This window comes from Myotis myotis, unplaced genomic scaffold, assembly GCF_014108235.1.
Source record: "Myotis myotis isolate mMyoMyo1 unplaced genomic scaffold, mMyoMyo1.p scaffold_m19_p_16, whole genome shotgun sequence".
Classification (NCBI taxonomy): domain Eukaryota; kingdom Metazoa; phylum Chordata; class Mammalia; order Chiroptera; family Vespertilionidae; genus Myotis; species Myotis myotis.
The window spans coordinates 28,840,071-28,912,159 of NW_023416320.1; the positions used below are offsets into that span (position 1 = coordinate 28,840,071).

At 39.5% G+C, this 72,089-nt stretch overlaps 1 protein-coding gene, 1 long non-coding RNA gene and 1 pseudogene across 2 annotated transcripts; all 3 read right to left on the reverse strand.

Moving 5' to 3' along the window:
- Positions 1 to 856: 856 nt before the first annotated feature.
- Positions 857 to 28,639, reverse strand: BPNT2 (3'(2'), 5'-bisphosphate nucleotidase 2). The gene is made up of 5 exons (XM_036338285.1): positions 28,020 to 28,639; positions 16,584 to 16,746; positions 14,983 to 15,078; positions 8,314 to 8,475; positions 857 to 6,791 (listed from the first exon to the last, which is right to left on the reverse strand). The coding sequence occupies exons 1-5, from the start codon at positions 28,404 to 28,406 to the stop codon at positions 6,520 to 6,522; spliced, it is 1,080 nt and encodes a 359-aa protein (XP_036194178.1). The 5' UTR covers positions 28,407 to 28,639; the 3' UTR covers positions 857 to 6,519.
- Positions 26,304 to 28,011, reverse strand: LOC118670861. The gene is made up of 2 exons (XR_004972484.1): positions 27,523 to 28,011; positions 26,304 to 27,026 (listed from the first exon to the last, which is right to left on the reverse strand). It is a non-coding gene; the product is annotated as an uncharacterized LOC118670861 (long non-coding RNA).
- Positions 28,640 to 33,404: 4,765 nt separating the features above from the next.
- Positions 33,405 to 34,002, reverse strand: LOC118670803 (annotated as a pseudogene).
- Positions 34,003 to 72,089: the final 38,087 nt, after the last annotated feature.

A 72,089-nucleotide genomic window follows, 5' to 3' on the forward strand; every position in this document is an offset into this window, starting at 1 on the left:
AGAATGTAAAAACATTATATTGTACACTTAAAACTAATGTAGTATGGAATGTCATCCTGTCATTTTTATAATCAACTTTGTTAAGTGGGAAATGCTAATCTGCAAAGCTGACAAATAATTTTTCAAGAAGTACTCAGAAAATGTAACAAGCAAAATTTCAAAAAAATTATGTAGAATTTGAATGTTAATTTATATTTAAAAAGTGTAGCTAATGAGCTTGAAATAATGTAACGAAAAGCAGCCATCAGTAGAGGTAAAGAGAAACTTGCACTATGCCAGTGACAGAATGAAAGGTCTTCACTCTTCTGGTTTGCTTTATTTATCCTCAGAAGAAACCAAATCAAAAACTAAAACATCTGAAAGGAGCTAGATGACCTCTTCTTAGTTTCTACAAGACTGAAACCAAAGTCTTAGCTTTCTCATTGTACTTTATCTATTAACACCATCCTACAAATGTGTCCTTGTCTTTCTTTTTCTATCCTCCCTATACTTTAAAAATGATCCAAGTTATAACCTTGTTATAGCTATGTTTGTCACATACACCCATTCTCAAAATGGGTGTATGACTTCTGTGAACATGGTGAGAGAGAACAGAGAATCCCACATAACTGAGTTCAAAAGTAGATGCATTCAGAGACAGAAAGCAGGAGTTACTAGGGGCTGGGAGGATGGAGAGTGACTGATTAATGGCTCCAGTTTGCAATGATAAACAGCTTCTTCAAATGGATAGTGGCGACAGTTATACAACATTGTGAATGTATTTGATGCCCCTTAAATTGTACACTTAAAAATGGTTAAAAAGGTAAATTTGTTGTATAAATTTTAGCATAGTTTTAAAAAAAGATGAGACACACTGTATCAGACATGACCAATTTATTTGGAAAATTAAAATTTGTTTGGCAATGTATATCCAGGGGCAGAGTTTGGAATAATCATTTCATTGGAGGCAATCACATTTTCTAGAGCTAATTGGCCAAGGGGTAGTAACTGAAGCACAACTTTAAAAAATAACTTAGTGTGTGGGGTTATAATCATAAATATCTGCAGAGGAAACAAAACAAGCAACCAGCTTACTAGTACACAACTGAGGCATAAGAAATGCTAATGCTAGTCGTAACCCTTTATTCAATTTAGCTCAGCATACAGTAAGCACCTAATTTGTTCAAGACATTGGGCCAGCTGTCGGGGTTGAAGTGGAAACAGAAAATTCACCAAAATTTATAATCCCTGTTTTTAAAAGTTTACAACAGCACATGTACAAATTAGTATTATGAGGAACAATAACAACAAAAATAAAACAAACAAAAAAACTGCTCTAAAAACAGGGAGGGGGATAGTTTTACTTCCTTGTAGAGATTAACGTCTGAAATTGGGACCCCTGCCCTTAAATTTGGTGGTGTGGGTGAGGCAGGGTACAGCATGCCAAGTACAGAAAACTGGTGCCTATGCATGTCTTGGCAACAGGAAGTGGTCTAGTTCCTCTGCAGCTTTAAATGTGTGAGGGGAAGGGTATTCAAAAGTATATTTTTAACCACTCTTATCAACAAGAGATTGACAGAAAGTGAGGATAAAAAAAAAAAAGTTTGAAGAGGCAGGGACATAGACTGCCATTTCATAGTTTTAGTGTAAACTCAACCCCTTGTATATGTATGTGTATGTATTTAGTAGCTTTAGTAACACCATCAAATGGGAAAAAAACAACGGCAGCACCGGTTCATTATGGTTTCTCCCATTAGACTGTAAAGCTAGCTTTGACTACTGCCAACGGTGGACATCAGGGTAGATGGAAATTGAAGTCCATATTTTGCACATAAATTAAATTCCATAAACATTCCCTCCTTAACTCAACATAAATGAAGAAGAGGGCTTCATTTCAGGGAAAGATGAAGTCTTTGTAGGCTACCTGATCTAATGATGACTTGGTATGCTATATTTCCTATTTAAAAAAATACAGGATCTTTCTTGAATAATAATTTACTATGCGTGTAACATATACCTCAAAGAGAATTTTAACGGAACATTATAATAATCAAACATCAGCATCTGCAATTACACAAATTACCTTATAACACTTTGGGAACCCTTACAAACACAATATATAACAAGATGTTTTAATTATTCATCATCCTTAACTTCTGAAAGTTTGGCTTATATTATCTCAAAGGAAAACTGTCTCATTTTCTCACAGAACTAACTCACCATCAAACTTTAAAAATTATTAAACAAAAGAAAAAGCTTTCCTGTCAGCATTTACCAATGGAAAATTGTAACGCAAACAGCTGCGAGGCTTTAAGGAAATAATCAACAACTTACAAAACCAGCATCTCATAAAACCAAAACCTCCTTTTGAAGTAGAAAGTTTAATTCTTCTTGCCCTCATAGTAACTGGTAACCAGAACACCCCTCTACCTAGGAACTGTTCTGGTATGTAACACAACATATTTTTTAATAGTAATAAATTACTGATGTGGCACAAAGAATAAATATTTTTTTTAACCAAAGTGACTCAGGACTAGAACAGATACAATAGCACACTAAAATGAGTTAACAGTAAAAATTTAAAAGAATGTAATCTATCCTGGCCTTACAGTAACTGAAACTAAAAACCAAAGGATAAAGCATCATTTCAAATCTATTATACATCAAGATAGGCGCCAGTTATAAAAAGGTACTTTAGTTGTAAATGCTAGATTAAGCAAAAGTAATTTTAATGAGTTTTCCCCAACTCTAATATTAAAAACATGAAAATAACTTAAATTTTAATGGCAAAAGGTTCCTATTTTCCCCATCTGTTAAAAAGATTGTTTTCCCTTATTAACATACAATGCCCTATTGTTAAGGCACAACTTTTTTTTTAGGATAAAATGAAACCATAGATTAGGTTTATTTCATGAAACAGTTACAAGACAGACTTTTTATAGGCACACACTAAAAATAATTAAATATGTCTGAAATTCAACCAAGATCTAAAATGAAAAATCATTGTTTCGATCCAGGGGCAAACAGCACATAACCAAGGTAAGGAGCTTAAGTTAGGATAATCCAGTTTCCTGTGTTTAACTTGCTAGAATGTTATCCATAAGGCCATTCAAGGTGTTATCCAGGAGAGGCAAGATGGGTATTTTCTTTTCTGAGGAACAGGTTGGCACTCCTGCTTTCTTTTATGCTTGGGCCACCAGGGATGGTGTCCCCTTGAAAGCCTGAGTGAAACCCAATATTTGAACTAAACATCTGAGACAAGGGCCTGAGGCAAGGGCAGAGTTCCTGATCACAGGGGTCAGAGCAGATGTTTGCTTTACATCCTCCCCCTGCTACCCTTCCCTGAGTATCCTTCCTCTCACCAACAGTTTCCTACCACCTCCCCTCCCCCACTTCCTCTGCCCCAGTTTACACAATCTTGAAAGGGAGCACCCAGCAAACTGGAAGTTTGCACAATTGTTACTTAAACACTAAATCAAAATGCTTATTTCATTTCATTATACAGCTTTAAGCAATTCATTTTAATATTAATAAAAACTAAAACTTGGGAGAGAGGGACAATTGAATACCAAGGACATAGATGATCTATCTTGTAGGCCCTTGTAATCTCAACTGAAATAAGGATTCAAGTATGAAAACTAATAGAAAAAGCAAGTTTTCTCAAACAGGCTTACTAGTATATACCCAAACTTTTATTTCCTGCATATTCATTCTTTGAAGGATTGGTTGGAAGGTTTGCTTTGTGAAAACTGAAGCATGGATTAGATTTGACAGCATAAAGCTGTGATTTTAAGGTGATTTTCCTTTGCTTTATCAGGAGTCTGAAAAGTAATGGTCAGCTAGGATTTCACCAGGATAGATCTCTCACTGGAATCTTTACTGGAGTCTCAGTTCTACTGTAAGATTTCAGCAGTTAATCTTGAGAGAAATAGGTCTATGAAAGAACTCCTTGATGAGGTTTGGGAAGAGTATATTGGTTAAGAAAGAAGAGCAGAAACAAAAGAACATTAAGGGGCTAGGGAGAGAGGGGATGAGGTAGGAATGAAGAGGCAGAGGAAGGACAGCTGATGGCTACTGAGGTTATTAATGCCACTGCTTCTTACTGACTGTGATGTGTGAAACTCAATTTTAAGGGAAAATTATCTTCTAAATAAGAGCAATGAGGGACAGGGAAGACCAGGAGATGGGGAAGTGAATATCACTAAAAGTAAACTCTAGTTTTTGCTACATTTTAGAAATAATTTATATAATCCTGGAAGATATTACGTGACTCACTCATGAAGGTGTTTGGTACGTTCTGGCATACTATTGTCTCACATAAATATCAATACTGTTCTTTATCAATATTAGTTCTGTAATGTATACTGACTTTTAGACACAACAAAATTAAACAAACTTTCAGTAAAAGCACTTAAAAATCATTAGTAACTAGACTGTAGCCAACAAATTATAAAAATAATACATTTGAGTCAATATCTTAATTTTTGCACACAAGTCCTTCATAGTCATTATCTACACGCAGATTAATGTAATTAAAAATAAAATTAAAACCAAGCAATCATGCTTGCTAATATTAACTATTTCCATTAAATCAGAAAGTTTCCACATAATATTGTGGAAAAACAAACTCCAATTCCATTTCTACTATGCTAGTCTTATTTCCCTAAGTATGACAAATTACAATGACACAGATGCTTTTATACCATGATACTCTGGAAATAGCATATGCCTTTGCCAGCTCTCCTGAGAAAAAAGGATTCATCTCACAGCTACTAAGTAAAAATATGAGATCTTCAATATTTTGTTCAGCATTCCTAAGTCCTATTTAAATATCAAGTATTCCAACTACAAAAATTCTTGAATAAATTTACACTGAACAAAAACCTATCTACTGAGGCCCAGATTCGTGACCAGTTGCTAGAGATTGGGTTGAAACGTGCAACATACTAAATTCAATTTCCTAATGAGGAATTAGCGCTTTGGACAATGTAATAACCAAACCTGAAATTGTATGCACATTCCACAAGTGAGGATGTCCACTCTGGTCAATTTTATCTCCAAGATAGGAAATAAATGGAAGGTTGCTTTAAGGTTATAAAAGAGGAAGGAAGAAAGAAAGAAAAAGGGAGGGAAGGAGGAGGGAGGGAGGGAAGAAATCATGAGAAATCCCTCTCTTGATCAGTGTGTTATGGAACACAAGGACAGCAAAGTCATGTGAAATAATGGTATTGTTTGCATATATGAAGTTTTCAGACATCACAATGAGAGAAATCAGACATCCCAATGATATTTCACAAAGCAAGGTTCCAATTAGCGATACAGTGAATATGCCACAACCTCTCTTCCAACCAGATTTCTCATGCTGAATAGAAAAATAATGCTTCAAATATTAACATCAACCTTCATTATTTTAATCTGAAGGAAAACCACAAAATATCTCAAAATTTACTACTTTGAGAGTTTGGTAAGTTTAGATCCATTTATTAATGGTAAGAGCAACCATAACTCATTCTCAATGAAAGAATCTCTATATACAAACCTGTCAAATTTTTTTAAAAGTACTTAAACAAAGCTTTTGAAAATAATGAAAGCTAGCTCAATTCATATAGTGTCAAATAACTTTCAATTAATAGAATTGTTTACATTTTTGTAGTGCCTTATAGCATATTTTGTCCCTAATGAAAAAATATACTAAAATGCTAATGCTATCCCTGAAATCTTAATCCAAACCTTACACATAAAAGACTAAAATGGTAGTCAAGAGGGAATGAATGAAATCATGCACTGTCTACAGGGCAAATGAGAATCAACAGCAAGACGCCAGGAAAGCTGAACCCCTGGGTACAAACACATTTTTCTTTGTAGAAACAAAGCACACACACAAAGTTACAAGCAACCACCACGTATCTATATTCTCTACCTGCTGGTGAACCTGTTGTTAAAATTTCAAAGAAAAAAAACAATTTAAGCTTATTCTATTTAACCCATAAGAAATATTCCGGAACAGATAAATAGGACATTTGTTGCATATTAATGAACACGTGGCTTCTTGTGCTTTCCATCTGAATTAAGGGTAAAAATCCCAACATACTTTTTTTTTTAATGAGATATAAGGAAAAGGTAGTATTAAACATCTATAGGAAATCAATCCTTTCTTCAGCCCAATTTTACATGAAAGTACTAACAGTGAAGATTCATGATGTCGTGTGAAAATGGTGACTCATAACAATGAAGACTCAGCTACAGATTTTAATTCACACGCGCGCACACAGACAGACACACACACACACACACACACACACACACACACCTGCACGCCTTGTGTATGACAACTGTACGAAAATAGTCTCAAAAATAAAGACAATACTTGAGACATGAAGCAACCCATCTCCCCTGATCTTGTATCCTATTACAGGGAAAATAAGTCTCTGATGCTTCATAAATACTTTAAAAAGTTCGGGATGGCCTTCACCATGCATAGTCTCCACCGATCATTTGAAGCCTCCAAATGGAAGAGCTGTCATCTATAATCAACTTTGCTTATTTATGTCCCGTCTTCTCTAGATCCGGGAGTTTTTTGACCAGAGCTTGGTGGTTCATTCGGATGCTAGCCAGGAGCCCACCGTCAATGCCGTCAGAACCAGTGTAACTGATTTCTTCACCACTCAGGGTAGTCATATGTCCCCCGAGGGCTTTTAAGATAGCATTGCCAGCACATATATCCCACTTTTTGATGTATGTCACATGAATGTATACATCAGCTTTTTCTTGATTCTTATCAGGCACATCCAAGAGGGCTAAAACTTTATAACCTAAAAGATAAACAGAATTTAGGTTACTGTTGGAAAGATTTAAGAAAAGTAGCTTACTTTTTTGAGCAAACTGTGAAAAACAACAGCACAGGGTGTGCAGGAGCTCTCTGTACTACCTTTGCAACTGCCAAGTCTAAAATTATTTCAAAATAGGTGTTTGGGTTTTGTTTTGTTTTTTAACAAAGTAACAGTATAGACACTAAACCCAAATGAATAAAAAATATACTGCAAAGTAACCTAAGTTATTCTCAAGTATAATCAAATATATGTCTAAAATTTTTAAATGTACACCTACTTTGTGGTTGATTTCTATGAAATAATACATTCAGTACATATCATTTTCTATGGAATATTATGCTCAAACTAAACACCCATAGGTTTCACCTAAATACCTAGGAAGGCTAAATTTGGAAGAGGAGAATACAAAATAACACTACTATCTTATGCCCTCTTTGTAATGAGGCAGTTTAAAAATAAAATAACAAGACAACTGTAGAAGAAACTGGGCCTAGAACCTGGTTTATCCCATTCCTACTGAGTATTTGGCTATTACCTTTCTTAACCAACCTAAGAGAGAGCCTGTAAGAAAAGAATAAAGCCATATCAAGAAAAGCAGAAATATATAACTAACAAACTAAAACTACAAGCTTAGAAGGTAATAAGCATTATTTCCCCTTTAGTACTGTGTTGAAAAGGTTTTCAAACACAAATGTTTCTGACAATTATTTGCTATTTATTTGAATTAAAAGACTTTCATTATACTAAACAGTATTTAAAACAAGGGTGGGCAAATGGCCTATGCGCCAAATCCAGGCAATGGCCTATTTTTATATATACCTCAAGCTATAAGTGATTTTTATATTTTGAAAGGGTAGTTTAAAAAAACAAAACAAAAACCAGCATGCAATATAGACCATATGCAGCTCACAGGGCCTAAAATATGTACTACCTTCCAGAAAAAGTCAGTTGACCCCTCACCTATAGTACAGATAATAGTGAGGAATATGTATTAAGCTAGCTGGGTGGGCCCCAGACTCTGGCTCATCCCAGACATGCAAGCTAAAGAGTTCAGTGCTGTTAAAAATGATCCAGAGATTAGCCATTGTAACAACACTTATGATCATTTCTGGCATCCTTCTACCACATGAAGCATCATAATGTACTTGGATCTTTTCTTCTCCTCTCCCCGAGTTAAACTAATAGGAGAACTATTTTGAAATCAGATCATACATAAAACAACCATTACAGTACATCACTGACAGGAAGATGCTTTTGTTACTTGAGGAACAGAAATCACTATTGTGAAATTGTGTTCCTATTGGGAGATATGTCTCTATCAATGAAGCATGTACGACTGAAATCCCACCCTAGAAATAACCAAGCAGGAGACTACGACTGTCTTGAAAGTACACTGTCTACTCGCATTTTCTTCCCAAGCATGTGGCAACCAAATCTTTCTCTGGACATAGCCTGGACCATGCTGGGAACCCTTTACAGGCAGCAAAGGGGAACAGAAACATACCAGCACCACCAGCCGGGATAATTGTAGTCTGGTTTCCAAAAGTCTGAAGAGCAACCTGTTTGACCATTCCTGAATGGGAGCGAGATACAACAATCCTTGGGGTCTTCTCATTGTAGGAAGAGCGGGCTTTCACATTCGACCCACCATCTACCATTGCCCAAGCTGAAAAGCAAATATAATATCAATTAATAGCACTGGAGTTTTAAACTCCTCAATTCAAAGTACCAAGAGAGACTGAAAAAAATTCTCTTCCACAGAGTTACTTATATTTTTTTCTAAAACAGAAGCTTTATTTTTTTTCCTGAGGACAGAGTACTATGTTTATTATTATTTTTTACATTAAAATAGGCATGTATTAAGACAAAGCTAAAAAAGGTCATATAATCCTGCCCAGCCAGAGATAACAACACACACTTGGTTTAAGAATTCCTAAGCTCCAGCGCTCCCTGTGGGGTGGCAGCTGAGACTTCTTCACTGGATTGCACTGCAACTCAACTGCTCCTTGCATCTAAGGCAGCTCCCTTCCTCCCTTCGCAAATGTAAGCCCAAGCCGCCCCTAGTGAACATTCTGCATGCCAACCTCTCTCTCAAAGTCTTATTCCTGGAGAACCCAACCCCTGACAACCTATGACATAAGCACAACTAATTACCCTGGATAATTTAAATTTTAAAATTATTAAAGAGGTGAGTTAGGTTTACGTATCTGCTTTATCAAACAGTATAAAAAAGGTACTAGATTTCAAAAAAGAACAGAAGATTTTAAGAAAAAGGGGAGACTCCAGAGATGGCTTGAAATGTTTTTCTTGGTTTAGAAGTGTTCTTCACTGTCTACCAAACTATACAAGAAAACAAAACTTACTCAGAATTATCCCAATTAGATTGTTGTTCTATTGGTCACTCACTATGATATAAAATATAGTTCGACCAGGGCTAGCAATGAAAGCAGCTGCATTACTACATATTCCTGGCTGCAGAAAAAGAAAAATCAAAAAAATTAAGAGAGTCTGGGTTTCTGAGTTCCCCAAGGATGATGACAGTCTCCTGGACTCTTCTCACACTTCTTTCTAAAAACCCCACATAGCAACAAGGAGAGTAAATACAAACTCCCTTAATCAATGCCTATAGGTAGCAGAGAGAGGATAGCTATCAACCCAAATTCATAATAAGGGGAATAAATACTGGAGATAGCTGAATCAGAGCTGCAACTGACCCGTGTGGGGAACATGGCAGGAGTTTCACAAAGTACCAAGAGGTCAGAGGACCTCAGTGGTGACAGAAAGTCAGCCAGGATTTATTCCCAGAAGGAAAAAGTCCTGAAACTTGGTAATAGAGCAGTGAGAAGAGGCTTAGAGAAGATATGAAACCAAAAGTGATGCTGTACAACATATTTTAGGATCTCTCTTGAAAAGAGAGATAATTTGGAAGACAGCAAATAAAACTAACGAGAAGGAAGGGGTTGAAACAAGATGGGATCGAACAAGAAAGAAGAAAACAAAAGATGCCTGACAATAAAGATAATGCCTTCCTCATGCTAACAGAAAAGAGCTCCTGAACTGAGATTTGCCAGCCTCCAAATGATTCCACAGTAGCTGGCCAAATATGAAAAAAATGTAAAACCACAATGTCCATTGAAAAATATTAGAAAACAGAGAATAAAGATTAAAACATTTCAGGCTACTTGAAAATTTATACAAAGCAGAGAAAAACTATAATACAGCATTCCAACATTATTAAAAATAAATAAGCAACAACATTAAAAAAGAGCCTGGCTGGGGTGGCTCAATGGTTGAGCATCAACCCATGAACCAAGAGGTCACTGATTTGATCCCCAGTCAGGGCACATGCCTGGGTTGGGGGCTGGATCCCCAGTAGGGAGCATGCAGGAGGCAGCCAATTGATGTTTCTCTCTCAACAATGTTTCTATCTCTCTATTCTTCTCCCTTCTTTTCTCTCTAAAAAAATCAATAAAAACATTTTAAAAATGTTTTTGTTTGCTATGGAACAAACAAAAACTCAAGAAAAGATGAACAAACAATAGAAAGACATAAAATGGGAACTCATAACACAAGAAAAATAAAAGACAAAATCACTAAAGACTCCACACTAAATCAGAATACACAAAGGACAACTGACTTGTCCAAAAGCATAGCAAGCAATGAGACAAGCAAAAAAATTAAACAAATAAAAGGAACGAGAAACTGACAGATATAGAAGTCAGTGAAAGAAGACAAATATACATTAGGAGTCCCTGAGAAAGAAAAACAAAATAATGAAAGAGAACTAATCTTTAAAATTATGATTCAAGAAAATGTTCCTGAAATAAAAGACCTAATTGTCCACATTGAGAGACATACTATGTAGACATCTGACCAGAATGCCAAATCTGAATCAGAGATAGAGCATTGCTCTATTATTAGACTTCAAAGATAAAGCTCTTTGGCATTCCAGGCAAAAAAGACCAAGCCCCTTCCAAGGGAAAGAAAATCAATTATCAGCCTTTTTGCCAACAAGAATCAACATGTGCCCACACAAATACCACAGCAGTTCAACAATGTCTACATTATCCAAGAAAAAAGGGTGCAATCAATAAATTTAATGAATTTAAGAGGAAACCAAAGATAAGAAAAAGATGGAAGAATAAAGATATGTAAATGTTATCTCAGAGTTGCTTGGGGAGGCTCAAAAGATACCATTTCGATCTGAAGAGTTAAATAATAGTGTAGAAAGATAAACATAAAAAAAAGATATGAATGGTGGGTGGACAAGAAGAAGGCTAAAATAAGCTGACTTAATTGTTGCTCACAGGAGAGAACCAACAGATAATTCCTAAAGAAAGGAACCGTATAATATTAAGGTGTAAACAAACAAATTTAACCTAAGAAACAGTAATTCTAGTCTGAACCACACTGAATATATAAAAATCCATGAAATCCTAAGTATATATAAAAAAATGGAGAAAGCCTGCTCTTTCCCCCACCTGAAAATAACATTTGTTCTCACTGCAGGTAGTTCCACCCTAACTCCTTAATTGAACTGGTTTAGGAAAAGAGTTATACGCTTATCTTGTAAGAACAATATTTCAAGACAAATTAATAACTTCAGTTGGTGGAGAAATTTCCCTTACAGAAAAATTCTAGCTATTATATGTAGAAAAAAAGTTAGAAAATCCCATTTTCATTTTTAGTAGATCATAAAATTATTATGTGAAAAGTTTAATATGACTCATATCCTGGGTGGGACAGAGCAGGACAACATGAGAGTTCATCACACTACCCAGAAGGGAGAGCAATTTAAAATTTATGAATTGTTTATTTCTGGAACTCTCCATTTAATATTTTTAGACCGTGGTTGATCTCAGGTAACTGAACTACAGAAAATAAAACTGCAATAAGAGGAGACTACTGTATATAAAAATTTGTTACAATTTTATATTTGAAATTATTCTTAATAAAATTTTTTAAAAAGAAAAAATTTTAAAAGACAGAGAAGAAAAAAATAAAAAGCCTCTAATTTTTTTTTAAATGATCCAAAAATATGATTTTACTAAGAAGTGAATTTACAATGCTGTATCTCTAGAGGTCAGTATTGTGTAAGAGAATTAAGATAGCATTATCTCAGTATATAGTACCAGAATTATTTTATGTATTTATTCTTTAATCCTCACCTGGGGATATTTTCCCACTTATTTTAGAGAGAATGGAAGAGAGAGGGAAAGACAAACAGAAATACTGATGTGGGAGAAACACATCGATTGGTTGCCTCCCGCACATGCCCTGACCAAGGCCCCCGCCGGGGAGGAGCCTGCAACCGAGGTATGTGCCCTTGACTGGAATCGGACCTGGGACCTTTCGGTTCACAGGCCAACACTCTTATCTGCTGAGCAAACAAGCTAGGGCATACCAGAATAATTTTAGATAAAAATTACTAATTTAGTATTTTTAAAAATATATTTCATGTTACATAAATTCCATACATTGTCATAACATTTCTATGAACAAAATTATTTCAATCACCTTAAAAAACACAGTAGGTACTTAAATACTAATGATTGATGATGATGAGGTAATGGTGAAAAGGTAAAATAACAGCTTACAGAATGTGTTTATTCTCTCTGTAAGATATGCTTTTAAAAAGTCCAACAAAAATAACATGTGCTCTGATCAGGAATTGAACTGAGCCACACTGGCCGGGGCTACAACTTATTTTTAATAGCTACAATTTTCACCGCATGGATATACTACACTTATACATTTATACATTACTTTATTAAAATACTACTCAAGTATCTCTTGCTTCTAAGAATTTCAAATTCAATGAATTAATTCTAATTAAATCTGGTAAGAATTTTCGTCAGCTTTGAAAAAACTGCCGCCAATAATATCTACCTCCCATTTATTATAGTCGTGTTGCTAAATTCTGGTAAACACACTATTTGACAGTTGGTTTTCTGCAAACATCAATATACAGTCTAGATCTGAAAATAACCATCCAAGAATTAGGCACACCAAACAAACCTTTGATCCAGGAATAGTAGATCAACCTACACCTAATTAAGGACTATGGATTATTCTGGGTATCTGCTGACTAGCAAGCACCTTATGTTCCAGTATGCTGGGCAAGAAAGCTGTATCACAGAAGAACAGGGCATTTCATTAGTAATTTACAAAGAGTTTTTTGGAATACAACTTATTCCTTTAAGTTAGAGATTTTTGGCTTTTTTATTCTAAGGCGTTAGATAAGCCTATGGGGAGAAATATATATTTTTATAAAATAAAGATTTTTTTTTCAATGGGCAGTTTCCTATCCCAGTTTTTCCCCCTAAAATGAACAGATGTGGAATCTAGGGCCCAAAGAATGTGAATCTATTTGCTTATCTGACATCAATTTCCTCTGCATTCCCTTTATTACAGTTCTAATTCTCTTTGAAGTAGCAGGCTCAGCTAGTAGCTAAGGGTGCCATGTGACATCGGGCCAATGAGATGAAGGAGAGGGCCAAGTTAATACAAAGAATGGCTAGAATAGATCTTTTGTGTATCTTCTTTCCTCTTTTTTCCTGCCTACCATAGACCCATGGAAACTGGAAGCACCAAACTTCGAGTATAAAATAAAAAGCCATCTTCTAAGAAAAAAGCAAAAACAGAAAAGTCAGCTTAACAGCATTATAAAGCCACTAAACAATCCCTACTCTTTGGCTGTCTTATTAGGTGAGAAAATAAAGCTTGTATTTGTTTAACCACTGTAATCAGATTTACTTTATATGCAGCTAAAGGAAATCCTGCTATAGAAGAGGCAATAAGGGACACTGTCAAAAGAATGAGGGCTTCAAAGACTTAAGCCCTGTCCTAAACTTTAATATACCTATTTTCTTTTTTATTAAAAACATCTCTGTCACTATAATTCCTATTTTACACTCTTTCCAGAGTTATTTTAAGGCTGAAGTGATTTTATGTCAATACATTTTATAAACTGAAAATACTAAACAAATGTGAGATATTCAAAAAGAGTAGTTAGCTCTTATAGTAACATTTATAAATGTATGGTTTTCATTGTAAGAGTTGGTAAGCCCCTTTTCCATCTATAAATGACAATAACGTTTTTCCTTATCACAGTTATCAAAAAGTTGAACTGAGATAGCTTTAAGTATACTACAAACTACTAAATACTATACAAATGTTAGTATTCATGGAATTATAATTATAAAAGTGATGTGCTATACTGATTTGCACAAAATTCCTGGGTTAATTCCTCCTCTAATTTAGCTGGATGAGCTTGAGGAATGTATCAATTTTCTCAGTCTCATTTTTCTCATCTCTAAGTGGGAATACTAATAGTAATTGTATCCCTCACTCACATACTATATTAAGTGTATTAGTACTGCTATTGAGATTTTCACAGTGACACCATCCACTTTTTATGTGTTGAGGTTGGCAATGCCCTTAAGCACCATAATATGCCCTTAACCACCACAGGATCAAGCTCATTTCCTGATATGACAACAGATTTTGTTAAGACCACTTCAGGGTGGATCTCAGAATCCACACAAAATCCAACGTGTAAGAGCCCTGGACCTCAGCTACTGGGGCATCCATATAGCTGTCTTCCTCAATGCACTAAGAATCTCTCATCTTCATTACACATTGTCTATACGCTAAAGAAAGTTTAGACAGCCCTGCTTTGTCATGTATTCTGAGGACCAACAATAAAATCCTTACTGTAGCCAGTGAAGGGGTGCGGTAGGGGAGGGGATTGACTCTAATAATTACTGAGCTACAGTTGAGATTCTGACAGGATGGTAAATACTATAGACCAGCGGTTCTCAACCTGTAAGTCTCGAACCGTTTGGGGGTCGAATGACCCTTTCACAGGGGTCACCTAAGACCATCGGAAAACACATATGTAATTACATATTGTTTTTGTGATTAATCACTATGCTTTAATTATGTTCAATTTGTAACAATGAAAATACATTCTGCATATCAGATATTTACATTACGATTCATAACAGTAGCAAAATTACAGTTATGAAGTAGCAACGAAAATAATTTATGGTTGGGGGTCACCACAACATGAGGAACTGTATTAAAGGGTCGCAGCATTAGGAAGGTTGAGAACCATTGTTATAGACAAATGATATAATAACATTAACTCTTGCTCTAACATATTTCTTACCTGTATATTCAGAAAAAGGCTTATGTATTACTCCTAGGACAGGTTTACCATATACAGCCACACAAACCATAGTAGTGACATACTTTCGAAGATCCTCTGTAAGAAATAAACAAACAAACAAACACAATTGTTAAAGTAGCATATAAATTCAGGATAGAATGTTATAATTTACTTCATTAAAAATGTATGTACATTTTATAAAATGTCTTTCACAGTCAACAATCCCTCAAAGAGTCTAGAAGTAAGAGCCAGTTTAAGGAAGTAGTTGAGTTTTGGTTTTATAAGCAAATTACCTGGGTTATTCCCCCAGATTACCATTTTATTAGCTGTATTTCTTTGAGCATATTATTTAAATTCAGTTTCCTCATCTGTAAAGTACAGACATTAATTAAGTACTCACCTTTAAATACTAAAATTAAAAATAATTTTAGTATTAAATTTAAAAAATAACCATCTCTGCACAAGGGATGAGCTCACAACATATTATCACTATTATATGATCAGGCCAATCTCAGTTTCAGAAAAACATTTTATGCACAATATTGTTTTATAATTTCAGTTATTATTAGATATACAATAGAGTGTATTCTCCCTGTTCTCGAAATAGTTACTTATTGAGTGTCTATTAAGGGTCAAGTTCAGTGCTTAAGCTCTAGAATATCAAGGTGACAAAGCAGAAGCCCCCACATTCAGAGAACTTACCACCTAGAAGGAAGAGAAATGTAGAAGCAACCAACTTTAACATATGTACCAAGAGAACAGAGAAAAGGCAAGCATTAGATACCTCTGTAAGAAGCAAGGCATAGGAAAGGATCCATAGAAATGAAATCTGAACTAACACTAGGTAAAAAGAATGAAAACAGGGGTAGGGTGGTAATTCTATTTTGCTAATTATTTGCTCTCTGGATGACTAGGGTTCACTATTTGGAATTTTAACAGTAGAGGTATATGCAATAAAATCAAAATTCCCACTATCACAGGTAAATATTGTATTCTGACTACATAAATAAATATCTAAATAACACATAACTCAATATATAAGCAAGCACCTCAATAAGTAAGTGCCAAATAGGAACCATTTGTTGTAACTGATAAAACTCCCCTTCACTGAAGAATCAGTGACACAATGAGCCACATCACCAATAAGCCAGTGTAGCTCAATGGTTCAGCATCAACCTTTGATTTAGGAGGTCACAGTTCAATTCCCAGTCAGGACACATGTCTGGGTTGCAGAATCAATCTCCAATGGGGGGTGTGCAGGAGGCAGCCAATCAATGATTCCCTCTCATCACTGATGTTTCTATCTCTCTCCCTCTCTCTTCCTCTCTGAAATTAATTTTTAAAAAATAATAATATATACATTTATATAAAAAAAGAGTATGACATAAATTGGTTGGGGGGGGAGGCATTGAGAATAACAGATCCAGTGCAAATGGGTTATATGACACTGCATTAATCCAGCTCTCTGTCTTAAAATCTAATGGAAAAGCTGTCTGAGATTGGAAAAATATCTACTACCATGTACATAACACCTGCTCACATTCTGACTTTCTGACATCTAACAATCTAAAGTTTGAGATCAATTTTAATTTTAAAATTACCCGTATACTCCTGTGTAGCATCAAGTGGGTCGATCCAGACAGTAACGCTTTCTGCTGGTACCTCCTTGGGGGTGGCTATTTCCTTCAGGATGTCCTCAGGAATTTTACGATCCCATAAGATAACCTCCTGATCGGTTGCATCCACATGTTCTTCTGTATTTATCTGCATCAAAAAGAGGTAAGGTAAACATTTTTTAGAGTAAGAAAAAAATCACTAACTAGGAAAGCACAAAAGAGAAAAACCTTTCAGATAAAAATCACATAAATTTAAAGTAGGTAAATCAATATTTTTTTTATTTCAAGACATTTCATTACAAAATGAAACTATATTGTAAGAGAAATTACAACAATATTTTGTCTTCAAGTACTTTCCAATCCAATATTCAAACTTACCTTGTTGTCAAAGAAAGGCAAAGACTCCAAATATAGAGAAATACAGAGTCTCAAAGAAACAGGCGGATACTGTGCTTTCTGACAAGCGCCCTTTCCAGAGTAGATCAGTGTGTTTATGCTGAATGTGATGCCATGCCTAGACGCCATTACTACAGAGTGTTTATAACACTAACAGTATATGAGCAAAGTCACAGGGTGAAAACCCACAGCTATCAGCAATCTCTGGAAAGTACCCTGATGTATCCTAAATTGCCATCGAAGAGGTTAAAAATAGTAATATTCCTGAAACTCCAAGCCACATAAATCATAAAATATTTTTAATACAGTGTACAGTAAACATCCAATTCATCCACTTTTTCCTTTGTCGGTTTAGCAAATGTTTACTGATTCTTACTATATACCAGACATGCATCATGTTGATCCATATGAGACAAAAGTCTGTCGTTGTGGAGCTTACATTCTATTGAAGGAGATAAACAATATACAAAATAAATAAATAAGGCATGTGGTATGCTAGAGAAAATAAAATAGGGAAAAACAGGAAGTGTGTGTAGAAGAGTAGAAAAGGATTGTTCTTTAAGATAGGGTGGCTAGGATTATTCATTATGGCCCCAAAATGGAAACTACCAAATGTCCATCAACAGATGAATGGATGAGCAAAATATGGTACATCCATACCATAGAACATTATTCAGCCATAAAAAGAAACGAGGTCCTGATTCATACCATAGCATGGATAAACCCTAAAACATTATACTAAATGAAAAATAAGACAGAAGAGACTAAATACTGGATGATTCCATTTATGTGAAATGTCTAGAACAGGCAGATCTATGGAGATAGATTAGTGGTTGCCTGGGGCAGAGGGTAGAACAGGTAGCAGTAAATGGGCACAGGGATATTTTTAGAGTGATGAAATTTTTCTAAAACTGATTAATCACAATGGTTGCACAATTTGGCCTATTCACCAAGAACTACTGAATTGGACATCACCAAGAACTACTGAATTGGACATTTGAAATGAGCAAATTATATGATACGTAAAATATGCTGCAATGATGTTGTTAGTTTGTTTTTAAAAGACAAAGTAGCTAAGAAAGGCAACACTGAAAAAGTGGCATTAGAGTGAAAATCTAAAGGAAGTGAGCCTAGCAAGTATGTAAAGGGCACATACTCCAGCGCATGGAATAAAAAATGCAACAGCCTGAGGTGAGCGTGTGCCTGGTACATTCAGAGTACGGCAAGGAGGCAAGCACGGCTAGAGCAAGTGAGCTAAGAAAGGAGCTAAAGATGAGGTCTGAGGTCAGACAGTAATGGAAGCCAGATGCTGAAGGACCCTGCAGGAAGGACACAGTCAGTTGTCCTCCATCACAACCACTATTAGTAATGTGCAGAGAGTCCTAGCCATTATAGAAAGCTAACGAAGGGTGAGGGCATGGGAGAGGACAAGGATTAGAAAAGAAGCAGCAAAATATGTAATTGATATCTGATTACTGAAAAAATTCAAAAAAATTTGTGGCAATATTATAGAACAAATTTAAGTTGCTAGATACAAGGTGAATCATTATCAATCAACTAACTGTATTGTTATATACTAGCAAGAAATATTAAAAATATTTAACATAAAGAAAACCATTTACACTAACAACAGAAATAAATTACCTAGAAATAAATGTACCGAAGATTAGCAAAAACATTAATGCATCTATTCTTGCTGTGGGTTTTCTTTTCTTTTTTTTGCATCAGTGGTGTGCTGTAAGTTTTCTGCTGGACTCTCAGACTCCCAGAAAGGTACTCTTGTTCATGAGTAACCGCCAAAATCTATGTTCTGTGAGGGAATGTCAGTAGAGAATTCCTGCCATCTCACAAACATCACTCTACAGTATTTTGTATCACCATACAAAAACCACACAATAAACCATGTACAGTATACTAAAAAAATTCTGGTTTAAACCCCCATCTATCCCATATTTGGATTCCTAGAATAGCCTTTGATTGCTCTTACCTCCTACAGTGTATTCTCGGATTCATTCATTCATTCATCCACTATTTAATGACTACACAAGCTAAACTGTTTTGAGTACTGGGATATACAGTGGGGCCTTGACTTACGAGTTTAATTCGTTCCATGACGGAGCTCGTAACTCAAATTACTTGTATGTCAAATCATAAAGTGAACAAGTGAGACACGTGATGCTGGGCTGATGTTGTGGCGTTCACTGTGACGTTCACTGCGCGAACTAACGGTGGGGTATCTGAAGCTGGCTCGTAACCCGAATTTTAGCTCGCAACTCAAAGCAAAAAATCGGCCGAGAGACGGCTCGTATCTCGAAAAACTTGTTAGTCGGGACACTCGTAAGTCAAGGCCCCACTGTAATAATGAACAAAAGAGACAAAAATCACTGCTTTTATGGAGCTGTCCTTCTCAACCCAGCAATCTGCCATCTTCCTAAATGAGACTGATTTTATTACCCCCTACTTAAAACCTTCCAATAATTTCTCATTGCACATGAGACAAAATCCAGACTAATCATCTACAAGGCAAGGCCTGGATGATCTGTAACCTTTCTCTATTTGGACTCTTACTTACTACATCCCAGACTTACTTGTCCCTTGGCCTCAAGGCCTTTGTACTTGCACTCTTTTCCTCATATTCTCTTTTACCAAATCTCTGCATGATGGTCTGCTTCTTATCATTCAGCTCTCAGCTCAAATGACAGTGCCTCAGGGTGGCCTTCCCCAAGTACCCATGGCCAAAGCATGATCCCCAATCACTCTTCCCACATGTTCTTACTTTTATTTCTTCAAAGCCCTTATCAGTACAAGTCACTTACTTGTTACCATGTTAACTATCTATCTTGACCTACTAGAACAGGGGTCCTCAAACTACGGCCCACGGGCCACATACAAATACAAATATTGTATTTGTTTCCGTTTTGTTTTTTTACTTCAAAATAAGATATGTGCAGTATGCATAGGAATTTGTTCATAGTTTTTTTAAAACTATAGTCTGGCCCTCCAACGGTCTGAGGGACAGTGAACTGGCCCCCCTGTTTAAAAAGTTTGAGGACCCCTGTACTAGAACATAAGATCCGTGTGTTCAAAGACAGTTCCTTCATTACTGTAGCCCCATCTCCACTGCCTTAATAATAGGTGCTAAATACTTCTTGATTGACAACATTGTCCTTCACTTAATGAAGTTTCATTTCTTCACAACCATTCTACTCAATCTACTCTCCCTCCCTCATCTCTACTGCCTATCTCATCCCAGTCCTTAACAGGGAATTGAATAAGAAATCAAGAATCCAAAACACAATTAATGCTACTTACATGACAATTCAGTTACTTTGGGGTTAAAGAGGCTTTTGGTTAATACCTTAAAAAGGTAAAATTTACATAAATAATTAAATCTTAAAAAATTTTTGTATTGTCTCAAGCTGTACCTATGACACAGTAGGAATTCAATAGCTATTTTCTAAATGGATAAACACTGCTCTATCTTATTCTCCTCCCTTTTCAGAAGCCTTTTTCTATAAACTACTAGTTCTCAACTATATCCCTATAAATAATTAAACAGGCTCTAGTGACACATCTTAAAAACAAACATACCAAAACAAAACAAAACAAAACTTCACAGAACCTCCTCTTAGTCCCACATAACACCCTAGCCAAGTTCCTTAGAGCACAATTTCTTTAAAGACTTGTCTTTACTCACTATCTCCCATCTTCTTCAATTTGCTTCCTTCCCCATGGAGCCACCAAGCAAACTCTCACAAAGTTCACCACTGACCTACATTCAGAACCATTATTAAGAGTACTAGAGGCCCGATGCACGATATTGATGCATGGGTAGGGTCCCTAGACCTGGCTGATCTGTGGAGCAACTGGCCTGCTCACCGGCCCTGCCACCAGTCACCTCCCTCTCTGGGGCGACCAGCAGGGTGATGGGGGGGAGGGGAGGAGGGAGGGATCATGCCAGCCCACTCACAGGCTGGCCCCACTCCTCCGCCACCACCACCACCACCGGTCACCTCCTGCTGTGGGGCGACTGGCGGGGTGATTGGGGCCCCCACTGGCACCCACCTTGACTGGCCTGAGGCCTGGGGGCTGGGGACAGCTCCTGCTTTGAGTGTCTGCCCCCTGGTGGTCAGTGTGCATCATAGCTATTGGTCATTCCACTGGTCATTCCGCTGTCCGGTCGATTTGCATATTAGGCTTTTATTATATAGGATAGGATGTGTTTTATCATCAGAATTCCAGCTCCTCTATTCATTGGGAATGTGACTTACCTAGACTAGTCAACTAATCTTTCTGAGCTGCAGTTACCAAGTGCTAAAAATGGATGACAAATATATCTCCCTACAGTGTTCTTTGTATGACTTAATGAAATAGAAAAGGTAAAACAAATAGTACAGTGCTTAACACAGAGTAAGGATTTAATAAAAGTTGGCTGCTACTAATAAGTAACTAGAGGCCCAGTGCATGAAATTCATGCACTCCGGTGGGGGAGGTCCCTCAGTCTGGCCTGCGCCCTCTCACGGTCCGGGAGCCCTCAGGGGATGTCTGACTGCTGCGGAGGCTGGAGAGGCTCCCACCATCACCGCTCGGCTAGACAGCCATGAGCCAGGCTTATAGCTGAGAAGTGCTCCCCCTGTGGGAACGCACAGACCACCAGGGGGCAGCTCCTGTGTTGAGCGGGATCAGGCCAAACCCAGCTCTCCCACATCCCCTGAGGGGTTCCGGATTGCGAGAGGGTGCAGACCAGGCTGAGAGATCCCACTGGCACGATCAGGGCTGGGGAGCGACGCAGGAGGTTGGCCAGCCAGGGAGGGACCGCAGGAAGGCTCCAGGGCATGTCCAGCCTATCTCGCTCAGTTCTGATTGGCCAGACCCCAGCAGCAAGCTAACCTACTGGTCGGAGTGTTTGCCCCTGGTGATCAGTGCACCTCATAGCAACTGGTCGACCAGTTGACTGTCTGCCCCCTGGTGGTCAGTGCATGTCATAGTGAGCTTAGCATACCATTAGCATATTAAGCTTTAATTGGTTGAACGGACAACTAGACGACCAGACACTTAGCATATTAGGCTTTTATTATGTAGGATTATTTTCAGTCTTTGTTATCCTTGGTTGTAGGTACTCATCTTTCCCTTTCACGCAATATTCTTTCATTAAGCAATCCTGTCCACAGCTGGTTTCAATCAATATCACATTTATGACTCACAAATTTATATTTCTAATTCAGAAATATCAAGAGCTTCAGACCCATATGTATTTAACTATCTCAACATGTTCCCCTGAACATACAAGGCACCTCTAATTTAAGTCTAAGATAACACTTAATCTGCCCTCTAGTACTTAACATCCCTGACTCCCTTTCACCATGAGCAAAACCAGAAATGAGTCATTTTTGACACATCGCTAAAAATTTCCTCATATCCTTCCACATCTAACTTCTCTACAATCATAACTCCAATTCAAAATGTATCATCTCTCACTTGAAAAAGCCTCCTAAGTGGTCTACCACCTCTACTATTCTTCAAGCGTCTACCCTGAGCCCTTACAACCATTCAAAACTGTAGTTTAAGAGTACACTTTAGTTATACCTCTTAGAGTACCTTATCTATAGAATCAGACAGACCTGAGATGATTCTCAGTTCATGAAGTGAATCTCTGTGAACCTAAGATTATTTTCTAGCTGTATATCCTTTGGCAAATTATTTAGCCTCTCCAAGTCTCAATTTATGTGCAAAATGGAGGTAATAGTACTCACCTCCTGTTTTTTGTCAAGTAAATAAATAGAGGCAATAAGAAACTCAATTCAGTGCTTGCCAGTTACTGAGGACTAAAGAAATGTCATCTAGTGAAACAAGCTAAGTATAACTTTCCCATTGCCCAGGTTCTGGTCCTCATCTCCCACACAGACTATTTTAAAAGTCTCCTTGACTGGTCTCACCCACTCCAAGTGCCAAAAGCCAAAACAAAGTATGGCACATTGTAAACTTCAAGAAGAGTCAGGTAAATCTTTTATACTCTAGGATTGAACTAAAGATCTGGTCCAAACTTCATTGATTTTGGTATATGATTCAGCTCCTGCCTACCTTTCTTCCATGTGCTTCTGATTCAAGCTCATCAGGCTACTTGATTTTACTACAGTAAAATCCTCTATTGGGCCTATCCCAATGAATTTTTTTTTCTCTGTCTGCAATGTTTATTGCTGCACTGATTATCACACTAGAGTACTGGTACACGAAAATTAGTGCACGGGGGGGGGGGGGGGGGGTGTCCCTCATCCTGGCCTGCCCCCTCTCACAGTTCGGGAGCCCTCAGGGGATATCCTACTGATAGCACAGGGAGTGGGCCTAACCACAGTCTGGCCTCCCTCTGCGGGAGGCAACTGGGCTGATCAGGGGAAGGCGCCGCCTCCATCACCCTGCTGCTGCTGCCACTGCCGGCTGCGAGGCCTGAGTCCCGGGCCTCACAGCTGCCAGGGCTCATGGCTGCCTGAGCCCATGGCTGTCATGAGCCCATGGCTTCCGTGAGCCCCGGGCCTCGCAGCCACTGTGGCTCTGTCCAGATGGATGTCTGGAAGATGTCCGCCCTAATTAGCATATTACCCTTCTATTAGTATAGATTACTAGTTACCTCAAAAAAGTGAGGAAACTGTAACACAAGTTTAATAATTGGCCTAGGCTGGAGACTGGACAAGATGTGTTCTTTGCACTATACTAGAACTTCTCAACTTTTCTAGTGGGTACTCCTGTTGAAAGAATTAAACTACTATTCTAGAGGTCAGGAAGACATGGACACAAGCTGCTCCTACCAGCTTGGAATATCATGCTTTATCTTAAATCATTGTCAAAACTCTGAACAAGTCGAGATGAGGACAGGAGCCCCTCAAATAAAGAATTCCCTTTAGCTCAGCCAGAGTGGCTCAGTGGCTGAGTGTCGACCAAGGAACCAGAAGGTCACGGTTCAATTCCCAGATAGGGCACATACCCAGGTTGAGCGCTCGATCCCCAGTGTGGGGCATGAGGGAGGCAGCCGATCAATGATTCTCTCCCATCATTGATGTTTCTATTTATCTCTCTTTCTCCATCTCCCTTCCTTTATGAAATCAATACAAAATATATTTTTTTAAAAGAATTCCCTTTACTTTAAATCATAAAGATAAATCTAAATTTGTCTGTTCTGTTTCTCTGCAAATCCACTCCAGCAATCTTCAGCCTTCATTTTCATCATTATACACAAGACGCTGTGTCATACCAATGCTGCATTTATTATTTTCACAGTGAAACCAAGCACTGCCAATGTGTTTAAGAACTGCTGCCCTGAGAGCTCAACAAAGATCACTAACATGAAAAAAGTTAAATATAAAAGGAAATCCAGGTATCCTAGGCCAAACTTTAGTTTTCTTAGGACAAACTTGAGTAGGGCTTCTCAATGTGGGCACAAGTTGAAAAATTAGGCCAGGTAATTCCTTGTTATGGGGGTCTTTTCTATGCAGTGTGGGTTGTTTACCCTTTACCTACAGGATGTCAATAGCATTCTACCCCCAGTTGTGAGAACCAAAAATCTCCAGGCACTGCCAAATGTCCCCCAGAGGCAAAATTGTCCCCGGTTTAGTGCTCCAGAGCAACGATTTTCAGCTGGTGTGCTGCAGGAGGCACACTGGTGTGCCACAAGAATTTTTAAAACATGAAATACCTCTTTAGTCAGGGGCACTGACTTCTTTTCCCTTTCTCTTAGGCCAGTGATCGGCAAACTGCGGCCCCTTGAGTGTGGCTCTTCCACAAAATACCACGTGCGGGCGCACACGTACAATACGATTGAAACTTCGTGGCCACACTCAAGGGGCCAAAGAGCCGCATGTGGCTCGTGAGCCACAGTTTGCCGACCACTACCTTAGGCTGTCAAATAAAAAAAGACAACAGCCAGCACAACGATAGTTGTCCAGTGTGAATGAATCAAAATTTTACCTATTTTTTTGTTAGATCTGCAAAAAATATACATTTTGGTGTGCTGCATAATTTTAGTAATTAGTTTACGTGTGTCATGAGATGAAAAAGGTTGAAAATCGTTGCTCTAGAGCAGGGGTCCTCAAACTACGGCCCGCAGGCCACATACAAACACAAATATTGTATTTGTTCCCGTTTTGGTTTTTTACTTCAAAATAAGATATGTGCAGTGTGCATAGGAATTTGTTCATAGTTTTTTTTTAAACTATAGTCCGGCCCTCCAACGGTCTGAGGGACAGTGAACTGGCCCCCTGTTTAAAAAGTTTGAGGACCCCTGCTCTAGAGCAAGCATGTCAAACTCAAAAGGCTAACATGGGCCAAATAAACAAGGCATGCGGCCCACGGGCTGTGAGTTTGACATGCTTGCTCCAGAGTGACATGCTATATTGTTTTTTCTGAGGGGTGAACTTTATTAGGAAAGCTCACCCTAGCCAGTTTGGCTCAGTGACTAGAGCCGTTGGCCGGTGGACTGAAGGGTCCCAGATTTGATTCTGGTCCAGGGCACATGCCAAGGTTGTGGGCTCAATCCCCAGTGGAGGGGTGTGCAGAAGTCAGCCAATCAGTGATTCTCTCTCATCATTGATGTTTCTATCTCTCTCTCCCTTTCCAAAATCAATAAAAATAAAGTAATTTTAGAAAAGGTATGAGAACAAAGCATAGATGTTTAAAATATATTGGAAAGCTCAAGCATCTTACTCTAGGAAAGTCGTGGGAGAAAAGAGACCTCTTTCCATTTGCACGGGCTTCTTGATGCTGATTTTCCATAAGAAAATAAACTGAGTGGGATTTGATTTAAGTTCCTTATCAAAATATTGCAGGTGAGGCTTCAAAAACAACCAGGCATTTAAGACTGTACTTCTGCATGTTGGGGGAAGGGAGTGAAGAAAGAAAAGAATCCATGGCTGAGTCCCTACTTAGATGGCTACAACATTTGGCCTCTAGTCTAACAACACAGCGACAAAAGGAGATAGCTCAACATGACACTATCCTATTTTGGCATTGTATAATCAGCGGTTCTCAACCTGTGGGTCACGGCCCCTTTGGCGGTCGAACGACCCTTTCACAGGGGTCATATCAGATATTTACATTACGATTCATAACAGAAGCAACATTACAGTTATGAAGTAGCAATGAAAATAATTTTATGGTTGGGTCACAACATGAGGAACTGTATTTAAAGGGCCAGAAGATTGAGAACCACGGGAAATGAACATAACCTCCTCTATTCCACCAATCACCACCCAAAATGAACACTAAAGACTATATGCAAACATTCAAACAATCCCAAGAAGACAAGGAGACTTCAACATCTACAATTCCGAAAGTTTAGCTTCAGTGTTTAATAAAAGGCAGCTCTCTACCCTTGGCAGCTGTTAGTGTTTGCTAATAAGTGAGAAAGCAAACTCAGAATCCTGTGGAAGTTACCCAAGACAAAAGCTTTGGCAGAAGTGGAGTGGGGTGGAGTTGGCATGTGAACACACATGCACAAACTGATTTATGTTTTCAATATTTAAGAATATTTTTATCTTTACCTTAAAAAAGTTCAACTCTGCTTACCATATTCCACTATTATTGCTTTTAAGCTTGTACAATTTTGTTTCTCTAGGAAACCACACTATAAGTTGTTTCAAGTAGCCTCCTAAAGATCTAGCTAAAATGAAGTTAGATTGATGATATAAACTGTGCAGTAAAGTGCCATGAGCTTCAGATTTCCCATCTGTAAAGTGGGCATAAATGAAATTTACTTCTGAAGTCGCTGTGAGGATCAAATGAAGTCCTGTGTGGCCAGTATCTGGGCACCTAGAATATACTCAATAAATTGTTACTATTGCTACTGTTACAACTATGTCAACTTCTCTGAAACTCCTGTTTCTTCTACCAACTCTAGGGAACCAGAGAGATGCAAACACAGGCAAGTATAAACTGTGATAAAGCAGGGTAGGGCCAAAGAAAAATTGAAAATGTTGTGCATTGTGTTTGAGAATTCTTGTGTGAATTACATCTGCAACTCATGATGAAAGCCAATGTTACTTGCTGCAAAAAAAAAAAAATTAAGAAAAGGTAAGAAGACAGAAAGAGGAAAAAAGAAAACCACAGAAATAATAAGACAGACCAGAGCAAGGGTCACACATGCTATGTAATTCTACAATGACAACACTCTCCTAACTCTCCCAAAGAAGCGCCGGGTTAGATTTCATTGTTGATCTAATTAACTACATTCCACCAGAAACAATTTTTCTTCCCAGTAGCCAAAAACGTCTGAATTTCCCTAATACAGCAATGCCTTCCCAGAAAGATTCCTTACCAGGAATCGACCCAAAGAAAAAAGCAAATGCTCTTCAATTCTTATTTTCTGGCGTAAATAAGGGAATAGACAGCTGAAATGAAGTTGCTGAGAAATAAATATACTGCCCAAAAGTTCCCTGAAGGGCCCTCAGAATATGTGCCATTCAGAGGGTCCTGATGACACTACAACCAAGTAGCCATTCCACTGGGGCCGCGCCATGGCACCTCCTCCACGGTTGCTGACCTTCCGTTGGTTCCTGGTAGGTCGGCCAGAAAACGTGTCTTAATCCAGTCACCATCTTTCCAGCAATGAAATCAGGGGTGGCTGGAGGACCTTGGGGCTTCTGGTGCAAGCCCTTTCATTTCACTGGGGGTTCTAGTGCAAGCCCTTTCATTTCACAGAGGAGCCCGAGGCAGGCCGTGAAGGGAAGCTCAGCCCTTTGATGTGAAAGCTCCGGATCCCAGGCACGATGCCGGCCACGCACACACACACGCACTCGGGAAGGGGCCAGGGGGCCTGGGCCCTTAGACGGCCTGCCATCCCCCAGCTCTCCCAGGAACGGTGTGACCTTGAGCACCTCCAGTCCAGGGTGTCCATCTCCATCCCCATCTGTGCAATGGGAGCGAGAGCCCCCGATCTGGGGCTGTTGGGCAGGAGCCTACGTGCTGGGGCCCGTTCCCGGGCTCCCGGGCTCCCACGCTCCCGGCCCCCCGCGCCCGGCGCTCGCGGCACCCACCCACCTGCACGTTGGGGAAGGCGGTCTTGAGCAGGTAGAACATCTTGCGGTTGGACAGCACGTCCCCGCTGGTCATCTTGTCGTCGGCCCCCTCGCGCGTCTTCCCCTTGGACTTCTCGTGCAGGACGTTGCTTTCGCGAACGCGCCGCACCTCGTCGCCCCCGCGGACGGCGGCCAGCACCGACACGGCCAGCATCTCGCGCAGGTCCACGGTGCCGCCGTCGGCCGCGGCCACGGGCCCCGCCGGGCCGCCCGCGGGCTCGCCGCCCAGGCCGAAGAGGCTGAAGCGGCCGGCCAGGAAGCCCGAGTAGAGGTGGTAGAGCACGCCGAGCCCCAGCAAGCAGAACACGGCCACCCCCAGGGGGGACAGGCGGATGCCCATGGGGGCCATGGCGCCGGCCTTCACGGGCCTCCCCGCGCAGCCGCCGCGCTCCCTCCCGGGCCGGGCCCCGCGCGCTCTACACCGGCGCCCGCTCCCCGGCGCCCGCGCGCCCCATCGCTCCTTCCCGGGAAAGGCTGAGCCGCGCCGCCGGGCGCACCTTGGCCGGCCCGCGTGCCCCACTCGCCAGGACGGTGCAGCCGGGTCTCACATCCACGTTCGCCAACTGCCGGGAGGTGAAAGGGTAGCGTGGGTGTGTATCCGGGTTACGCCAAGGGGCGGGGCGAGAGTAAGGGGCGGGGCGAGCTGGGGGCGGGGCGGGCCGGCTGGCTACGTGCTTCTGCTCCCCGAGGTGTTGGACCGGCTGACTCCTTTCTTTGGGAGGGCGCAGGGTGTGGGCTTGCAAATCGCTGCTGGGTATGGGAAGCTGCCTTCCACGCAAGGAAGGCTACTGACTGCCCTGTGAACATTTAATCTCCCCTTGAACGCCAATGTATGGCTGAACTAAAGGAACATAGGGAAATAAAAGTCATTTTAAGAGAGATCTGCAGGGTTTTTTCATCAGCGCTTGTGTTTTTTAATCTGCTCCCTGCACTCTTGCAGGCATAGCAATAGGTGAGCGGTGCCAGGAGCTTGCCTCTTTATTCTGTTAGCATCTCTTGTAATCTAAATGCTTGTGCGTGTTTATCGGTATATATAGACATCATGCCTTACCTCTACCTGATAGTATAAACCATCCTCTGTGTCAGTGATTTTCAACCTTTTTCATCTCATGGCACACATAAACGAATCACTAAAATTCTGCGGCACACCAAAAGATATATATTTTTTGCAGATCTGAAAAAAAAAGATATAATTTAGATTCATTCACACCGGACAGCGTTGTGTTAGCTGTTGTCATTATTTTTTTTATTTGACAATCTAAAGGAAAAGAGATTAGTGCCCCTGGCTAAATAGTTTAGAAATGTTATAGAAATTTTTGTGGCACCCCACTGTGCCTCCTGCAGCACACTGGTTGAAAATGGCTGCTATATGTAGCTAGAAAACATACCTTGTTCCCGGGCTTTCATAATGAAAAAATACTTCATCCTTCTCTCACTTTCAAGGACATGTATTTATACTTTCCTCCCAGAGGTTGAGGAGGCAGAGAAATTGCCTGAGCAAGTCCGCTTGATATAAAGTTCGTCCCAGGATGGTCAGTCAAGATAGAACATACAATCTTTGAGTCAACATAAGCCCTCCAAATGTACTTACAGAGCATTTAATAGAAATAACTGCCTTCTACTATGCTGCTGACCTTAGCAAGAATAGTAGATATTTAAATTTTAATTAGTGTTTTAATTAGTCTGGATAAGTTTACCATCCATCTCAAAAGTGAATATTAAGATGTGCAGTATCATTCTTAAATGTTAGAATATTTACATAAAATGAACTGAAAATGCAGCCTATTTTACTGTTGAAAGCCAAAAGTCATTGATTTTAAGTGGGCTTTAATATTAAGGAAATTAGAAACTGCAAGTTTGGATTCCAAACATCCATTGCTAGGCAAGTCACTAGAGACAGCCTGACCTTTACCACTTGGAGTTAAGGGCATCTGTATAATTTGCATACGGATATACAGATACAATAAACAAAGACTATTGATCGCTTGGTTTCCCTGCCAGCAATCTGTAACAAGCTTAAAAATAATCACAGCACAAAATCAAGTACAAATACAAATCGATGAAAGAACAGTTCCTGGAGTGTTGGCAGCACCAGACAAAGGAACTGGCACTGTCCTTGTTAGCTTTGGGGAGCATCTCCAAAATTAGACAAAGCTCCTCTCAGTAGAAATCTGAAAGTGAAGGTCACCAAATCCAAGGATAAATATAAAGATTACGACATAAAATATGTAAGGTGTCAATTCAACAGAACCCCCTGAAACTGCACTATGAGCTCGACAAAACGTATGAGTTGGGTAAGTAGTTATGAAAATATTTAAAGCATTGTTGGAAACCTGGTTGAGGTTTGTAAAAAGAAACTGAACATTGTTTTCCAAGGATATTGGAAAGGAGAATCAAGCCGTGGTCACCGTGACACTATGCGAAGCATCAGTGAGACAACTAGAGAGATACTAAAGCTCTGAAGCATTTTCGCTGTGAGAAAGGGATTTAAGAATTGAGGGAGAAGATGCCAAGGCATGTGAAAAGAATGAGAGCGAGTTTAAAGGTCAGAGCTTCAAGAGGTGACAACTGATGAAAGATAACATGTAATCATTAGCAACTGCATGCCAACAAGGAAAATATTAATTAATTACATGGGGGACAGTAATGCTGTCTTAAACCTTCATAGGAATTTAAAGGACACTTGCATTTCCAGTAACAAGTTGTTAGAACCTTTAAAAATGTGTTTATACGAATGAAAATTATATGAAAGTTAATGTAGAATAATTTGCTAATTTGTGGTTTGTGCATTGAGTTAAACTGGTCTTCCAAAAACAACCTTTTCTCTAGTTGTTGAGGAAGATGTGGACTACCTAATATTTCTTCTGTGTAAATACTAATAGCAACAAAAATTGACATACAGTAGAAACTTGTTGTTGTTAATCTCACCTGCGGATGTTTTTTCCCATTGATTTTTTTTTAGAGAGAGTGAAGTGAGGAAGGTAAGGAGAGAGAGAGAGAGAGAGAGAGAGAGAGAGAGAGAGAGAGAGAGAGAGAGAGACTATGAGTTGCCTCCTGCACCGCCTGGACTGAGGCCAGGGATCAAACCTACAACCCAGGTATGTGCCCTTGACCAGTAATCAAACCTGCTACCCTTTGGTGCAAGGGTCGATGCTCCAACAACTGAGAAACACTGGCCAGGGCTATAGTAGGAACTTCTTTAATCACCTTCCAATTAACCGGCTTGCTAAATACTGCTCCCCACCACCTGTGTGGTCACACCTAGTAAGGTTAAGTGCTCTTGGGGCACCTGCCCCCTTTCACTCCCACTAGTAGAACTTTATATACTCTTGAGTTAGTTTTTCAATCCCATTTTGACATTGTGGCTATTATTATAAATACATATAAATTAAATATTATGTAAAACAAGCAAATGTTAATGTAAATATGAAGCTGAAAGCTTTGGATGACTTGATATAGGTGAGTTGCTTAAAAACAAAAATTGCCATTAAATTAGATTTGGAGCAAAACCTGTAGTTGATTGTGAAGAAAAGAATCAAAAGTTTAAACAGATACTGAAAGTAGATTGCTTAATTTATAAGAACCTAAGGTGATCATCCTAGATGATGCATTACTCATAAGGTTGAAATAAGTGAATGGATAAAAGATAAGATGTGGTATACACACAACAGGATATTACTCAGCCATAAAAAAGATTGAAATCTTGCTATTTGTGACAACATGTATGGACCTTGAGGTCATTATGCTAAGTTAAATAAGTGAGACAGAGAAGGACAAATACCATATGATCTCACTTACTAGTATAAGTGGAAACTAGAAAAACAAAATAAATGAATAAAACAAAACAGATACAGATCCGCTGATATAGAGAACAAGCTGATGTTTGTCAAGGGTGGTGGTGAATGGGAATAAACATTTTTTAAGTCACAGGTTATATAATCCTATATAATAAAAGGCTAATATGCAAATCGACCAAACAGCGGAACAACGGGTCCCTATGATGCGCACTGACCACCAGGGGGCAGACGCGCAATGCAGGAGCTGCCCCCTGGTGGTCAGTATACTCCCACAGGGGGAGTGCCGCTCAGCCAGAAGCCCTGAGCTGGGCTCACAGCTGGTGAGGGCAGAGGATGTGGCGGGAGCCTCACCCACCTCCCCAGTGAGCTAAGGATGTCTGGCTGACAGCTTAGGCCCACTGCCTAAGCTGTCAGTCAGACATCCCCTGAGGACTCCAAGACTGCGAGAGGGCCCAGGCCAGGCTGAGGGACCCCCAGCCCCCACCAGTGCACAAATTTCATGCACCGGGCCTCTAGTTCCATTTATATTAAACATCCAGAATAGGTAAATCCACAGATACAGAAAGTAGATTAGTGCCTACAAGAGGCTGGTGGACGGAGGGAATGGGGGGTGATTGCTAATGGGCCCAGAGCTTCTTTGCCAGCTGATGAAATGTTCTGGAAATAGACAATAGTGTTTATGAGGGGGGAAAAAGAACTGCAAGTAGTGAATATATACAAAGAAAAGTCTGTCTTATATTAAAAGATAAGCAAGTGATAATATATGGACATCTTTTAAGTGTTTAAGATGTCTAGGTTTTTTTTTTTTATAATTTCCCACATTAGTTGTGCTTTCTCAATTAACTGACCCACTCCAGTCCTGATTACATCCAACAAAGGACCTCTCCTAGATGCCTGGATTTTGCAACCTTTCTATAAATGCCATCTGTCCTCAAGCCCTCCATTATATGTGAAGTAAATAATACTTATTAGTGAAACATTATTAACATCGTAAATGATGAGGATATTTTGGTTTGTCTAAATGACTCCTGACCTCAAAATTTACCTTGGAGAAACAGTGTGTGTGTATGTGTGTGTGGTGAGAGAAAGAGAAATCTGCCAGTTAGTTTCCTTGTATTTTTCTTTTTTTTTTTTAAGTGCTTTTTAGGGGAACAATATAATTAATTAAAGGTTCAGGATAGTTGGACCCTAGGTAAAAATGCGTTTGTTACCATTCTGAGATAGCAAAACAAAACAATAAACTGATGACATTTTTTCATATTTAAATACTAAGCTTCCAAGTTGAGTATTATTTGTAGTCTTCCCTTAAATGTTCAATACTATAAAAATGATAATTCTTTTTTTTTTTTATAAACCAGTGATACTGTGTGTTTGGTTCTGTCATTAAAGTTGTATCTTTTGACAGCATAAGCAATTCTGGGACAGTGGCTTTCATATATTAAGATTGTGGATGGTCTATTTCTAATGCATGATCTACATCCGTTCTTATTTTTTATAATGCACAACCAGATTTATTTATACACACAATAATGAAGGAAAGCAGTTTTCTGTCAAATGGGGAAGATTGAGGAGCTGATTTTGGGATCTACTACAATGGAAAGACTTGCTTTGTTGCCTTCAGCGGGCCTTTTAAATGGGTCTTCTTGCTGGGCCAGCTTTTCTAATCCTTTATGATATCTAAGCTGGTGTTCCAGATAGCCTGCGTCCCTCCAGTGTTTATCCAGGTACTTTCCCATGAAGCGAAAAGGAGCAGTTTCATCATTGGCAGAAGCCACGGTGGTCAGCTCTAACAGGAGCTCAGTTAACTTGTTCTCCAACTCCAGAGCAGACTCCAGAACAGTAGGCCAGCTCCCCAGTTATCTATCTCAGGCCTCTTAATCCCTGGAAGGCAGATTTTACCCCAGGTTTTCTTAGATGTCTCGGAAATTGCTTTGTATGTTGCCGCTTCACCTGAGCTTGGTCTTAGAAGAATGCAGCAGGAAGAGGTGCTCCCATGTCTTCATTGTAATTAACAGGCATAGAAAAATAAGCATCACTGATGTGCAGCTCGTAAGATGTCACCTGAATAATAGCAGCCCCACACTCTTTAGAGAGGAGGTTCTAGACCTGGGATCTCAGCTTTAGAGGAAACCAGGCATAAACATCCATTCCTAAAATTGTTTTCCACCTGGATTTAGAAATACTCAACTAAGTGGGTAACTTTTTCCAATTAATATAAAATAATTATGTCAGCATTAGAACCTTCTGCTGTGGCCCTGATCTTTGCAACAATAATAGCGATTCTTATTAAATAGAGGCAATGTTGTAGTCACATGCAATAGAAAACTACGTGTATTCTTTTACCCTTTGAAATTATAATCACTCTAAACTACATGAACAATATGAAATCAGGTAGGTATTTTACATGTCTTTCAATCCTCTGACATAACTCAGATCCTTTTCATGTACAAACTCAGTAAATATTTATTAAACTGGACTTTTAAAACTAGTTCTAATAAAATTTTGTCTATTGTGTAAAGGATTTTTTAAAATATTAAATTTAAAGGTACATTAAAGATCAAACATTCATTTTGTCTCTTCAGAACATTTGTTTCACAAACATGTAAGTCATCAGAAATAAATATTTGCTTTGGAGCTGTGAAGATGTCAAATATTTGTTCATTTCTGTGTGTGCTTTTCATTAAATTCAATGCTTGACAAAACATCAATTCACGTAGTAATGTAAAATTTTCCACATTTTATTCTCTCAGTCATGTGAATTCATATTACATATTTTGCACACTGTCTACCTGAAACCTAAGGTAAAAATCATATTCTTAAAACTCCATTTAGTTAAAAAATACAGTGCAGTATCTAAAATTTTCTCATCTGCAAAGAATAGCATTTGAATGGGTTTATCAATCATGAGTAGATTATAGTCTATGGAATTATGTTCATAATTTATAGTTGACCCTTGAACAACACAGGTTTGAACTGTGCAGGTCCATTTATACATATATTTTTTTCAGCACATATATTGGAAATTGGGGGGGGGGGGTTTTTGACAATTTTTTAAAAAAACTGACAGCCAGACCTTATGATATTCTTTTTTTTTTTTTTAATATATTTTATTGATTTTTTACAGAGAGGAAGGGAGAGAGATAGAGAGTTAGAAACATCGATGAGAGAGAAACATTGATCAGCTGCCTTCTGCACATCTCCCACTGGAGATGTGCCCGCAACCCAGGTACATGCCCTTGACCGGAATCGAACCTGGGACCCTTCAGTCCGCAGGCCGACGCTCTATCCACTGAGCCAAACCGGTTCCGGCTATGATATTCTTAATAACATTTTCTTTTCTCTAGCTTACTCTATTATAAGAGTGCTCTATTATATACATATAACATACAAAATAAGTGTTAATAGATTGTTTTATGTTATCAGTAAGTCTTCCAGTCAACAGTAGGCTATTAGTAAAGTTTTTGGAGAGTCAAAGTGGATTTTTGACTGCTTGGGGGGTCAGCGCCCATAACTCCCACATTGTTCAAGGGTTAGGTATATGCTATGGAAGAACCCCAACATAACACACATTGCTTTGCACAGATTTGGGTATTATGTAAGGCAAGTCATGTCACCCAGAATGTAAGAACTCAATATATTTAGTAATATCTTAGCCAATGTGTCTCAAATGTTTGCCAATAAAATTTTTTAAAGATCTGATATGTAGTTATAAGAAAAGTTTCACTACACAATGCTTACCCTTATTACACGAAATATTCTTTTATGTTTTAAACCTTCTAACTTGATTTCATTATTCTATTAATGGGTCGTTCGAGAGTTCTCTGTGAGTCCGTTTCTGCTTGTCTTTCCAATGGAGGCACTGACTCCCTTTTCAAGGATGTTTGCTATACAAACATCCTTGAGGGACAAAGACGGTATCTCTCTCCAGAGCAAGGGACACATTTGTTTCCTTTATGTCCTCCAGGCTTACTGCCAGTTATAAAAGCTTCAAGGTCCCTTTGCTCAAGATTCTCTTCTGTAATGCAACCCATTGTGTGTGCAGAAATCTCCACATTTTTAGTGTCAGCCTGTGGGAAGTGGGGCTTGAGAATCAAGTGCAAATGCTGACTTCCTGAATGCCACAACTGCTTTGTCTCTGAGCCAGGGAGCCTGGTGTCTTCTGCCAGCATCCGTGTTAGCTGCAAGTAGGGTGAAATCTCAGACCCCATATCATCAATTCCCATATCATCAATTAAGTCATAAAGTCAACTTTTCCAATTTATTTCTTCATCTTAGTTGCAAAGCAAATAGAAAATATATGTTTTGCAGTATCAACTTACTAATTCTGTATTATGCAACAAGGTCTTTCAGAAGCACGATTCTCTTAGCAGAGCGAAGCCTCTTACTCATCTGTCTACCCGTGAGCATCATTCAGTCCAAGAGCCTCCTGCCTGTCCTTGAGGTTTTCATAGTTAGAAAAGACGAAACACACACAGATTTCTCTAGGTGAAAAGGGTTTATCTAAGAATAGCTGCAGGAATGAGAAACCCCAGAAACATACTCCACATCTTAGAGTCATTCTGTGCCTCAGTGCTTCTGAAATTGTAATGTCCAGCAGATCATAATGCACTTTGAGAATGACTCATAGTCACGTAGAGTACAAAGCAATTCCCGTGACCCACTTTTTCTTCCGTGCCTCATGTTCACACCACCATGAGGAGCTCTGGTTGGGTCACTTGTATTGGCAGTGCTTCACCCCAAGTTAGTTGCGTCATGCTGTCATTCTCACATACATTATGTGGGTGTCTTTGGCTCTGGTCTAGTCATTTCAGCCAGGGTAGCAGGGTTACTTTCATTTGAATTCCATACACATGGTAAAAGCCATAGCTACTTGAAGAATAGTCTGATGTTATTCCCATTGCCCGGTCTATTAGAGTCCCTCAAGTAACATCTTAACATCCTTATACCTAATGACAAAGCTACAAACACCTGCTAGGTGAACATCAAATCAGAAATTTCTAGAGGTTAAAGCACTAGAGAGATAATTCAGCTCCATCTCTTGATTTATGGGTGAGTCCACTGAGTTCCCCAGGAACCCTGGACTCTCACTTCCTGTTCTGTATAATTTTCACCTCATGCTTAGATACGGGCAACATAACCCTACTTAGGAAGGCAGCAAGAGCACTGGCCTGGGCTTTCAGCTCCTGCCAAGTGTCTGTTCTGTGGTGTGACACATTCTTTCTCTCTCTCTCTCTGTCTCTCTCTTAATTTAATTGAATCACTTTAGATTTGATTCATGATTTTCCCTTGCGAAACAAACCAATATATACCAATGAAACAGATCCTTAAGTGTTTGTAACTATCAAGTGGATGGCTCAAAACATTTCTCAGAAGAATATATATATATATATATCACGTCAATAAAGTTTTGTGGTTAGTAAAAATATAGGTGTAGCCCTAACCGGTTTGGCTCAGTGGATGGAGCGTTGGCTTGCAGACTCAAGGGTCCCAGGTTCGATTCCGGTCAAGGGCATGTACCTTGGTTGCGGGCACATCCCCAGTAGGGAGTGTGCAGGAGGCAGCTGATCAATGTTTCTCTCTCATCGATGTTTCTAACTCTCTATCCCTCTCCCTTCCTCTCTGTAAAAAATCAATAAAATATATTTAAAAATATATATAGGCTTGATTAGTGCCTGTCATACAGTCCATGCTAAGTAAATTTTAGTGTTTATACTAAGAATTTAATATTTATGTATGTGAATGAATGAATCATTCCTAATTTAACTTTAGCTTATCTTGTATTGCTCCCTATTGCTTTGCGTCAAGTAGTCACTGATAACTTCTAAATTTCTTGTACCTGGAGACCATGAACTTTTCATTCTCCACAATATACCTACAGAAATGCTGAACACACACTGTTCATTCAATAAATTCTTACTGATTAGTTTAATGTTTTAGAGAAATACGTATTCCCCCTAATGAAACCCTGCAGTCTACTAGGAGATCATTCTCCATGGGTCTCTTGTACTTTATACATCTGCAGAGCAGAGGCACTAACAGCTTTTGTCTTAGATTCCCTTTTCAAGGAGGTTGATATAGAACAGCCTGGAAAATAGACATAGTGACTCCACTGGAGCAGAGGGCAGGTTTGTTTGCTGCTCAGTATAGTGAAGATGTCACCCTACAGGGTAAAAAATGGGTAAGTTTGTATGCAGCCCTTTATAAAAGATTGCGGGATATTTAAGCTCAGGGTTTCTCAACTGTGATGCAAACCACTGAGTCCTCAGCATCCACGTGTGCCATCCCACCTTGTCCCTGTGGACATGGGGGGCGGATGGACACAACAGGAACGTGTAGCTCAGGCTACTTGCCATGCTTATTGTTGGGTAATAAGTTTCTTTGTCTCTGACCCAGGAGTCTAGTGTCGCCTGGCAGCAGCCGTGACACTGTGGCAGGCTCACTTGGTAGCATGCAAGTAGAGTAAAACCCGAGAACCTTCACCATTTTTTTAATATATTTTATTGATTTTTTACAGAGAGGAAGGGAGAGAGGTAGAGAGTTAGAAACATCGATGAGAGAGAAACATCGATCAGTCGCCTCCTGCACATCTCCTACTGGGGATGTGCCCGCAACCCAGGTACATGCCCTTGACCAGAATCGAACCCGGCACTTTTCAGTCCGCAGGCCAACGCTCTATCCACTGAGCCAAACCGGTTTCGGCCCTTCACCATTCTTGACCTGATGTTGGAGAGGAGAGCACATTTATTTAATCGCTCAGTTCTATATTGTTCCAACTCCATTTAGATGTGTGAAAAGCTAAATAAACAAGACATTCAATTTTAAACCCTCTAGGCTCTGCAGACTAGAGTTCCACTTTCTCATGCTGCCTTTCAATATTGTTATTATGTGATGAGGACCCGCAAAACAGAACCCAGTGAAGAGATCAAATCATTTTTCTCTGAATTTTACTCTTAAACATAAGGAGGGGTCTGCGGGCATATTTAGAATACTTTCCCTAGCTACACAGCCTCGAGAATGTATGTGGTTGTGTATTTACCAGAGAGAAGATTCCAGGGAAGGTGAGCTGTTTTTTTTTGTTTTGTTTTTTAAAGGAGTTTTGTTGTACTTAAAACACAATAGGATATGTGGCCAGGGTGATAAAGGTCCCCAAAACTGGGTAGTAAATATTGAAAGAAGAATCTAAGGAAGAGCCTCAAAAGGAAATGAATTGCTTCAAGGAATAGTGTTTCCCTCACCATGGGAAGGAGTATGGGGCAGAATGGCTTCATCAGGCAGGTGGTTGAACTGGGCAAATTCTAAGATTTCCTGGCAGTTTAAGAGAGCTTAATGCAAAACGACTATTTATGTTGACATAAGTTAATACCTGTAATGTTGCTGTCCATGTAATTAATATATTTTGCCTGGTGCCTTGATAAACAGAGAGGCTCTTTCTGTTTGAATTTGCTTAATCCACTGACAGATGGATTTGTTGACAAAGACTGCTATTTGTCTCTGACACTACTTCTACATTTACAGCCATGAGGCATGGCGTTTGCTACAGCATCAAAACAAAAGACTCTTTTTGGTCTAGCCATTCTCCAGTGAGACAATAGCAATTCTTAATTCTAGACAATATTATTAACCATTTTCTGCATGCCAGCCAGTCTGTTAAGCACTTTCCATGTCATACCCCGTTTAATTCTTAGAACAAGCCTATGAAGTTGGCATTATATGACCCCATGTTTTCAGATAAGGAAACTGTATTATAGAACATCATGTTGTTACCCAAAGCCACACAGTGTAAGTACCAGAGGGGCATTTGGATGTCGGCAGTCTGAGTTCCAAGCCAGTGCTCTTATTAACTACACATGTAAATGCAAAATCAGATGTGGAGAGAAAACTAAATCCAGCAAGTTGCTAAGGAGGCAGGAAATGTGGTGATTTTTCTAAGGTGCTAGAGGAAAAGATTCAAGTGCTTTTCCTAGGATATCAAAATAACCCAGCTGCATTTTGTTCATTTCTGCAAATTGTGATGTTAAAGCTGCAGGTTAGTTTTTAAAATGAAGAATTTCACAGCACTAATGGAATGGGAACTCTTTTTTCCTTTTGGGGGAAAACTTTGGTTTTTTGCTGACACTCTTTTGAGCTCAATGGGAAAACAAGCAAGTTTAAAAAGCTAGAGATTTCTAACTGCAGGTCAAAACCTGAACATTTTATGCCTGGGGAAAATCATTTCATGTTAAGGGTTTAGTCACATGATATAACTACGCTACAGTTATGTAATACTTTAGGACTCTTCAAAGTTGGACATGTGGCAGTTCTTTTTCTAGACTGAAGACTCAATGCTGATGGATTTCAGGGATAAGACCATTATCCCTTCAGGCTCAGCAATAAGACTGTTAGTTCTTGGAAAACCGCTTTTGTGACAAATAAATGATGAAGTTCTGTTTAAAGTGGATTTAAAAAAAAAATAACAAGGCTACTTTTCCAATGTGAAAAAGTCATTAAACAATGTTAGCTTTAAAAGGGGCACAGCTTTCTATAAACTTAATATTTTCAAAACCATTGAAAAACTGTGAGGCCCAGATGGTTTTATGCTTGAGACTAGCAAACTAGGACCAGATAATAAACATGTTAGGCTTTGTAGGCCTACATATAGTCTTTGTTGTGACTATTCAGCTCTGTTATTGTGGTGTGAAAGCAATCATAGACAGTGTATAAGCAAAAGAGTATGATTGTGTTCAGACACAACTTTATCTATGGATGATGAAATTGATTTTCACATAATTTCCAGTGTCACAAAATATAATTCTTTCCTTGGATTTTTCTAACATTTAAATATATAAAATGTACACACAGGCCATACAAAAATAGGCAGAGGGCTGGCTGTGATCTGCAGACTGTGGTTTGTTGATCCTGGCTTAACCTAACAGAAGCCCGGCCATAGCATGTACAATAAGCTTAGCCATTGAGAGCCGGCAGGTGAGGTCTGTGAGACTGATCTTGACACATTCTCACCGCTTCTTTCTGTATCCCCTCACAACTTCTGTACTTCCCACAGATTATTAGCTTCCGGTCAGGAGAGTTTAATATATGCAGCATGATGAACTCTTTTAACAATATAATCTATATATATAAAAGCCTAAGTGACCGAACAACCAAATGACCAAAGCACCATTTGACCAGTTGCTATGATGTGCACTGACCACCAGGGGGAAGATGCTCAATGCAGGAGCTGCCCCCCGGTGGTCAGTGTGCTTCCACAGTGGGCACCAGACAACAGGCTCATGGCTGGTGAGTGCAGTGGCGGCCCGAGCCTTTCCCATCTCCACGGCAGCGTGCTACCCAGCAGCAGAGGGAGGGAGGTTCAGTGGGGCTGGGATGAGCGGGAGCAGCCTGTAGTTTTGCACACTACTACGTCCCTGAGGGATGTCGGCCTGCAGGGATTGGTCAAAACCAGCAGTCTGACATCCCCGGAAGGGTCCCAGATTACGAGAGGGTGCAGGTCAGGTTGAGGGACCCCACCAGTGCACAAATCTGTGCACCAGACTTCTAATTACAAAATTAGGATGCACATTACAGAGTTGTTACCTCTTCTTTAACTCTGCATTATCTTCATAGGAAGTGATTTGGGGATTATTTCTGAGTTGTCCTCAAGCAAGGACAACTTCAACCTTCAACCTTCAATGTGTTGATAGCAAACCCGGAATGTTCTATCTTTCCATCTGTTCAGATAGGTTCACTACAGATGCAAAGCCCAGCCAGATAGATGCATCACTTCTTCTTGGAAGGTCACATGTCTTAACCTCCTCCACAGTTAGGTAGAGACTATGTGACTGGTTTTGGTCAATGGAATGCAGCCAAAACCAAGATAAGCCATATGTAGGTCTGAATCCTCAAACATTTAGAGTTATCTTTTATATCCACTCCTCCCCTCTCCTATACGTCCAACTACAAGCAAAGAAAGCAGAGATGCTGGAACTCTACCATAGAAGGAGTCCCAGAATAGAAAAAGAGCCCCTTAGAAGCACTGCCTGACCCATACTGGATATTGAATGAACAAGAAATAAACTGATATTTTATTTTATTAAACAAGAAATTTTGAGGCTGTCTGTTAGAGCAGCCTTCCTTATCCTGACTAAAATAACTTTGAAGTTCTACTCAAGGATTTTACTCAACTTCCACTACTTGTTTTTTTAATGGAGTTTTTTGACAACCGCTTGTATATTGTAACAGTTACAAATCTGTGGCTCCTAGTTATAACAATAAGGAGAAATTGTTAAAATAGTTCACAAAACCAGAAATCACACTTCTGAGTATTTATTTCAGAGGAATAAAAATTTATATCCAGACAAAAACCTGCACAGGATTGTTTATACGTACAGCTTTATTTGTCACAGCCACAAAGTGGAAACAACCAAAACGGCCCTCAAGTGATGAGTGGTTAAACAAACTGTTCCATCCATACCATAGAACACTGCTCGGGAATGAAAAGAAACAAACTATTGATACATACGATGACTCGGGTAGATTTTAAAGGCATTGTGTTGAGTGAAAAAAGCCAATCACAGAAGGTGAAATACTGTATTATTCCATTTATATGAAACATGACAAAATTATAGAGATAAAAAACAGATTAGTAGTAGTTGTCAAAGAGTAAACATGTGGGGGCAAAGAGGGTGGGTTCGACTTCCGGATTGCATAAGGGAGATCTCTGTAGTGATGTACTTGTTCTGTATTTTGATTGTGGTGGTGATGATATGATATGATAATATGATATGATAAAATGACACAGGACTATATCCATACATTGTAGGGATGTTAATTTTCTATCAAACTACCCAAGATGAAGCCATTAAGGAAAACTGGGTGACTTCCTGTGAATCTATAATTGTTACAAAACAACCTCCATTGAGGAAATCCTTGCTGCATGTTAGGCTCCAAGTGCTTTTCCTGTTGCCTCCCTAATCTTCACAACATGATAAGGTGGGTATTTTTGTCCGAGTTTTACAGATGAGGAAAGTAAGGACTTGAAAGACACAATAATACAATGAAGACCGAAAAACTAGAAAGTGATGGATTCCAGTTAATCTGATTCCACACGTCCTGTCTTCTCACTTGTCTATTTGTCTACCCTATATTTTCTAAACAACAGCCTATCACTTTAGCACCTACTACCACTTGGTAAATTGTTATTATTCGGATACGAAAGCAAAAGAAAAGTACCAGAACTTGAAATACTTGTATGCCCAGTAGGAGCTCTGACACCTACACATATAAAAACGGGTGGCTAAATTTTGTCAGATCCAGAGGTCTCCACAGCTAAACATTCCAAAACGAAGGCAGAATATAATCGCTTACTCAAATCTAACACCATTTGTTAATTAACTGTGGCCCAACTTTCTTCATTTGATATGTAAATTCTGAGTCCCTATCCTGGCCTAGAAGTTATTTTGTTTTTGCTTTACTTTTCTAGATATATCTTATATCCAGGAGAGCATATAAATCAATTTTTTCCCCATAAGTTTAAACAGAAAGATTCTGGGACTTCTAATCCCGCTTCTTTTTTTATTTTCCTTTTTAAATTCACGGGAATGCGCTTGAGAATATAAAATGGGCCGCAGGAATTGTGTGTTTCTGGAATGCTCCCCTCTGGCCCACTTGTTTAGCCAGACTGGTTTGGGGTTTTGTAATTGCATCCTGAACATAGCATTAGCTATGTCATGCTGGGCATCAGCACCACCATTTGGGGACCCCTGTGGGGTGCAGAGGGAGCTAAATGGACTTGCTGCTCAGAACCCCACTGGGTGACTGATGCTGATTTTGATCATTTGCTGCATGTGACAACAATGAAGAGTCGTTAGGCTGAGAGTGAAATTCTGTGGTGACGAAGAAATGGTGCCAGTCAGAGGAAGACAAATACCACATGATTTCACTTATAAGTGGAATCTAATGAACAAAATAAACTGGCAGACAAAATAGAAACAGAGGAATGGACACTTGGAACAGACTGACAGCTGGATGAAAGAAGGTGAAGGGATTAAGTGAAAAACCATATATCTACAATAATAAAAGCATAATATGCTAATTAGACTGGATGTCCTTCTGGACAACTTTCCAGACAAAGCCAGGGCTGTGAGGGCTGACACAGATGCCAAAGTTGTGAGGGCCAAGCCCCTTGCTTGAATTTTGTGCATCGGGCCTCTAGTGTAGACACAGACAACGGGGTGATGATAGCCAGAGGGAAGGGCGGGGGGGGGGGGGGTGGAGGTGGAGGTGGACAAAACGGGAACAGAAATAGATGTTGCTTTGGGCAATGGGTGCATGATGCAGTGTGCAGATGATGTTTTGTTGAGTTGTACACTTGAAACCTGTGTGGTTTTGTGAATGTCACAATAAATATCACCCCAATAAATTTAAAAAAAAAAAAACTGGTAAAGAAAAAGAAATAGTGGGCTTTAATTTTAAGAAAGAATGAAGGAGGAAAACAGCTCAGTGAGGAAATCCCCACTCCTAACCAGGGCCTGCCCACTGCCTCTCTCCAGACTCAGCACTTGCTCCATCTGTTTTCAGCACACGCTTTCTTACTATTTCTAGAGTGTGTCACACTCAGTTCCACCACAAGACCTCTGCACGGGCTGTTCTCTCTGCAGCACTCTTCCGTGGGGCCGCCACACAGCATCTTCCCTTTAATCAGGCCGCACCTCAAATTACTCCAGAGAGGCTATCCCTCAGATATGATAAGCGTATTAGAAATGACTTGTTTCCTCCCCATTATCTTCATTCCCTGGTTCTTATTCAGTTTTCTTTTTAGCACTTATCTCTACTTAAAATTATGTGTTGCGTTATTTGTCATTTGTTTATTATCTGACTCTCAATAAAACAAATTCCTCATGGGCAGGGCAACTATCTATTTTGTGTGCTATTGTATCCTCAGCACATAAAATCTATTTTCTGGCACATTACAGCTCTATTTTACTTGTTAAATGAAAAAAAAATGAATGAACAAGTGTCTGGCCCACTATAACTTGTCTTTTGTCCCAGCCAAGTGTTTATATTATCTCTTCCAGCCAGCCCCAGGCTTATTGTGTTTGGGATTTGGTTATTGTCTTTACGAGAAACCTGTGCAGACTTTTGAGCTACACATGGTTTGTGGTCAAGGTCTCCTTCTTGTTAGAGCCCTGTGTATGCTTCCTCAGCCATCTCTCTGGGCTCAGAGTCCCTTGTTTCATTCCGGTTATTTCTGCCTTTTCTGTTTTTCTAGGTTGCAGGTCCCTTGCTGCTCATTCTGATGCTAACGTCATACTTAATGGTGAAAAACTGATACTTATTTGCCCAGATACCATGGATCTAATCCTGTCTAGATATAAACCAGGATTTGAATTTAGGTCTGCTCACGCCCTTCACCACTGGTGGTACTGTCGGAAGCAACATTTCCCCATGCATGACCATGGGGGAAGCCAATGGTCAGAGACCCAGAAGCATTTAGAAATATAGTTGCCAGATTTTGTATTTTGTAGATCAGCATTATTGAAGGGGAAAAAAAAAAGAGGAAGAGAGAAGCAATACAATATAGAGCTGCTAGTATTTATTGTGCCGTCTATTTTCATCATTATTTTATAAAATAAAAAATATTTTAACACCAGAATACATAAGAATATAATTTTAGAATAAAAGAAAGCCCTTTAAATTGGATAAATCAAGTTTTATAAAAACCTTACAGCAGTAATCTTAATTTTTCTTTCTATCTCTCTCTCTTTTTTTTTTAACTGTCAATCAGTGAAATGTTATCACAGATCGGCACTGGTCTACAGAGTGGCATTTGGAAAACACTAGTTCAAGGCTAATGGAGAAATTTACTATGAAAGATGTGAAGAATCTGGAAAAGACAAGGACAGCAGCTTCACCTGGTGAAGTGTTTGCACAGTTCTGTTTGGAGTCAGAGAAGTTAATATCTGTCTAGCCCTGTAGGAACTCCTTTTGTGATGCCTTAAAGCATCTATCTCTGGCCATTAGAAATACTCTGGGAACCAGAAAAACAAGAAATATATCCCCTTATTCCTAGTAGTGGATTTAATTCTGAACTGGATGCTCTCTTTCAAAAGCAATTTATCTTGTTCTCTATTTTCAAAGTCTCTAATTTTCCCTCATTGTCTTACTAGTATTTGATGTTGTTCTTGTCAATATAAGAATGTCCAAACCTGTAGAGAATTTTTATAAAGATTTATTTGAGTCAAACAGAGAATATGCCTGGAAGCCAGATCTCAAAAGACTGAAAAAAAAATGCTTAGAAGAATAAGTTTGGAGTTTCTTTTATGCATTTGGAATAAAGGAGGGAACATAAGGAAGATTACATGAAGGAGGGAGGAAAGCAAGGTGAAGATTAGATTACAGCAGCGATTTTCAACCTCTTTCATCTCATGGCACACATAAACTATTAAAATTCTGTGGCACACAAAAAATGTATTTTTTGATGTTCTGAAAAAAAAATAGGTATAATTTTGATTCATCCACATCAGACAGCTATTGCTGTGTTGGCTGTTGTCATTTTTTTTTTTTATTTGACAATCAAAGGGAAAAGAGGTCAGTGCCCCTGACTAAATAGTCCGGTATTGCATGTTTTAGAAATTCTTGGGAAACACCAGTGTGCCTGCCGCAGCACACCAGTTGAAAATTGCTGACTTACAGAAGAGTTAAAGAAGAGGTCTGAAAGAGGCATTTCAAAGGTGTGTTAACCTAGAGGCATGGAAACAATGGACAGGGCTTTATTTAAGGCAAAGATATGCCTTCTCCTAAAGAAGTTATATGCCTGGGGCGTGACTACCGGTCATGACCTGCCCAGTTAGGAATTTATGATCAGATCACCCTTGTGAGGTTACTGTCCACACAACCTCTTTATTTTTCATTCACATTCTTTAGAATTCAATGCCCAGATCTTCCCATCTAGGATCTTGGCTCCCCTTCCACCGTAATTCAAGTTAAACCATCCCTCCCAGCTCAACCACTCCAGGAATCCTTATCTCAAGAGCCACATCCTGGGCAGGCAGCTTTCCTACCCATCTTACTTCCGTTTCAGAATTAGATAACAGAAACGTATCTATACCTTATGCAATACTGCAGTCTGTGTAATTTTTTTTTGGTCTAAAGTTTTACATAAGTCTCCTTTTTCCCCATTGATTCTCCCCCCCCCCCCGCCCCCCCCCCCCCGCCCCCAGCCATTCCCACCCCGGGCAAGCCCCCACCGCCCCAGTGTCTGTGTCCATTGGTTATGCTAATAGGCATGCATCCAGGTCCTTTGGTTGCCTGTGTAATTTATGACATAATAAAACTAGAGGACATATGCTGTTTTTATTTGCAAAGCATTACCTCTTTTGATAACAGCACTCCAATTTTATTTTGAAGAATAAGCCACACCCCTTTGAAAATGTCCTTGGAGGAACTGTCAATCAAGGTGCTGCGGTCCAGACACCTCCATCCCTCATGCCAACAGGCCCAAAACCCATGCCAGGTCAGTCAGACTCTCTCTTTTAGGAATTTAAAATTTCTATATCTAATCTAAAGCACAGGGTGGGAAAACCATTATTAAGAGCTGAATTATTTTAAGAATGGCTCCTTGAAGAGATTGCTTTTAATTCATGAAATGTAGGTTTCCAGAACTGCCCTGCTTTCTAATTTTTTTTTTTATAGTTTCATTTTTCACTTTTGTTTAGTTATTCCACTCCTCCCCCCCATCTTTCGGTCTTAATCAGAATCTATTTTTAATGCTCACAATCAAATATTCTAGTTGATACAGTTTGTTCATTATCCATAATATTCATCATAAAAATTGCTAAGGTACATTGAGGCTTTACCCACATTATGCTCTTTTGAATGCTTCCTTATCCCCACAATGGCCTCAGGATAACACCCTTGCCATTTTACCGTTGAACAAACTGAGGCTCAGAGAGACTAAGTAGTTCACCTGAGATTACACTATCGGGAAGAGGAGACAGGATTTGAACCCTGCATCTGTCTGACCTCTCAAACTGCCTCTAATCATGACAAATAAAGTGTATATTGTTTTGAGCCTCTGATTTGAGAAAAGGTATAGAATGCATAAATCCTGAAATTTAACCCAACCCTTTTCTAATCTTTTTATAGGTAGTATTCTGAATATTTGAATTTTCTGTTATGAGACCCATACTGAGAAAGTAGGAAGAATTCCTTTCAAGCATTGTCTTATTAAAGCCATTAAAAAACAATAACACTGGATATGCCATATATTGCATAAAAACACATCCAGACATTCGTGTGGTACTGCAATATGGCATGTCAAGCCAGAGGAAGGCATAAGAGGGAAAATGTGCATGATGGGCCCTCAGTTATTCAATCAACATACGCTAAATGATCACCTATTCTGTGCTGTGTGTACTACTAGGCACTAGAAATACAGAACAGAAAAAGGCACAGTCCTTTGCATCCCAAAGAACTCAGGTGGGTTAAGTGATAAACTAGAAAAATAATTTAATTATGTTATAATTAAAGTAGTAAATATGTCTATTTAATTACAAATTTTCATTTACATAGGTATATTGTAACTTATGCTCCACATATACAAGGTTCAAATACACACATTACAATGTTACATCAATGTTATGAAATGATTTCAGTTTGAAAAAAATCATTCAAAGTGAAATAATCCTTTGACAATGACTAGAAATGACAAATATGCCCAATATGCACTCTACACTAAGATGATGATGTTTCACAAGTTACAATGGTTGTAAAAGATAGTTTTACCAAAACAGTAAAATTGTGTGTATGAGGAGACTATTTTACATAGCTTTGGTTTTAAATAAAAATTTAAATGAACTAAAATGAAATAAAATGCAAAATCCATTTCCCCAGTTGCATTAACTACATTTCAAGGACTCAGTAACCACAAGAGAAACGCTTGCTAAAATAGTCAAACAAATAATTCAGTGTGACTTACATTTTCTCACTGATACTATGCTGTGTGTGAATGAGTTAAATTTAAAGTATCAAGGAAGGAAAAGCTTATTCATGACCTAGCTATACAGGCATGAGACTTTATACTGAAAGGGAAACATTCTCTAATACAAATCAAAACTAATTTTACAGATTTTTTTCTAACATAACTCAATATGCAGCTTTGGAGGTGAGAGTCAGCCTGTCTTGCTTGTGAGTGACTCTCCATTGCCATTTGGTCTCGAGGCAAACGGGGAAAATGTAGGGATCCGCTGAAGGGTATGGCACATGTGAGGGTTAGAAAAATAAAGGCCATTTTTTTCAGTTATTCATTGGTCAGTTTGAGTCTAGATCAAATTCCTCTATGAAAAGTAGAGATAATATCTTTCCAGGCTGGACTGTGAGATATAGAAGGTATCACTAAACCTAAAAGATAGGTGTCTTAGTTCCAACTTATTATCAGACTAAACAAATGCAATATATTTAGATAGCTCTACAGTCCTACTGGCTCATGGAAGTTGCTACACATTGTAGAAGTTGCAAATAATAGTGAAGACCCGTTAAAATGAAAGAGGAAACTGAAAGATTGCACTTAATACTTGGGTATCTACTAGTCTATGGGGTTTGTCACTTTTCAAATATCAATACAAATGCAGGCATGGAAGTCAATGAAGCTTTACAGGGAAAACCAAAAGGAGTAGTTGCCCACCCCCCTTGATTCATCTTTTCTAATAATTTCAAGTCAGAAAGACATGGGCAACCTTACAATAATGATAGCTTTTAATTAAAGACTTCCTGTATGATCAGCCCTGTGCTAAGTGCCTAATATAGAATTTAATTCTAACATCAATGCACGTGGTAGGTACAATTATTAACCACTTTTAATGCAGAAACTAAAATCTAGAGAGATTAAGAACCTGGCTCAAATTCATGTAGTTAACGTGTGACTGACGGCACACAAGTTCTAACTTGCAATTTCGACTTTAAAGCCCACACACTTAACCACAATTATATCGCGGCCTCATAAAAGACACCCTGTTTATGCTCTCATCATGTTGAGACACAGATTCTTTTTTTTTTTTTTGCCATATTCCTGCTTATTTCAATTACCATAGGCTTCATCATGAAACTTTTATTACCCAAGCCATATTAAGTTGCCTTTAGAACCATCTCATGTACAACTTGGCAAAGAGTGGGAGAGGAGTGGCCAGATCAAATACATACAAAATGTTCACCCCAGATTTGAAAGGTTAAAGTGACTTTTGGTTCCAGTAATTTCCACAACTATGCCAATCCCCAAGTCCTTGTGTCTTCATGCCCCTAAAATGTAATAATGATTTTTAATATACAGTGGAGAGAGTAGGACTAACCCAGGTGCCAGAAATAAAGAACAATAAACTAGATTATAGATTTCTATCAAGATATCAACTAAACATTGACTGTTGATTCTCTCTTCCAAAGTCAACCCTGAAGAAACAATAGAAAGGAGAGAAAAGAGGGTCTGAGGACTTTAAAAGAAAGAAGGAAAGGAAAGGTGAGGTCAGTCTGGACTTGTGTGTGGACGGGCAGCTGCACCCTGCGCAGACTGCCCGAGGCAGCCATGAGAGCAAGTTTGGAAGAAAGCTTTATGCAATACGCTGGTCTCTTCCTGTCTTGGAGCAATTATTGCTTCCCTGCTTCAGGACAGAGATTATGCAAAAAAGGGCAGACTACTGTTGTGCAGGGAGGAATAGCAGGGCAATGCAAAGCCCCGGAATGGGTGGCCAGCACATCAGGCATTTACTCCTCCAACCTCTCTCTCCAAACCCTCAGGGAGGATGGATTAAAACCTGGGAGACTACTGCCTCACAATCCTTCCTGATGCATTGTCTGTGGAGCGGTCACAGATAGGAAAGGCCAAGTAGTGCTTCTCTGGGGCACGGGTCTCCGGGAGGACTCATCCCTTCTCCTCTTAGGCTCACCAGGTCTGGCCTCCTGCCCTTCCCCCAGAAACGACCTGTCAGATGGATGCCTCAGAACTTAAGTCTGTAAACACCAGATGACTATAAACACTATGAAAGAGAGACAGTAAACTGAAATCCATCTACTACACAAAGCAGAAATTTGATAGATTGTGATAAATCATTATCAATATACTAAAGGAAATTGGCAAGATGAAGCAAGACCTTGCGCACTTAGCACACAACCTACAGCCGTGGAGACCATAGAGGATTCTTAGACTAGACCAGTGGTCGGCAAACTCATTAGTCAACAGAGCCAAATATCAACAGTACAACGATTGAAATTTCTTTTGAGAGCCAAATTTTTTAAACTTCAACTATATAGGTAGGTACATTGTTATTAACTTAATTAGGGTACTCCTAAGCTGGCCTTTGCGAAAAACGTCCTCAATCTGATTGAGGTACGTTCGCTGAGGTCGACCCCTTCCAACTCTCCCATCCACACTCATCTTGTATACTTGTTTCATCTATCTCCTTTCGTTCATCCTCTCTATATGTCCAAACCATCTCAACATACCTTTCCCAGTCCTCGACACTGCATCTTCTTTCACTCCACAACGTTCCCTACAATTAACTTAACTAACTTTACTTAAAGTTTTAAGTCAACTTCGCACTGTACATGTGCTCCCGCACGTGGTATTTTGTGGAAGAGCCACACTCAAGGGGCCAAAGAGCCACATGTGGCTCGCGAGCCGCAGTTTGCCGACCACTGGACTAGACAATGGCTGGGTACCAATACTGCTGCGCACACAGGAGACCTCAGCTGGCTGTGCTTCAGTCGTTAGAAACAAAATTTGTTCACTGACACAAGGAAAACGTTGTGTGTTTTTTGTGTTTTGGTTTTTTCTGAGTTAGGGTGACAAACTTAGCCTGGAAAAGGTCCAACAATGGGCATGTATACTCATTGTTGGAGTGAAAACATCAAGCTGAGAAATGCACGGAAAAATGTTCTTTTACTGCAGACACTCCTGGAGATCCTGGCAGAAGAAAGTGCAAAACTGCTCCTGTCGTCCAGACTAAAAGAGAGTGTAATAGATAGACCTCTTCTGAAGAAAAGTGTATGACAAAATAGGATAGAACACTTGAGGAAACGCCGTGAAAATGTCAGCAAATTTAGCCCTTCAACAGATTATTATTGAAACAAACTCAAAGGTGGATTTTAAAAACAATAAATAATTCACAATTACAGAAGGGTTGGAACAAAATAAAAGTTTTGAAAAAAGAAAACTTGAAAGAATTGAATACTAGGAATAAAACATGTAGCTAACAAAATTAAAAATTAAAAGGGCTGATTAATAGATTAACCTATACAATTGGTGAAATTATCCAAGATATAGCGCCAGTATTTATTAGGATGAAAATGTGACAGAACGTTGGAGACACGGAGGAGAGAATAAGAAGGTCTAATCTGGGTATAACTAGAGTCCAGGAGAAGAGACTGGAAATGATTGAGGGAAAAGATATATTTGAAGATAGGACAAATAAATAATTTTCAAGTAACACTGGAAGGTAACTTTGAGATTCAAGAAGCACAAGCAGTCTTAAACAAGATTTTTAAATATCCAAATGGTGAAACTATAGTACAATAAAGAAAAAAAATATATTAAAGAAGCCAGAGCAGACTTCTGCACAGCTTTGGGAGGGATCTGTGAAGTGCTAAGGGAAAATGTAGGTGGAATTCTCTACCTGCATTAGTTTGTTAGGGTTGCTGTAACAACACCAGACTAGGTAGCTTAAATAATGTCCCTGTCAGCATCTCTCTACGCTTGTCTATACCTGAGAGATGTTTAAGAGGAACATTAATGGATTTATTCATTCAGCAAATATTTGCTTATTATAAACCGATACTCTTAGGCATACGTGGTACAAAGATAAATAAGATATATTTCTTCTCTGAAGAGATTACCAATTTAAAAGGAGAAGAAGGTTGTTAAAAAGGGGTTCTTTTTCCCTCCATGCCTTTAACTGCCTTGAAGTAGATTAGGTATTCTAAATCAGCGCTCCTCAACCTCTAGCATACCAAGGCACACCTGGGCATCTTGTTAAAATGCAAATCCATTCCCAGCAAGACCTCAGGTGATGCTGAGCTGATGCTCTGGGTGTTTGGCCCCCGCTTTGAATGAAAAGGTCTAGGTCTAGGAGGTACTTGCCCTTTTTTAAGCCATCACGTATTGCTTTGTTATTGTGGTATTCTGATTCAAGCAGTATAAAGTGCTTCACTGACAGTTCTATTCTGTTTGTTTTATGAAATGATGTCTATTAACCTTACTCTGTTCAGTTGAATGAACACAGTCCATGTTATTTAACTAAGTTGACATTTTCTGAAAATTATATTATTGGGAAAAAAGAGCAAATGATAGTACTTGCCTCAGAGTACATTGTTTTCCTAATTAGCATGCAGGTCCATGCTAGAACAGGTGCCATTTCAACAGTAAAATTAAATCAGAAGAATGTCAGACATATGCCAAAACACTGGAAAGAAAAAATAATAATTTTGTAAAAATTACTCCATCCATGTTTATTTCAACTGTTGTGTCTTTTCTCATCAGCCTCTTCTAGATTCTCGTTCATCCCTCTCCCTCTCGAACATTCTGGGAAGGAAATGCAACTCAAAATCCCGGTTTGAGTTGTTTACTTACTTAAGACCATATTACTGCACCAAACCAGAACATTTAAGTTTTCATTGCTTCTATGTTTAGAATATTCTAGAATTATCTCTTTCTGACACATTCCTTTATTATTACTTTCTTCCAGTTCAAACCAACTGTTTAGCAGTGACATTTAGAATAAAATTGTGTGTATGGCTCAAACTTTTTACTTAACATTTAGTCTGTGTATTTCATTATATGGAAAGTTAAACATAGATTTACCAGAGGCCTGGTGCATGAAATTCGTGCATGGGTAGGGTCCCTAGGACTGGCCGGCGATCAGGGCCAATCGAGGCCTTCCAGCTGCAGGCCAGGGCCTCCCTTTCCTGGCTGCCAGCTGCTGGGCAGGGCCTTCCTTTGTTCCGTACTGCCCCATGGTGGTCAGCGCACATCATAGCGAGCATTCGAACTCCCAGTCTCCTGGTCGAACTCCTGAGGGGACACTTTGCATATTAGCCGTTTATATATATAGATATGCTCTCACAAGTAAGCTAAGAAGTAACTAATCAGAGTGGGTAGTAGTAAATTTCCCCAAAAATGAATAGGTCTTCAACAAAAGAGTCCTAAATCTGTTCCTGTCTACATTTCTAGAGGCTGACTATTCTTTATCACTGCAACATCTACCTGGGGATAAAAGGCAAAGGAGGGCCAAAGAAAGGGGTACATAATGAAGATAAGAAGTTGCTCTATCAAGTAGAAATGGAACTGAGCAGGGCACAGCTCCCCTAGGGAAGAGTTTGGATTGATGCAAATTAATACAAGAGATCTGAGAGAAACATAGTGGCTCTAGGCCATACACTAGCTCATGGATGAGTACAAATTAAAAACAAAAAATTGAATTTCAACTCAGTCTAACTGCTATATATGGTAATAAGTCAATGCAGAAAAAAAGCAAGATGAAATGCTCCAAAAGAGATATTAAATAAAAAAGCTACTCTATGTATCTTTTATTGAATTAGATAATTTTTCTTTAGTTTCTAACTTAGGTCTAAGTATAAAGAACAGTACTCAATTGAGATTAGCTATATTTTAATAATTAGTTAAATGACTGTCTTCCTTGTTTCCTCGTTTGTTGTATTTGATGATTTATAATAAATATATATCTATTTAGAAATTAATCTTAAAATAATAAGTATTTAAGAGTCACCAGTGGAATCAGACTATATAAGTCCCATGATTCTTAGATTTCTATACTTAAACCTTTTTATCTGGCTTAAAAAAAAAAGAAAATAAAATATACCATTAATCACCTGATAGCCTAGTAACAAATGCCACCACAGGAATATACAAGCTGCTATGTGGGTGCTGACCTCACAGAGCAGATTTGCCCCAGCAGGATCTGGCGCCTGCCAAGACCTCCCTTTGGGTGTGTTGCTTGTGGCGCTAATTGCTCTGATGAGTTCTGAAGCCAGCCATCTGGTATGTTGGCTCTGGGGCCTCCTGGGAGTGACTGGTGCAAGTCAATGTCAGATGCTGCCTGTGATTGGCTCTGGGGTACTTATTAGGAGCCTCAGAGCAATGCACGGTTGGTAGCTGCCTGTGCTGAACATGGGGGCACGTGGGAGAGGCCAAGCTGCACACAGAGCCAGCTGCCACCGGGAATGGGCCTGAGGCAGGTCAGCAAAAGGCCTAAGGCACCTGGAGACCTGCCACAGCCTGCCAGCAGCTTGTTAGGCTCAGCCACCAGAAGGGCCTCAGGCAGTTCGCAGTTGCAAGAGGGTAGGGGTCTCAGGCAGTCACCAGGTAAGGGTGCGTGGTGTTTACCAGGTTAGTCCAGATTCAAACGCAGTGCCAGGGCTGGGTCTGAGGCCACTCAGCAAAAGTCTCAGGGTTCACCGAGGCCAGTTGCAACCCATCTGGGGCCTGTGGACTTTTGCAATGGGGAAGGTTTCAGGGAGTTGTGAAGGGGAAGCCGGTAGAGTTTATCAGGTTAGAGCAGGTTAAGATTTGGCTGTGTGGAGGGAGGGCTCTGCCAGGAACAGTGGTACCATTGGGCAGAGGGGAAGATGGCTCTCACCCGAAAGCCACACAGTTCAGCTTTTCCTTGTGTGCTCCTAACAACTCGCCCTCCCCTGCCCCCGCCCCCACCCCTCCTCGTCAGATTGCCAGATGTTATATAGGCTGCTGTTCCCAGCACTGCTGCTCTGGCCTGGGGAGCCCAGCATGCAGTTGAGACCCACTCACTCCTCAGGGGGGACCTCTGAAGCTTAGATATTCCTCCAGATTCTCAATCACCACACGTGGGTGTGGGGCCAGCCCGTTTTGCATCTATGCCTCTCCTGCTGGCCTTGACATGGCAGCTTCTTCTGTAGATCCTTAGTTGTAGGATTTGTGTTCTTCAGATGGCCATCCAGGTTGCTTGTTCTCTAATTTGTAATTTTGATGTGGTCATGGGAGGAGGTAAGTGTAGCTTCCACTTACTTCACTGTCTTGATTCTTTCTGTTCCACCTTTTTTTCTTATTAAGAAAAACAAAAAGAATTCCAAAGCATTTCAAGTCTATTTTATTTAAAACAAAGGATAGATTGATAAGGACATTTTTCTTTGTGAAAAATGACTCACTCAAAAACACTTCATTTAACTGCCATGTATGGGATCAAGGAGTCTATCTCTACAAGATTTGAAGAATTATAAATAAATGAGGATGCAATCACAAGTCTGTTTCTCTTGTCCACAAACACTAATGGATTTGTCCAGGCTGTTTTCTCTAAGTTTGAGCAAGCTATTCTAACAGAGCAGTAAACTTAACGATTGTTTACTCTCCCTTAATTAATACGATCCCGTCTATACTTTTTAGAAAATTTCTTAATCTCATTTTCTTTGCAGCTTGATCATTTGGAAGCTCCACAAAATAGGCCCTAACACGTGAGTCTTATGCAGATAAACAATTGCAGTGAATTATCCAGGACCTCTGGACAGGTAGATGCTAATTGTGAATCAACATTCCTAATGTGTTCGCTAAACCACACTGCTTTTTCTTGGGCCATTTTTCTTTTGGAAACATCTCTGTTATTAGATGTACATGCTCTTGTGAAATCCATCTAGCTAAATGGGGATAGAGCACCAGATTTTATAGTTTCCATACAGGCCACGGGAGCAGAAAATGATACCATACAGATGATTATTTTCAACTCTATGTGATCATTAAAATCATCCACGGGGAGTTTTTAAATATCTCTATGTTCAAATATCAATGAACTGAAAGCAAACATCTTGCAGGGGAACGTGTACATCAGTATTTTGAGAAAGCTCCCTAGAAGATTCTGGGGTACAGTGAAGGTTAGGAGCCACTGCCGTAGACAGTATCTGTTTGAAGTACAATCAATGATTGCTACCAGCAGAGGGCCTGCTATGTCTTACACAAAAGCTCAAAGGATGTGAATGATCTAAGCTCAGGTCTCCATTGAAGCCTTGTTCGGACGTCATGGGTTGAGGACAGCAGCAAGACCTGTACCACACTTTAGTCAGAAAGTGTGCAAAAGCCACTCAGCAGAGCATAATCCCGAACAGCTGGCTGTTACCGTAATTTCACCGGGAAGCTGTAGATTTTCACTTTGAAAGCTAGTTTGCCAATTCAAGTGTTAGTGAGGGCCCTTGGAATAAAGTTGATGGCTAATAAAATGTTTTCTGAAAGTCAAAAGCTAAGCAAAGCTGACAGGCTCTAACTTTTTCTTTAGAAATCTGTGCATATAGTTGTCCTTTTCTAATTATGTCTGTGTGGCTTGTCTCCCAACAACATGCAAAAACCAAAGAGCCCAGAAGAAGAACATGTTTGTCTATGCGTTACTTCCATATCACTTGTCTCATTTGTACCCATAGGATTTTAATGTATGGAGGTGACTGAGCGACGACCCAGAGAGGTCAATGCCATTGAGAGAAGTATTTTCACTTACATTTCCTAAGAGGAAAGAACATGCTGGATCACACAGGGCTGCAGGGGCAGCGCCAGGTGTGGTCAGGAACAGAAGCCGCAGTGAGGGGAAAGCCTAGGCCAGGACCTTGACTAGGGTTTCTGTGGGAAAAGCAAGGCAGGGCAGAGTAGAAAGTTCAATTGGCTCTTTTGAATAATTTTGGTGCTTTAGGCCAGTGGTCGGCAAACTCCTTAGTCAACAGAGCCAAATATCAACAGTACAACGATTGAAATTTCTTTTGAGAGCCAAATTTTTTAAACTTAAACGATATAGGGAGGTACATTGTTATTAACTTAATTAGGGTCCTCCTAAGGCTTAGGAAGAGCCACACTCAAGGGGCCAAAGAGCCGCACGTGGCTCGCGAGCCGCAGTTTGCCGACCACTGCTTTCGGCTATAAGGATGGTCTCTGGTTGCCTGGTACCTGGTCCTGGGATGACGTAGGGCAGGGAATTTATTGCTTTGGTGTGTGAACGTTAAAGGAAATATTTGGGAGTTAGTTTGCCTATGAAAGATGAGATCTTGGCCTTGCCCTTTGCTATCTCTAAGAATTGGCTGGCCCTAGGAGGACAGTCTCTCCCTGGTGCCAAGATTTACAAGACATCACCCTGCTGGTGTGGCTCAGCAGATGGGCATCATCCCATGCACCAAGAGGTCATGTATGGGATTCCCAGTCAGGGCACATGCCCGGGTTTCTGGCTCAATCCCTAGTAGGGGGCGTGCAGGAGGCAGCTGATAGATGTTTCTCTCTCTCATTGATGTTTCTATGTCTTCCTATCGCTTTAAAATCAATAAAAACATATTTAAAATATTTATAAGATGTCAAACATCATAAGATACAGAAAAGTAATAATATGTTGCTGGGGTCTCGAGTGGCTGTGCTGGGGGTAAATTTTCCTTCAGGTTCGTAGTGCAGCTATTCAATGACCAGGGGCAGCGCATGGCCACTGTGAGCAGGAATACAGTGGGACAACTCTCTTTCAACCTCTAGGTGAGTGAGAAGAAGAAATGATGATGAAATCTCAAAATCTGATTGTCATATGTTCTGTAAAGCAGGAGGGTGTCCTTATGCATCAGTCTTGTTTATGCAGTTTCTCCTTTTTTTTCAAAACGTTGTTGATATATTGATCTGAAATTAACAAATTTAGCAAAGAATAGAAAAAACATGTTTTCCCTCTTCCTAAAGCAGTTTAGGTTTTAATTAACTTCAATAATTTGCCTTAGCCATTTCCTCAATCATTCCATTTATATTTTATAGGTAGTCTACATTCCATATACGCATCACCCATATTCCCCGAAACAGACTTTCCCAGGGTCAGTCAAGAAGCTATTATAGTTGTTATATTTATTTAATTATTTAGGCACACGGTTGGCATGTGAGTGGGTACAGATGAAATCAAAAGAGGGGTTTTTTTTTTTTTTGGTTCGTTTTGTTTTAGTTTTTCTTTTCTTTTTGCAGAATTCGTTCTTATGCCCCGGGCTCTATGAATAGGGAGCTTCTGAACCACATAGTGCTGCTCCTTGGTTCGGCCTTGCTGTGGTCTGTAGGATTCTTCATTACTGTGCCATGCTTCGTTACGGTGGTGGGAAGCTGAGTGTAGGTGGTTAATGCTCTCTGCTATTTAGTAATAGGAACAAAGGGGATTTGAATCCAGTATACTACAGGCATTTTTTCATGGATGACTCACATTCTAAATGATGGCTCTTTAATGCCACAGTTGAATAATACCAAAATGTTGTAGGAACATAACAACCAACACAAATCGAGGTTGTAGTTAGACCATCCATGCCTATTTGGAGCCTCTTCCGCAGAAGACCATATCCAGCGCTATAGGGCGTGGCTGGGGAGGTGGTGGGGCTATCAACGGTTCAGTGAGCATTTATGAGGGTTACTCCACGGCAGACATTTTGCTGAGTGCTGGGGATTTAGTCATGAGAAACCTCGATCTTGCTTTCGATAAATAGGTAGCCTAGCAGATATCAAATATATATAACAAAAGCCATGCAGTAAAGTTTATACTAACCAGAAAGAGAACGCGGAGTAGTCATTCATCAAAGATAAAGGCGGAAGCAGTTTTTGAGCTTTAAAAACCTCGTTAAGAATGAATAAAAATACATATCAACAACTAACTTGAAACTTACAGTGCAACGTGTAAGTAGGAATGAACATCATCAAACAAATAAGAGAGCCATAGATTATCGTGTCAGGCATGGGCCAAGTGGTTTCCATGCATCATCTAATTCCATTTGTATGAATCCAGAGAGGTAGGCCAGAATAATGTAATTATTACTCCCTCTCCCCCCCTTTTTTTAAATGAGAAAACTAAAACGCAGTGAGGTGAAATGTCTTGCTTGGGATCAGTGCCACTCAAAGTGGCCCACAAAAGGGTGCTGGCCCGTGAGCTGTTTATCATCCACCGTAATGCGCTGTTCTTTTCCCGTGGCTATCATGCCAATCCATGTCTCTTCACTTCAGTTTTCGTGCTCAACAAATATTTATTCCATTTCCATTTTGGTCCAGGTCCTGTTCTGCGATTATAAAGGTAAATATGAAGTACATGGCTTCAATCTAGTGTCTGCTGAACACATAGCAGTGTTCTAATTACACTTCCTCCCCCGGACCTCCAGGCCACTGCACACACCTCTCCAGACCAATCTCCCCATGTCCTTTATTTTGCATATTAATATTTCTCATGAGATATAATGCAAGTCTCTTGACTGGCCAGTGAAGCTCTGCCCTCACCTATTAGTGATACATTCTCTCCCACTCGCCATCAATTTACTTTGATCCTCGTGATGGCACCTTTCTTTCTAGTTCAACACATCACATTTATCCCCAAATCCAGGACTTCGTGTTGTACCTCACCTGTTTCCCTTTACCCCACCCAGGTTGCCAGTATTTTTACGTCTCCAATTGATAAGACCTGTTTTCCAAAAACCCTTGGGAAACTCATTCACAGTCAAATCAAAGCAAAAGATGCTATTTCTCACAGATCTCTTCTCCCCCTTGTCTTTTTACCGATAACAAATGTCTAAATAAAATAATTTAACATATGGTCATTATGACTACAGATTTTAGAAACTATAAAAAGATTGCCCACATTCCTGAGACTAGGCCATCAGATTCCACTCTGAGGGGGGCCAAGTCATGTTTTGGGCATTGGAGATCCGGGTGAGGAAGTGGAGCAAGAGCAGAAAATGACTGACTGAGTCAATATTATTTCTAGAACCAAAGGTATAAAAACAAACCACTGAAGCGATCAACGATTTACTTCGGGAAAAAATAAATACAAACACAAGACAACTAAAAGGAACCACAAGGCACAAATTACTCTGACTTCAATTTCTTTGAACCAAAATGTCTTGTGCTTTCTTTTATGATAAAAGTACATGGACACCACAGTAGGCTGTGAAGGGTGCATAGGTGGAGACAAGGGGCAGTGTTTGAAAGTAACTGTTGATAAATTTCACAGTAGCAATATGATGCTGCCATTTTTTTTGATTTGCCTTTTTTAAATGTACAGTTCTTCCACTGATGTGCTGGATTATCATTTAGATTATTTTAATGATATGACGCTTCTGGAAACCCTAAGGCAGTGGTTCTCAACCTTGGCTGCACATTAGAATCACCTGGGAATCTTTTTAAATCCTGATTTCTGGGCCTCATCCTCCGGAAATTCTGTTTCTTTGTTACTAATGTTGTGGCCCCACACCTATAACAAAGAAACAGAATTTCCGGAGGAGGAGGTCCAGAAATCAGGATTTTAAAAAGATTCCCAGGTGATTCTAATGTGCAGCCAAGGTTGAGAACCACTGCCCTAAGGGGTAAAAGTGTGACCTGTCTTATGCTTTTTAAAAAAATATATTTTATTGATTTTTTTACAGAGAGGAAGGGAGAGGGCTAGAGAGTTAGAAACATTGTTGAGAGAGAAACATCGATCAGCTGCCTCCTGCACACTCCCCACTGGGGATGTGCCCGCAACCACGGTACATGCCCTTGACTGGAATCGAACCCAGGACTCTTGAGTCTGAAGGCCGATGCTCTATCCACTGAGCCAAACCGGTTAGGGCTGTCTTATGCTTTTTATAAGCATTCAGGATCAACTATAAATGACAAGGATGGAGTAAGAGTGTCAGCCCTGTTGGGCATGAACACATCCTTAAAGTATATATTTTTCCTTCTTGTCCCTTGATTGATGAGTTTAATATATTCCTGTGCACACTGCCCGTTGCGTAAGGCCAGAGCTGCTACTCGGGGATAATAAGCATGATGCTGTCATGTGAAGCTCAAAGGCAGTTTTGAGATTGGATTTGTGCTGTTGCATTGCACTTAAGTGTTCCTGTGTGAAATTCACATTTTTATGTGGCATTTGGGGGAATAAAGAGACCAACAAAATTCCCCACAGGTACCAGTGCCATTGCTTTGAATGTTCTCTTTAAAAACAACCCACCTGCTCTGGCTTCTGGAAAATCTGCCAGGAAAGAAAGATGCCTGTAATTAACATGCCAACAGGAAGTATCTCTAAGCTGACACATGGTCCTACCACATCCTTGTGCAGTACGGTCGGTCCTGACATTAGCCAGGAGTCGTCCCAGGAAGGCAGGGGAGCTGTAATGCCACTTCCAGAACCCTGAAACTTTCAACTCAGACTGGGGTGCTCTAAGGACTTTAGCTTGGCAGCTACATTCTTGTAGCATTCCTTTAATTAAATGCATACGCACCTCATTTTATTGTGCTTAGCTTCCCTGTGTTTCCCAGATACTGTAGTCTTTACAAATTGAAGGTTTGTGGCAACCCAGCATCGAGCAAGTCTGTCAGCGCCATTTTCCCAACAGCATGTGCTCACTTTTTGTCTCTGTGTCACGTTTTGGTAATTGTTAAACTTTGGTAAAGTTCAAACTTTATTATTATTATTTTTGTTATTATTAGTAGTATATTTGTTATGGTAAATCAGTGATCAGAAATCTTTGTCAGGGCTCAGTGATGGTTAACGATTTTTAGTAATAAAATATTTTATTATTAGGTGTAATCAAGGAATGTACATTGTTTTTTTCAGATATAATGTTATTGCTTTCTTAGTAAACTATAGTATTGTATAAGCGTAATTTTTATATGCACTGGAAAACCAAAAACTTTGTGTGACTCATTTTATTATAATATTCACGTTATTGTGGTGGTCTGGAACTAAACCCATCAAAGCTCCCATTTGTGAACCAAATAACAGAGTATCCTGTCCCAGGCATCCCAGTAATTGAATACTCACTCCATTACCTACTAATTGTATGGCTGGGTAAGTTATTTAGATTTTCTGTCGTAGTCCCCAGTTTGTGGTATTGTTCTGTCAGTCTAGGTAAACTAATATGGGGTGGGGGGCGGTTCCATACCACTGTGGATTCTTACGGAAAAATGTCGTCTCACTAATTTTCATATCTCAGTTCATAAAATACATAGCAAATGAGACCATAATCTACTATAAATTAGAAAATTATTAGAACTTCAAGAAGTTAAAAATTATAATGGCCATCTGAAGTAGAGTATAATACAAGCATATTGGAAATGGTTAAAGATGTAAATGAAGGCATTGGCACCTCAAGAGAAAGATGAACTACTTTGAAAATCAAATAGGCAGCAATTGAAAAACAGGATGTAACAGAAATTAAAAATATAAAAAATTAAAATTAAAAAACAGAAAGGTTGATTAAATAACAAATTAGAGACAGGTAAAATGGATGGCCTTAAAGGGAGATACGAGGAAATTATACAGCATTTAGTAAAGAGAGATAATTAATGAAAATTACAAGATTTGAGAGATATGGAGACAGGAGTGAGAAAGCCAATATACAGCAGAAATGTTAGACAAGGAAAAGAGAATAAAAGAGAAAGAATAAAGGAGACGATGATGGGATAACACTTACATTTCTGAGAGAAAACTGCAGTTAAACACAAAGTTTCATGAGGTTAAACAAAAGTAATTTTTTCAGGAGCTCTGGCTTTCTTACCAACTTCATGAAAATTAGATGTTTCCCAACACATGTGTGTACTCCTTCTCCCTCCCACACCTGGGGAAAAACAATGGCTGTGCAATCCACTTTACCTAGCCTGCCTTCTGACATTAAGGCTAGAGGCCACCTCAACCAATATCAGTATGTTAGAGGAAGAAGTGCTATCCCAGGGAGTTCTGTTCCTTTGGTTAATTCATTTAGCCTCTTGGGCCCTGTTCCCCCCAGAGAAGACAAAAGCAAGGTTTGACATCAGAAAAACTTAAGTAGAAAGCCTGGTTCACCCACTGACTTGCTGCCAGGTCTTCTGTGCTTAATAAATATTTGTTGAGGGAGTGACTTAGTCTCAGGTACCTGATCTGAAATGTGGGGTGGCAGACCTGACTCAAAGTCCTGGGTGGGGGATCTTTGAGATACCCCGTGTGACTTGGTTAGTATTGTGCTCAGCACAGTGTAAGGGGCAATCGCAGATAGCTGATGCTTTTCAGACCTATAAGGTCCCTCGTAGGTCTAACATCCTCAGAATCCACGCTTTGATCTGAGTAAGTGTAACACAATTTGTAGGCAATGTGAAAACTAAGTATTTTATGTTGCAGCTTCATGGATCTTTATTTGACAAGTAGATTGCAATAAACTTACTATGTTAAACACGAAGTGAAAGGTTTGTTTTTCCCTCCCTGCCCTCCTCCCAGCTTTCATTTAAACGTTATTACAGTAGGTGCAAAGGCTGACCCCTGGTGGCCAAAAATGATGACGACAGGCTGTATCCCTTGGCTAGGACTCAGCTTAAAACAGTGACTGCAGACCTGGCAATCTCCTGACTGGGAGAGGCTGCGGTTCTGTCTGTTGACTGCATTACAAAATCTGATTCCAGAGGTCACTGCTGTTTCTCAGGTGTAGCAGCTCAAGCCCACCTGTATTTTAAAAGTAGCCTATGAACCATGTAAGAACGCTGCTGTTACATGGTAAGTCTTCAATCAACATTAGCTCTCTTCCACCTTCTCCTTAAGAAGCGTTAAGGAAAATGGTCTTATAAATTAACTCTAAAGCCTTATTATTCTAGTTAAAATAGCCCCATGAAAAGGCAATATGTCCTTCTAGTAATTAAAAATTATTTTTTGTTTTATCTCATAGTAAAGTCATGTTACAAATAGTCCCTGTATGTTGCAAAAATGTATAGCACATATCAAAATGAAGAAATTGTTTAATTCATGGTTCAAATGGTGCAACAGAGATTCCCTCATCATTTTCTTAGTATGCTTTGCATTTGGTATGGAAGGGTGACATGGGACAGTGGGGACTCCTGGCTGCTGCAGGTCAGGTTTTCAGATGGGGGTGCTGAGACTGAATTTGGGGTACAAGAAATTTGGAGACAACATCTATGAAGGGAGGGAGGGAGAGGAAGTAGGAGTGGGCAGAGAAGCATGACTAACAGTAGAGGCAGGACCAGGAGAGGCTCAGCTAACCCAGCAGAGCTCTGCCAGGAGTCTGGCCCAAGCAGTATCCCGTGTTCGGCCCAAATGGCTGGATCTCTGCATTCATGCCTGGCTCGACCCCAGGCAGGGGCTGCTCCTGCCGGGGCCTGACCTGGGGCACAGGGCTCTCTGTACTTGAGACCAGGTGCGAGAACTACATACAGCAAACCCTTCCTGGAGGGCACTCTGGGAGCAGGTATGTGTGTTACTAAGGTGAGGAGACAAAGAACCTCACTTCACTACCATTTTTCATAGACAATATTCTTGCTGATCCTCAAATGCAATTTAATTGCAGCTCCAGTCATTTTGCTAAAAGCTCTTCCTGCTCTCTACCCCCTTTGTCTCCTACAAATCCACAAGGAGCAGTGCTGTCCTTCCCTCTATAATTTCCTCTCCTGCTCTGGCTTTGGCTAAGCTTGCCTTTCTTTCAGAAGAAACGCTAGTCTGTTTTACCAAATTGCACATATAATTATTATGCTTTGCATTTTTATAGTATGTATATTCTGTTTTTTAAAGACTAAACTATAAGCCAGGATTAAAAACCACTACAACAACAGCACCTAACAAATAAAACCCCACACACAATTTTATCTTGCACTACAATGCTGCTCATTTGTTAATGGCTGCCTGGAGGACAACTGTGTTGAGAAGGATTCTGAGTCTGAATCCAAGCTCATAGAGTAGAACCATCGCTGAAGACCTTCCTGGTCACACACGCCGGGGAGAGAGATGACATCTGTTTCCATGTTTGTCTTGCAACCCTGCTCTCAACTTTGCACCAGCAGTTAACCAGGTAATATATTAAAGATGACACTCCCCTTTCCTTCCTGAATGTAGAAATGAAATGCTGTAAGCCTCTCATGGGGCCTTTAGTTGTGGAGTACAAGCCTCTTATAAAGAAGTTTCTGTGATACAAACTCAGAAATGAAGTTGCTGGGTCCTGGAGTGTTTGATTTTGTTTTATTAAATACACCTCTTTGTTCTCTCATGTTATATGAGGGCTCCCATATCTCCCCACAGCTTCCAGCACCCACCTTTACCCAGCTGTAACTTGCACACTGAAACAAGTAGGGTTCATACAATGAAATGTGTACAGAGCTTTAGTTTTACATTCACTGTACTTTCAGATGTTCTGTGTGGCTCTTGCTCTCTGGCTACCAGCAGATCTCATAACTTTTCTGTGTCCTTTAGGTAATAAAAATCTCATGTTCAAGCCATAAATATATAGTTTTGATTAGATAATTACATGTGCAGCCCATGGAAGAGTCAGATTTTAATCTTAACTTAGTATGGCATCTGCAGTTTGGTCCTGTTGCAATCGGGCAGCCTGCATTTGGAGAAGGGGCAACACTTCTCCAAATGTCTTTTCTCAGTTCCCACAGTGTGATCCTACCCCTCCCTCCTCATCTAACCCAAAGCAATTTCTGGCCCCTCCAGGGTAGAGCAAGGGAGAGGGCAGTGCTGAGGGATTTGGACTTGACTGGCTCTGATGTGGTTGTCTAGCAGCTGGACTCTGGACTGGAGAGATTTAGATTTTAACACTTTAAAAAAATTGAGATATAATTCACATCTGATAAAATACACAATTTTAATGTGTAAAATTTACTGGGTTTTAGCATATTCCCAAGGTTGTCCAACCACAAACACCATCTAATTCCAGAACATTTTCAACACCCCAAAAGGAAACCCTACACCCAAATGTAGCCATTTCTCATTCCCTCTCACCCTAGTCCTTGGCAATCAACAATTTACTTACTGCCTGTATGAATTTGCTTCTTCTGGTGTTTCACATATATAGAATCATATGATCTGTGGCCTTCTGTGACCGCCTTTTTCCATTTAGCATAATAGTCGCAAGGTTCATCCATGGTGTAGCATGTGTCAGTATACCATTCCTTTGTACTGATATATCACTTTTTATTTATTCATGCATCAGTTGTTGGACATTTGGGTTGCTTCTATTTTTTGGCTATTACGTATAACACTGCTGTGAATGTTCATGCCTTTTTCAATGAACATATGTGTTTAATTCTCTTGAATATATATCAAGAGTAGAATTGCTGGGCAATTTAGAAACTCTATAGTTAATATGTTGAGGAGCTGCCAAGCTGTTTTCCAGTGTCAGAACCATTTTGCATTCCCATCAGCAGTGTGTGAGGGTTCTAATGTCTGTATATCTTCACCAACATTTGTTATTTTCTGATTTCTGAAAATTTTTAAAATTATTATTGCCATCCTAGTGGATGGAAGTGGCATTTCATTGTGCTTTTAATTTGCATTTCCCTAATGACTAATGGTGTTGAGCATCTTTCCACGTGCTTATTGGGCATTTAAAGATTGCTTTATTTTGCATATGCTCATCATTTAAAAAATAGTTGCCTTTTATTATTGAGTTTTAAGTGTTCTTTATGTATATGAATATTAGATCCTTATCAGATATATAATTAAAAAGTTTTCTCCCATTCTGTAGATTATTTTCTTGATAGTGTCCTTTAACTAACACACAAAACTTTTCAATTTTGATGGTCTGATTAATCTATTTTTTCTTTAGTTGCTTGCGCTTTGAGTGTCATATTTAAGAAACTGTAGCTTAATCCAAGGTCATAAAGATTTATTTGTATCTTTTCTTCTAAGATTTGCACAGTTTTAGCTGTAGCATTTTGACCTTTGATATATTTTGAGTTCATTTAATTATATAATGTGAGGTTCAGTTTGGGGAGTGTTGCCATCTTAACAATATTATGTCTTTCAATCCATTCATTTAGGTCTCTTTCATTTCTTTTACCAATGTTTTTTACTTTCAATGGATACATTTTACACTTCTTGGATTACATTTATTCTTAAGTATTTTATTCTTTTTGATGCTATTGTAAATGAAATAGTTTTCTATTTTATTTTCAGATGGTCATTGCTAGTGTACAGTAATATAACAGATTTTTGTGTATTAACTTATGTCATATAACCTTGCTGACCTTGTTTATTAGTTCTAATTTTTGTATACATCTATATATGTGTGTGTGCATGTGTCCATGTGTGGATACTTAAGGATATTCTATATAAATAGCATATCATTTACATATAAAGATAGTTTTATTTTCCTTCTAATATTGACGTTTTTAATTTCTTTTTTCTAGCCCAACAGCTCTGGCTAGAACCTCCACTACAAAATTGAATAAAACTGGCAAGAGTGGACATTCTTACCTTGTTCCTGATTTTCGGAGGTGAGAAAGTTTACTTTCACTTTTAAATGTGATGGTACTTTGGGTTTTTCATAAATGCTCTTTTTTTAATATTGAGGAAAATACCTTCTATTCCTTGTTTTGTTATTGTTTTTATCATGTAAATGTGTTGGACTTTTTGTTTTTTCAAATACTTCTGCATCTGTTGAGATTATGGTGTGAATTACATTTGTGGGATAAATCCCTTTTATATGCTGTTGGACTTGGTTTGCTAGTATTTTGTTGAAGAGCTTTACATCTATATTCACAAAGGATATTGGTGTGTAACTTTCTTGTAATGTCTTTAGTTTTCGTGTCAAGGTAACAATGGCCTAATAGGATGTGTTAGGAAGTTTTCCCTTCACTTTTATATTTTGGAAGCATTTGTGAAGAATTGCAGGGTGGAGGAGGCTAATGGGGAGAAAAAGGAGGCATTTGTAATACTTTCAACAATGGAGATTAAAAAATATATTTGGCAAAATTCACCAGTGAGCTCTAGTCCTTGGTTTTTCTTTCTGGGAAGTTTTTTATTTAATAAATCAATCTTTTTACAGAGTTTTAAAGAGGTTAAGTAATTTCCCCATCTTATTATTGGTAGTAGGACACAAACTCAAGTAATTTTGACACCAGAAATCTGTGTTTTAAGCCATATTGACTAAAACTCACATTTTTATTTATATTTAATGCAGTCTCACTATGAAAGATAACACTGTATTGGTCTTGATTCTCCAAAGAAATGGAACCAGTAGGATAGATATATGGGATTTATTATGGGAATTGACTTAGGTGATTATGGAGGCTGAGAAGTCCCATGAACCGTCTGCAAGCTGGAGAACCAGAAAGCCAGTGGTATAATTCAGTCCAAGTCCAAAGAGCTGAGAATTAGGGGTAGTGGCATCACTCCTCATTCAAGTCGCAAGGCCCGTGAACCAGGAGCACTGAAGTCCGAGGGGGAGCGAAGATGAATGTCTCAGCTCAAAGAGGCGAATCTGTCCTTCCTCGGCCATTTTGTCCTACCCTGGCCCTCAGCAGACTGGATGATGCCCACGCACATTGGCGAGGGCACTCTTCTTTCTCAGTCTGTCCATTCAAATACTAATCTCTTCCAGAACCACCCTCATAGACACAACCAGAAATAATGTTTAACAGCTATCTGGGCAGCCCTTAGCCCAGTCACATTGATACATAAAATTGACTGTCACAAATACCTTCATGTTTAAATAATTTTTAGCTTATAGAAAAGTACACAGAAGAAAACAAAAATATCCATAACCACTTTTTAATATGTATTTTCTTTTAGCACCTATTCTATTATCTATATGCGTATATTTAATATATATTAGATACGATTGTAATACTTTTCAGACATTTTTTCTTCTTTATTCAATTCTGTCTTGTAAGTAAGTTCCTTGTCACTAGCAATTCTTCAAACACATTATGCTACTGTTACTACTTAATATACCACCGGGTAATTCCTTTAATCACAACAGATTTTTCCTTTCTCCTATTTACTATTTTGATATTTTAATGTTGTTTTCTGCTATGGTAAATAATGCTCTCTGGGTCATCTTTGCCTTTGTTGCACCTTCGATTTTCCAATATATTTCATTTATTATTATTATTATTACTATTATTGTTATTATTACTAGTAGCCCTGTGCACGAATCCATGCATGAGTAGCTCGCTGCCACTTGCCTCAGCTGGCCACCCACCCACTGCTGCTGGTAGCTCTGCCCACTCGTAGCTCCCGGGCCGCTTGCTGCCCTGCCCTCCTGTAGCTCTCCGCTGCTTGTAGATCATCGTGATGTTATGACGTCCCGGCTAATTTGCATATTCATCTATTATTATATTATATTTATTATTATTATTATTTTTAATCCTCACCCAAGGATAAAATTTTTCCATTGATTTTTCAGAAAGAGTGAAAAAAAGAGGGAAAGACAGAGAATATCAATGTGAGAGAAACACATTGATTGGCTGCCTCCTGCCCAGAGCCCGTGCTGGGGAGGAGACTGCAACTGAGGTATGTGCCCCTAACCGGAATTGAAACCAGGACCCTTCGGTCCCCAGGCTGACGCTCTATCTACAGAGCCAAACTGGCCAGGGCTCCAATATATTTTAGAAGCAGAATACCGGATCAGAGGCTAAGAATATTTGTAAGATTCTCCATCTATTTGATAGGCCAAAATTTATACGTACTCACATTACAATGAATTTTTGTTTATACCATCTTTAATACCACTGTAGTTTTAAAAACACTTTCTCATTTGCCCTCCAACTTGAAACAATTATATTATTTGTGATTTTGTGTAATATTTGGCTTAGGAAACTTAAATTTAAAAGTTCTTGTTTTCTAGCACTCCATATATCTGTAGTACCCAAGTGCACAAGTGCCTATTCAAGTTTTTTTTTTTATTGTTTAAAGTATTACAAATAGTAGAACATATGCCTCCTTTTTCACCTATTGACCTCCCCTTCCCACCTCCCCCACCCTCCCGGCACATGCCCTCACCCCCCTAGTGTCTGTGTCCATTGGTTATGCTTATATGCATGCATAAAGTCATTTGGTTGATCTCTTACCACACCCCCTCCCCAACCCTCCCCTGTCTTCCTGCTGAAGTTTGACAGTCACATGGATTGGTGACACTGAAGAAGATGTTTCATACTGAAGTCAATTTATTCTGTATGTGTGTTTTGTAAATTGAATGTGTTAAGTAAATTTGACCTAGCACATCGCTGAGTTGTGTTGATAGTTCATCTATAAAATGATAAATGTATATAAATTTTAATGATGACATTACTGAAAATTTGAAACCTAAAAACATACTTTTGTTGTTCGCCTGATTAAATTAATTCATCAAGTTGAAATGTAGTATTTCTGATGGTCACAAAAGTTTGCTCTTTATGTAAAGCTTCCAGTGTAGACTATCTGTCCTAAAGTCATACAGCAACCTCTCAGCAGCACCACCCCCCTAGTCCTGAAACCAAACCTCAGAAAGATAGAGTCAGAAGAGGAAGTTTGAAAATGTTCAATGAGACACACAATTTTTTCAAATTTGTAAAACTTCTCCTTTGTAATTGTAGTATATAATATCATTAAAATACTGTAACCATTCCTAATATGCAAATTGTCCCCTCTACCGGGAGTTCAACCGAGAGTTCAACCGCTCACTATGATGTGCGCTGACAACCAGGGGGCAGCGTGGAACATGGCAGGCATTGGTGAGGAGGCACTGGCAGTAGGTGGCAGTGTAGGCACTGCCAGCCCCGATTGGCCCCAACGAGAGCAGGACCGCAGCAGGATGGTGGAGCAGGTGAGTGGGCAGCGCCAGTCCAAGGCGGGTGCAAGTGGGGTCCAATCGCCCCACCAATCACCCTGCAGATGGCAACCAGTGGTGGTGGCAGGGGACAGGGCCACCACCCGGCTCCCAGGCACTGAGGGAGCCAGGCGGGGGCCCAATGATTCAGGCAGAGGCCCAGGGACCCAGGTTCTGCCCAGGGCCCAGAGGTCAGCTGGGACCTGCCCTTCCATGCCAGAAGCTCGTGCTTTGATAGCCGGGCAGGCCTAGGGACAGCAAATGTGCACGAATTTTGTGCACCGGGCCTCTAGTGTGTGTATATATATATATATATATATATATATATATATATATATATATATATAATTTGTTAGGTTAAAATTGAGTGTCATTTTGATTTGCTATTCAAAGTGTGCTGGTCTCCAGTGAGAACCACAGAGGGAGCAAACACAGATTTTCCAGGACATAAGAAACTGGCACCTCACTTTTCCTCTTCCTCTGCTTCTGGCGTTTCAACTAAGAGACTTCTACCCTTTAAGCTCTGTGTTCCAGGCTGGAAATATGGGCTGAGCACAGCACACAAGCCCAGACTTACCATGGAGCTGTGGGCCCATCCAGGAAGTCCTAGAGCTGTGCTTTAAGTCTCAGATTTATAATAAAATGTAAAATGACTAGTTCAGCTCATTCCATATTCTCAGCAAGTGGTAAGGGAAAGTCTTAACACAGAAAATTTTATTCGT

Coding starts and splice junctions, on each gene's coding strand:
- BPNT2 (XM_036338285.1), bottom strand. CDS start 28,406: ATGGCCCCCATGGGCATCCGCCTGTCCCCCCTGGGGGTGGCCGTGTTC. Junction 15,079..16,583: donor TGCTACACAGGAGTATACGG/GTAATTTTAAAA, acceptor TATTTCTTACAG/AGGATCTTCGAAAGTATGTC. Junction 8,476..14,982: donor GCCTTTTTCTGAATATACAG/GTAAGAAATATG, acceptor TTTGCTTTTCAG/CTTGGGCAATGGTAGATGGT.